This window comes from Crinia signifera, chromosome 6 (genome assembly GCF_055691185.1).
Source record: "Crinia signifera chromosome 6, ASM5569118v1, whole genome shotgun sequence".
NCBI classification, from domain to species: Eukaryota; Metazoa; Chordata; class Amphibia; order Anura; family Myobatrachidae; genus Crinia; species Crinia signifera.
The window spans coordinates 48,098,506-48,170,594 of record NC_139222.1 but is presented as its reverse complement, the minus strand read 5'-3'; the positions used below and the strand labels follow the sequence as shown (position 1 = coordinate 48,170,594).

General features: G+C 45.0%; 1 protein-coding gene across 2 annotated transcripts; it reads left to right on the top strand.

Moving 5' to 3' along the window:
- The first annotated feature begins 35,535 nt into the window (after window positions 1–35,535).
- Window positions 35,536–60,400, top strand: LOC146007634 (glutathione S-transferase P 1-like). Of its 2 annotated transcripts, none has more exons than XM_083146130.1 (7): window positions 35,536–35,677; window positions 47,020–47,055; window positions 52,242–52,351; window positions 55,101–55,188; window positions 55,300–55,403; window positions 55,481–55,588; window positions 60,013–60,400. In XM_083146130.1, coding segments are annotated over exons 1-7 (636 nt in total). In that variant the 5' UTR covers window positions 35,536–35,676; the 3' UTR covers window positions 60,202–60,400. The 2 variants fall into 2 exon arrangements, with proteins under 2 accessions (XP_083002256.1, XP_083002255.1); XM_083146129.1 differs by lacking the exon at window positions 35,536–35,677 and adding an exon at window positions 37,974–38,077.
- The last annotated feature ends 11,689 nt before the right edge of the window (window positions 60,401–72,089 follow it).

Genomic DNA, 72,089 nt, shown 5'->3' with positions numbered 1-72,089 from the left:
TTTTTGCTTTTGTTATGCTAGTGGTATTCTTAAGAAAGCTATAGTGCAAAAATACTGTATATATTTTACTGCAAATGTGAGGCAAATTTGTGGATAGTCTAGCAATACCCTTCCCCCTTCCACTGTAACAAACTGTACTTTGCAACACCATACCCCCTCCCCCGCAAGCCAGCCAAAGCCATCAAGGAATGCTGTATCAGTCCAGGGGGTCTTGAAGTCCTGTTCTGTCCTAATGAACATTTTCTAACACATTTCACAGTGTAAACTATATCCTGATTAAATAGAATATGCAGACCCTCTGTAGACCTCCCACCAAAAGCAAAAAGTGTGAACACAGATGTATATTCTACCTTTTGACTGTCTGTAAATAAATACTCAGTTTGTTGTATCACGGTCTCATTTTGTAATACCACTTTCACATCGCCGACACGTTTTAAAAACCGGTATTTAAAACGGTAATTAAAACGGGTCAGAGCCTTAACATTGCCGCAGATTACCGTTTTAAATACCGGTTTATACCCCTTTCACATCGCACTTTTAAAACGGTAAATTGCCGTTTTTTTTTTCCCCTTTTTAAAACGTTTAAGCCTGCACTGTGAATGCATAGCATTGTACACATTCACATTGCACAAAAAACGGCAAGGAACCGTGTAGGACTCTGCTTTTTACACGGTTCGAAATGCCAGTTAACTTTAAACGGTAAATCGGCTGTGGTGCATTCACAGTGCAGGCTTAAACGTTTTAAAAAGGGAAAAAAACGGCAATTTACCGTTTTAAAAGTGCGATGTGAAAGGGGTATCAAGAGCAATGGAATATGCTGCTCTATATAAGAAACTGTTAATATATAAATAAATAAAATATCCCAGATTTACTACGTAGATATATCTGAAGCTCCAAATCTCTTAAGATTTCTCTTAAACTCTCCCAGAAATCTGACCTGACCCTGGTCTAAAATTTTACTCTATTCACTTCAGATCATATCTATCGGATGCAGTATTCGGTCATTTAGGTTGACAGTATTAAGGTCGACTTGCATTGGGTCGACCACTGAAGGTCAACAGGTCTTAGGTTGGCATGGCTCTGAGGCACTTATGTATTATATAGCTTTCCTTCTGGACTTGTAACTTGGTGGGACTGCTATGCTATTACTGATGCCTGTCCTTGTGTTTCCCTCCTATATCCCTGTAGATTGTAAGGTTGCAGCAGGGCCCTCCTACCTCCAAGTCTGTCTGTTGTTACCCAGTTTGTTTTATCACTGTCTACCATTGTAACGCGCAACAGAATCTGCTGCGCTATATAAGACACTGTAACGGAATCTGCTGCTCTATATAAGACACTGTAACGGAATCTGCTAGGCTATATAAGACGCTGTAACGGAATCTGCTGTGCTATATTTATTTCTTTATTTACAGTGTCTTATATAGCGCAGCAGATTCCGTTACAGTGTCTTATATAGCGCAGCAGATTCCGTTACAGCGTCTTAAATAGCGCAGCAGATTCCGTTACAGTGTCTTATATAGCGCAGCAGATTCCGTTACAGTTTCTTATATAGCGCAGCAGATGCCGTTACAGTGTCTTATATAGCGCAGCAGATTCCGTTACAGTGTCTTATATAGTGCAGCAGATTCCGTTACAGTGTCTTATATAGCGCAGCAGATTCCGTTGCGCTTTACAATAGTAGACAGTGAAAAAACAAACTGGGTAACAGACAGACTTGGAGGTAGAAAAGCCCTGCTGCAAGCTTACAATCTATAGGGATGCTATATAAGACACTGTAACGGAATCTGCTGCGCTATATAAGACACTGTAACGGAATCTGCTGCGCTATATAAGACACTGTAACAGAATCTGCTGCGCTATATAAGACACGGTAACGGAATCTGCTGCGCTATATAACACACTGTAACGGAATCTGCTGCGCTATATAACACACTGTAACGGATTCTGCTGCGCTATATAAGACACGGTAACGGAATCTGCTGCGCTATATAACACACTGTAACGGAATCTGCTGCGCTATATAACACACTGTAACGGATTCTGCTGCGCTATGTAAGACGCTGTAACGGACTCTGCTGCGCTATATAAGACACTGTAAAGGAATCTGCTGCGCTATATAAGACACTGTAACGAAATCTGCTGCGCTATATAAGACACTGTAACGGAATCTGCTGCGCTATATAAGAAACCATAAAATAAATAAAATGGCTAAGATCGACAGGGTCACAAAAGTCAACACAAACAGTCAAAAGGTCAACATGTGTTTTTCACATTTTTTTGTGCCGACATGTGGTATTTCATGCCCTACTATCCACTAGGATGTGGAGAGAGAACATTATGTGCCGAACATAGGGCCTTATTTTGGTTCATTCTTTCTGACAAAATCCTTCTTAGATGGGCAAAACCATGTGCACTGCAGAGGGGCAGATGTAACATGTGCAGAGAGAATTAGATTTGGGTGAGTAATTTTGTTTCTGTGCAGGGTAAATACTGACTGCTTTATTTTTACACTGCAATATAGATCTCACTTTGAAGTAAAACCCCACCCAAATCTAATTCTCTCTGCATATGTTACATCTGCCCCACCTGCAGTGCACATGGTTTTGCCCATCTAAGAAGGATTTTGTCAGAAAGAATGAACCAAAATAAGGCCCATAGTGAGGCACCGACCTCAAAGCATTTTACACGCATGGGAATAAAAATGGCCGTTTATTGTCTAATTTAATAAGGGGCTCACGGCCTTCTGCTATAGTGACGGCCCTGAAAAAACACAGCAAGAGACTAGGTCACATGGGGGCATGGGTATTTTAGATATCTTCAGAGAGTTTTCTAAGAAACTATGGCCCTTATTCAGATCTGATCGCAGCACAAATCTGTTTTCAAAATGGGCAAAACCATGTGCACTGCAGGTGGCGCAGATGTAGCACGTGCAGAGAGACTGAAGATTTGGGTGGGGTGTGTTGAAACTGAAATCTAAATTGCAGTGTAAAATGAATGCAGCCAGTATTTACCCTGTGCGGAAACAAAATAACTCACCCAAATCTAACTCTCTCTATACATGTTATATCTGCCCCACCTGCAGAGCACATGGTTTTGCCCATTTTGAGAACAAATGTGTACTGCGATCAGATCTGAATAAGGGCCTATATTCACAAGGGCCGATTGACACGGAAATTTAAAAAAAAAAACATTTGGGCCTCTATTGAAGTCCCACAGATTTCAGAATCAGCCCAGACTGGTTTGATCAGACCAATAGATGTTGAGGAGGTATCTCAGACGATTAAACAACTCAAACCTCGGGCCCGGATGTTTTTTTTGGGAAGTTTTATAAAATTCTGGTTGGTCGACAAAATGAGTAATCCCCTGGTTGAGGTGTTTAATGCTATATTGCAGGGTAAACCTCTGCCGTTCTATTTTAATTCTGCAGTGGTAAAGGTGCTACCTGCTGTGAGGATCAACCCCATTAGTATCTCTGATACTTACCCTACACTGCTACCGAAACCAGGCAGGGATAGGGAAGACCCAGGGTCCTATCATCCTATCTCCCTCCTCAACAGTGACTATAAGTTGTTGACAAAATTTTGTCCGAGAGGCTAAAATATATTTTACCCACAGTCATATCTAAGGACCAAACTGGGTTTATCCATGGGAGACATTCAGTTATTAATGTCCGTATAGTTTTGGCAGTGGCTGGAGCGGATGGGTGGTTCAGGTGTTCATGTTATATTGTCGATGGATGCTGAAAAAGCATTCGACTTTGTCACCTGGGACCACTTGTTTGAATCTTTGGATCGATTCGGATTCTCCAGGGAGTTTGGGTCGCTGCTTCGGTTGCTGTACCATGAACCTCAAACCCAGGTGGCTTGTAATGGATATATTTCCTCCTATTTCCCGATACAAAAGGGGACTAGAAAGGAGTGCCCCCTGTCACCATTGTTATTTGCCCTGGCCCTAGAGCCCCCTGCAATAGCCATACGTTCTCACCCTTTGTTTAAAGGAATCAGAGTGGGGTCTAACACTGTGGAACTTTGTCTGTTTGCAGATGATATGTTACTGTTCACATCAGATTAACCTACTTCCATTCCCGCGCTCCTTACCCTGATTGAAGAGTTTGGATCCTTTGCAGGATTCAGTGTCAACCTTAACAAATCGAGGCTCTTATAGTAACCCCGGATGCCTCTCGTAATTCAGAGATCCCGTCCCTCTCACACTTCAAAATTAACAAACACGTCATTAAATATCTTGGGATCAACATTCCCAGCAAATTAGTCCAGTTGTATAAATGTAACTTTGACCATATTATAACTAGCGTTATACGGCAGTTGGAGACATGGAAATCTCTCCCCCTCTCGCTGCTAGGAAGGGCGGCAGTTTTGCAGTCTACAGTATTCCCTAAGCTATCGTATTGCATACAAATGCTTCTTATTAAATTATCCAAATCTGACACCAAAAAGGTAATGTCTGCCTTTTTCAGGTTCCTTTGGCTTGATAAAAACCTCATATATCTAGATTTAAATTGTATGCTAGAAAGGCGGAGGGAGGATTGGGAATACCACATTTACGCAATCTGTCTTTATGCAATATATATTAGACTGGTTGCAAGGATGGTGTTCGTGATGATTTACGTTGGGAGCAAAGGGTAGAGGCTGATGCTTCTGTCCCGATACATTGAGGATTAAATCCTTGCCGTGAAACAGGCTTTGGACCTATCTGAAGAAGACCGGGTTCAGGCGCATTGTGTTTTTAATAGAATGCGTAAAGAGTCTGTTACATTCCCTTCTAAAAAAGGTATGGTCTCCCTGTTGGGAGAAGCCTGGAAGTTTCCAGATAAGAAAGTGACTATGTCTAAAAGGTTTGCAAATATGTACCCCATGCCTGAGGAGCATGTAATGTTGTGGGAGAAAGTTCCCTTAGTGGACACTCCTGTGGCTAGATTGTCAAAAGCCACAGCCTTACCGGTCCAGGGTGGCGCGGCCTTCAGGGACCCGGTAGATAAAAAAGTGGAAGGATGCCTTAAGGCAGTCTTTGATGGAGTGGGCTATACACTCCTTCCCATTATTGCTTCAGCCTGGGTAACCAAAGCAATGATTAAGTGGGCTGAGGCTTTTGGAGATCAGTTGCAACCTGATTCTGAGGCTTTTCTCTTAATTGAGAAGCTCAGATGTGCTGCAGAGTACATCACTGAGGCTGGTAAAAAAGACGCTAAGATGGCGTCTAAGGTTTCCACCACGTCGGTATCTGCAAGGCAAGCCCTCTGGCTTAAGGCCTGGGATGCAGATTGCGAATCCCTTGAGTCCTTGGCCTTTAAAGGGGAACTGCTTTTTGGTTCTAAACTAGAGTCCATCATAAAGCAGGCCACAGGGGGGAAGAGTACCTTTCTTCCTACCACTACTAAAGCTTCAGGTTCAAAATTTGGAGTTTTCAAACCTGCTTTTCGCTCATCCTTTCGAGGGGGAGCGCCCAGCAAAGGACAGGCGGAAAAAGGTAGATTCCCGGCTGGTAAAGGAAAAGCTTTCAAATCCAGATTTGGAGCCTTTGGAAAGAAGCAGGTGTCTAAAGGAGAGGAAAGGGTGGAGGCTCCCTGTTCTACATTCAGAGTAGGGGGTCGCCTCCTGCAGTTTCGGGACAAATGGAATATTCCAACCTCAGACCCTTGGGTTCTTTCAATTGTCTCAAGAGGTTATCGGATAAATCTCAGGGGGAATCCTCCACAGAGATTTCTCCCAACCCCTTTGCCAAGAGAAGCCAGTTTGCGCACGGCCTTTTTGGGGGCGGCGTTGGCTCTCAGGGAAAAGGGGTTTTTGGTCCCAGCGGTTCCTCAGGAGAAACGCAAGAAAGGTTTTTACTCAATCCTTTTCTTGGTACCCAAACCAGACGGGTCAGTTAGACCTATACTAAATTTGAAGTCCTTAAACCAATACCTTTGGTTGGATCACTTCTGCATGGAGTCTCTGCGCTCAGTGCTTGGCAGTATAGAGCTTGGGGAATTTTTGGCATCAGTAAATATTCAGGATGCATATCTTCACATACCCATATGAACAGAGCATCAATCCTTATTTTGCTTTGCGATAGGGGAGACTCACTTGCAGTTCCAGGCTCTTCCCTTTGAGCTGGCTACAACACTGAGGGTATTCACAAAGCTGATGGCTGTCATGGCAGCGACACTCAGGGGAATAGTGATTATTCCCTACCTGGACAATATGCTATTCAAAGTAGAGTCAGAGAGCAAGTTGCAGGGACACCTGTCGGTGGCAACACAGTTCTTGAGAGACATGGGTTGGGTACTCAATCTACCTAAATCCCATTTAATCCCTTCACAGAAACTGCTGTATCTGGGAGTAATATTGGACACCCACTTGCACAGGGTTTTTCTACCAGAGTCCAAACCGAGGGACATTTGTCAGCTGGTATTACTTTTACGACATTTGTCAGCTGGTATTACTGTTACTGCAGGCGTCAAGGCCTACAGTTTGGTAAGAGGTGAAGCTCCTTGGCAAAAGGGTGGCGACCTTCGAGACACTACAGTTTGCCAGGTTTCATTCCACAACTCTTCAGTGGAACATCCTCTCCTGTTAGTCAGGGAATGCGAAAACCATGAACAAGAAAGGTTACTTCTTTCTCAGGAGACAAAGGAGTCCTTACTATGGTGGACGGACATAGAAACCTTGCAGCTGGGATGGTCACTCCGTTCTTGGGACTGGGTGGTCATAACGACCAACGCTAGTCTCAGGGGTTGGGGGGGCGGTTGCTCTTCACCTTCGGTTGCAGGGCCTGTTGTCCAAACAGTAATCCAGATTTCCAATAAATATTTGGAAATATTTTGGAACTTCGTGCAGTGTGGAAAACCCTCCAACAAGCGGAGGATTGTCTGATAGGCCTTCCGATCAGGGTTCAGTCAGACAACGCCATGGCAGTGGCTTACCGGAATCATCAGGGCGGGACTCGCAGCAGCATGGCAATGCAGGAAGTCTCGAAAATTTTCAGATGGGCAGAGATAAAAATTCCAGTTCTGTCTGCGGTCTTCATTCCGGGGATCCGGAATTTTGAGGCGGATTTTCTCAGCAGAGAGGACTTGATCAGGGACCCAACCACTTGGGCGGTGGATGCCATGATGGTTCCGTGGAAGTTTCACCTGGTATACATTTTTCCTCTGTTCCCAATGATACCGTGGGTATTGAGAAGGGTAAAGTCTCAACAAGTGCAGGCAATTCTGATTGCACCAGACTGGCCCAAGAGGTTGTGGTATTCGGACATTCTGAAGTTATCAGCGGAATCTTGGCCCCTTCCTCTTCGTCAGGACCTTCTAAGACAAGGGCCATTTCTGCACCTGGACCTAGCTCGGCTCAGTTTGGAGGCCTGGCTTATGTTACCAGGTAAAAAAAACCATATAGGCAGCCGGTGGCGCTTTGGGATTTATCGTTGGTTCTGTCAGTTCTGCAGAACCCTCCCTTTGAACCCTTAAGGTCGGCTGACCAAAAATATGTTTCTTGGAAATTGACTTTTCTGTTAGCCATTGCTTCGACTAAGTGTGTTTCAGAGTTAGGAGCTTTGTTCTGTAAATCTCCACATTTAATTTTTCATGAAGATAGGGCTGTGCTTCGAACAGTATCTACGTTTTTACCAAAAGTGGTTTCTTCTTTTCATTTAAACCAGGAAATTGTGCTCCTGGTGTTTTCCCCACTAGAAGGGGCAAAAAATAGGGACAAATTAAGGAATTTGGACGTAGTTCGTGCCTTGCAAATTTACGTCAAAGGGGTAAAGGACATCCGCAAAACAGATCTGTTGTTGCTTTTGTATGATGTGCATAAGAGGTTGGCCTGCGTCTAAGCAGATGATTGCCAGGTGTTTAAGGTCAGTCATTGCCTTTGCTTACACCAAGGTCAGTAGACCTGTTCCCTCTCAGATTAATGCACACACCACTAGGTCAGTTGCTTCCTCATGGGCTGTGCATCATGGAGCTACAGCAGAGCAGTTGTGCAGGGCTGCCACTTGGTCCTCTGTTCACACCTTTACAAAATGTTACAGGTTCCATGAGTTTGCGAAGGAGGACGCTTCATTTGGACGGGCAGTGATGAGAACTGGCAGTCTGAGCGTACCCTCCCATAATACCGGCTCGTGAACGTCCCAAGGTTAAGCTGTGTCACCGGACTGGACGAAAGAGAAAAGGGGATTTGTATGAATGTAATAACTTACCTTTCGAACCCCTTTCTCTGAGTCCAGTCCGGTGACACAGCGATCCCTCCCCTACGCTCAGTAAGTCATACCATTCATGTGTATCATGTTATGGTTATATGATTGTGCATATAAGATGTCGGGCATTGCACTGAGTTGTGTATCCTAGTGTGCTTTAGAAAGTGAACTGAGGCATAATGGGATGTGAAAGGGGAGGAGCCTGCAACCAGAGGAAAGATTTCAGCATAGGTGCCTGGCTCCTGCGGACCCTCCTACATCCCAAGGTGAAGCTGTGTCACCGGACTGGACTCAGAGAAAGGAGTTCGAACGGTAAGTTCTTACAAAAATCCCCTTTTCTATTTTTGCACTAAAGTGCCCATTATAGCCAAAAATGGCAGTTATTGGAAAGGAGGCATATATGAAAGATTTTGTTGATGTAATCTTACTTCATTTGGTGATATTGTTGATGAAGTGGAACTCATTCAACGTTGATTTCTAGTAATTGCCACACCTTTGGGCCTCTAGTAATTGCCACACCACCTTTGGGCCTCTAGTAATTGCCACACCACCTTTGGGCCTCTAGTAATTGCCACACCACCTTTGGGCCTCTAGTAATTGCCACACCACCTTTTCAGCATATTTTCCTTTTACATTTGAGATACAATACAGGTATATTTGTATATAATTTACGAGTGCCCCCACACATGAGTCTTCTTTTTCTCTAGTTTAAACACACCTTTGGGTATTCAACGTAATGGTAGCGCTATCCTACTCTCTCCAATGCCCATCACCAGATATAGAGAAGCTATAAGCATATATATATATATATATATATATATATATATATATATATATATATATATATATATATATATACATATACACATATATATATATATATATATATATATATATATATATATATATACACATATACATATATATACATACACACACATATATACATACACACACACATATATACATACATACATACACATATATATACACATATATATATATATACACATATATATATATATATATATATATATACACATATATATATACACATATATATATATATATATATATATATATATACACATATATATATATATATATATATATATATATTCCAATCATGGGCAAATGCGATCGGAATATCGGAGACACCATCATGATCCAAATGTTCTATATTTCCCAGCTACACTATTTCTCTGCCTCTGGGTATGCTCATTGATCAAAAGGTTTTGGACACAGGTGAGGGAGTATGAGCTATTGCTTCATAGTTTTCCCCTTTCACTCTCTTGGGTGCTTTTGGGGATCATTTATTCCTCCGCTCGCATTACTTCAGACACCTCTTGCATCAGTAAATATTCTCCCACCATAAATATTGTCAAAGAAAAGCTATTCTTCATTTTCAGAAAGGCTTGGATAGATACCTCTCTACACAAGTAAGGGGCAGTACGGATGGTGTAATGGTTAGCATTACTACGTAACAGTTCCATTCCCACCATGGCTCTTACTGTGTGGAGTTTGTATATTGTCCCCGTACTTGCGTGGGTTTCCTCCCACAATCCAAAAATATACTGGTAGGTTATTTGGCTCCAAATAAAGTTAACCTAACCCTAGAATTAATGTGTGTGCATGTACATGTGGTAGGGAATATATTATATTTGTGCTCTATATAAATAACTGTTAATAATAAATAACATTTTTATACAGCATTTCCTACATACTTGGGGTGGATATATTCAATCTCAGATGTTGGACATTATACGTTAGATAAATACCTCAACTTAAATTTTGTAAGTCTCAGCATCCACCTGCTTACTTGCATAGATTCATACTTCTCAAACCTGGTGCAGAACACAAGGACATGCACTGAAACTAGGGGAAGGAAGATTCAGGGGAAATTTGAGGAAGTACAGGTATTACTTCACAGAAAGAGTAGTAGATAAGTGGAATAGCCTCCCACCAGAGGTGGTAGAGGCAAATACAGTAGTACAATTTAAACATGCTTGGGATAGGCATATTGATATCCTTACAAAAAAATAAGGATCAAATATGGTTTGAGGTAACATGTTTAAACGTGTTTAAACTTTGTTCTGGAAGTCGCTGATGCAGAGCTCTGTCTCGTGAAATGATGATGTCATCACATCATAAGTCTCTCTATGCAACCAGCTCTAGGAGGCCTCTGGGTGGGAACTCGGGAGGCAGGCTAAGTGGGTCATGAGATATGCTGAGTATGCCTGTAAGTCTTGTGGTGAAGCATAGTGGGAAACACCACTGAGGTTCCCCACTCATACTGTATATTCCAAAATGTTTTCCTTTGATAGGGCCTGGGCCAATTATCATTACTGTGGGTGTTAGAGTCAGAGGAGAGTGCAAAATACCTATATGCCCTATATCTCCTGTCTCTGCAGATGGGGGCCCCTTCAAAACATTGCTATGGGGCCCGAAAAGTTTTAGTTACGGCCTTGGGATGCCCCTTACAAAAATGTCTGCTGGTCATAGAGGAAGGCTGCAGCGTATGCCCAGCCGCAGCAACTTCTACTCCCGTGTGCCTCTGCGGAGTCAGTCAGCCACCACCCTCCTATATCCAGTCTCCACCACAGAACACCAAGCCCAGACCACAGAGCTGGGCAACAAGCATGTAACACCCCCCCCCCCATGGCAAGGAGTATAAATCCCCTGACAACAATCATGTAATCCCCTGGGAATGAGGATGTATATCCTGGCAACAAGCATGCAACCCCTAACATTGCATATGTAGCCCCTAGTAACGAGCATGTAGGTAAGTGGCACTTATGTGGCATAATATGTGATGAGCATTACAGTGTATGGTATAATGTGTAATGGGCATTATAGCATGTTGTATCATATGTAAGGGGCATTTTTGTGTGTGGTATAATGTGTAATAGCATTACATTGTGCGGTATAATGGGCATCATTGTGTGTGAATGTGTAATGGGCATTACAGTGTGTGAATGTGTAATGGGCTTTAAATTTGAAGTAAACAAAACAAGCCACAATGTGTTTTTTTTTTGTGTGTTTGGGGGACAAACCATATTTTGAACCTGGGCCCACAACTCGCTTGTTCCGCCTCTGGAGGGGCCAGTGCAGTGGATAGCGCTGCTGCGTGCGGCGTGGACGACCGCTGGTCGGCAATAGCCAGGGACTCATTTTTATTTTATGTAACATACATGGCCTGGAGAGGAGGCAGGACAGTAGCTGCTTGGAGAGAGGCCGCATCCAGTAGCAGGCAGGGCACTGTTCGCCGGGGAGTGCACTGGAAGGAGGCGGGGCAGCGGACTCTGGAGTGACAGTCTCAGTCTGAGTCTGTGATTGTATGTGCGTTGGGACGGCATTAGACGTCACCGCGCACATTACAAGAGGTGCAAACTGTGCTGGGGCAGGGTGGGAGCAGAACAGGAGAAGCCTGTGTTGCGCAGAAGTTGGAGTCCTCATTCGTGGCTCCTGCTGTCCTGCTCCGAGTTCTCTCACAGCAGCAGAAGACTGCTCTCAGCAGTCCAGTGGCTGTGGCATCAACTAACTGCAAGCAACACTGCCAGCAGCCCAGCATCACTGAATATGCAAAATGATTGCCTCTCTCCCAGGGCTGCTTGTATGTTTTAATACAGGATACGGTGCGTGCACTAGTGTAAGGGAGGGATGGGATGAATGGAACAGTGTATGCATGTAGTATGTATGAGAGTGGCGGTGTTATATGTAAGACAGTGGTGTATGTGTGAGATTGGTGTATGTATGAGAGTGGCGGTGTATGTATGTATAAGAGTGGCGGTGTATGTATGTATGTATGTATGTATGTATGAGAGTGGCGGTGTATGTATGTATGAGAGCGGTGTATGTATGTATGAGAGCGGTGGAGTATGTATGAGAGCGATGTGTGTTTTAATACATGATTAAGGTTTGTGTATGTATGAGAGTGGAATTGTTGTATGTAAGACAGTGGTGTATGTATGTATGAGAGTGGCGGTGTTGTATGTTAGACAGCGGTGTATGTATGAGATTGGTGTATGTATGAGAGTGGCGGTGTATGTATGAGAGTGGCGGAGTATGTATGAGAGCGATGTTTGTTTTAATACAGGATTACGGTTCAAAAAAAAGTCGTCAGTAAGTTGCTTTGTGGGCTAGCATTAAAATCATAGGTAACACTAACAACGGTTCTTGTACGGCACTAGCCATAGTGCTGTAGTGTAGTTGTTAGTTGGGGGGCCGGCACCAGCAAGCCTGGCAGGCCATCGTTGCATGTGGTATACTATGTAATGGGTGTGTGACGTGTGATAGGCATTATGGTGTGAATTTTTGGCGCGCGCCTGCGGCACGAACTATCCCTGTTGTGCCTGTTTTACAAAAATTTGTAAAGCCGTGACATGATGTGTAATGTGCATTACAGTGTGTGGCATTAGTTTTGCCTGTCAATTATGTATCTAAGTATAGTGATGTAATAATCCAACCTAGTGTTATGTTGGCTCCACCCTTTATTGATTTGTTGCCGCCGACATGAGGCCACTTTCAGAAATTTTCCAGGGCCACTTTTAGTCCCCAATCCGCCCCTGCGCTCATCTATACTATATACATACTTCTGTGATGAAGCCACTCTGGAAGCTTCACTGCAGGGGGTGTCTGGTCAGCTTGTATATACACACAAACAGTAGCAGCAGACTGTCATTACACCAGCACTGACCAGACATGTTATTTGTTGATTCAATCACAACCTCTCACCTACAATAGTGCACTTGAGAGAGTGTTTCTGGTTTTAGTTCTGCATTATAAAAAAAAATATCTTAAAAATAGATACAAATCACTGAATTTATTATTATTATTATTATTATTATTATTATTATTATTATTATTATTATTATTATTATTATTATTATTATTATCTTCAATTACATCCACAATCCACAGTTACCATGGTGTGCAGTAAGAAAAAGAAAATAAAAATGTAATTTTTTCTTTTTTTAATTTTTAACTTGCATTAACAGTGGACCCTGCGCATGCACACTATGCAGGCAGAAGCTACTGTATAAGGGGGCACAATGAAGCAACACACTTACACAAACAAACTGACTAGTAGACCTGCTAAAAATCACAATGGCACATTAAGAATACCCCCTGTATTAATTTGAAAAGGTTTCCTTTAGGGGGCTCAGATTCTTGGTCCCCACAATGTGACTGTGTAAACAGATGCCGGTCCCCACAATGTGACTGTGTAAACAGATGCCGGTCCCCACAATGTGACTGTGTAAACAGATGCCGGTCCCCACAATGTGACTGTGTAAACAGATGACGGTCCCCACAATGTGACTGTGTAAACAGATGACGGTCCCCACAACGTGACTGTGTAAACAGATGCCGGTCCCCACAATGTGATAATTACCAGAAAACACACACACACTGGCCTCACCATTGGCCAAGTGCGATCGCACCTCTGGTACTATATTTATTTATTTACAGTTACTTATACCGTATAGTGTAGCAGATTCCGTTGCACTTACAGTAGTAGCCTCTAAATGTGGCTTAAAATATACTGCATACTGCAACATTAGAGTACTTTTTTTGTTTGTGCTTGCTTTTCTGTATATCTCCATGGTTATGCCCACTTTCAATGATAACTATTTGCAAACAATGCTGAAATCTAGACTTCTGTATATTAAGGTATATATATATTGACTGATATCATGTAACTTTGCCTTGTATTCTACATAAAAAACTGCTGAACAAAGTCCCCTGGAGTGACAAGACTATTTTTCCAGATAGAGATATATATATATATATATATATATATATATATATATATATATATATATATATATATCTATATATATATATATATATGTATGTGCCCCATGTTGTGAAGCACTTCAAATCTCAGAAATAATGTAGCCATATAGTATGGCATTTGTACTTTTCAATGATGTACATTTATGCATAATCCTTAAGTGAACACATACAGTACGGGATGCGGTCATTTGGTCTACTGCATTATGGTCGACAGTCATTAGGTCGAATCCATTAGGTCGACATGCTAAAAGGTCGACATGACTCTAGGTCGACATGGGAAAAGGTCGACATGATTCTAGTTCGAAAGGTCATTAGTTCGACAGGTCATTAGTTCGACAAGGTCATTAGTTCGACATTGTCTATGTCGACATTCACAAGGTCGACATGGAGTTTTTCACTGTTTTTTGAGCCAACATGTGCCGACAGGCGGTATTTCATGCCCTACCATCCACTAGGGCGTGGTGGGAGAATAAAATAGTGTGCCGAGCGTAGCGAGGCACCGTGCCCGACGCATAGCGAGCGCAGCGAGCGATGCGAGGGGATGCAGTGCACTTTAAACTGTGTCCATGTCGACTGTGTTGACATTCAGGTAAAAAAACAGTGAAAAACCCCATGTCGACCTGGTGAATGTCGACATAGACAATGTCGAACTAATGACCTTGTCGAACTAATGACCTTGTCGAACTAATGACCTGTCGAACTAATGACCTTTCGACCTAGAATCATGTCGACCTTTTCCCATGTCGACCTAGAGTCATGTCGACCTTTTAGCATGTCGACCTAATGGATTCGACCTAATGACTTTCGACCATAATGCAATAGACCAAATGATCCCAACCCTACAGTACCTACTCACATTTTTCAATTGCTCTAATTATTACTAGGGAGAGCACAAATAAACTCCTATCTGTCTCACTTTGGTTACCTGGTTACATTATTTAAAGGTAGGTTGTTTCGGGGGGGGGGGGGGGGGGGGCGACGGGACTCAACTATGTCATATTTTGCCCATTACTATATCTATCTATATATACATACAAGCAAGTTTTTGCTTGTGGGAGGCGATACTGTGGTGGTGTCTTCAAAAAAGCCGCCTTGTGCGCGGTCGAAACGTCGACACATGACCAAAGGATGTCGCTGTGACTAACATGAGAGAATAAAAGTGCATTCTTCCCTACCTGCTGTTTATGTATTTGGCCTGACAAACCATTGGATGGACACCCCAGGCACTTATGGATTGCTGTAAGGAGTGTGCCAACTCCTCTAACTGGAATATATATTTAGTTCTGGTAAAATTAAAATCATACATTAAAGCAAAATATTAACACTCAATTTCACCACATATCTTCCAAAAGGAGTATGGGTTATAGGGTCGACAAGAAGATGGTCGACATGCACTGAAGGTTGCCATGCATTAAGGTTGACATGTCTGAATGTCGACATGGGGTTAGGTCCACGGGGTCATTAGGTCGACACGAGGATTTTCACCTTTTTTATCCCGAATGTCAACACAGTTGACATGGACACTAAAAAAGTGCACCGCATCCCTTTGCATGACTCTCTGCGCTCACCATGCTTCGGGCACACTATTCTATTCTCCCACCACTCCCTAGTGGATGGTAGGGCATGAAATACCATCTGTCGGCACATGTCGGCTAAAAAAACCAACCATGTCGGCCTTTTGACTGTTGATTTAGCCCATGTCGACCTAATATCCCTGTCTAACATGTCCCTGCCTAATATCCCTGTCTAACATGTCGATCTTCAGACATGTCGACCCTATGCATATCAACCTTCCCCTTGTCGACCTAGTAATCATATCCCCTCCAAAAGTATACTCCTTTATCAATGAATTGCATGCACCTAGCTAGCTAATTAGCTATCGTGCTAAATAATTAATGCTAATTAACTTAATTTAAAGGCTGAACGCTGATTATATTGGTTTGTTATACAAATGTACCTATCATGTCTTTCACTTTTGTTAAATTGTATACATTTTAGTTCTTTAGCAGGCAACTTCTGTAAAAAAAAAAAAAAACCTTTTGCAACCACCTTTAACACAGAAAACATATATTGCAGTTGAAGCGGGGACCAGGAAGTGGGTGGTACATGACCATATTTGGAATATGTGTGTGTGGGAGGCAGTGAGTGCATTACCAACCAGAAACTATAAGGGGGCGCAATGAAGCAACACACACACACACACACTCACTAATAAACATGCATTATGGGCCAATGCTAAAAATCACGTTAGCACCTTCCGAGTACCCCCTGTAATCATTTGTAAAGCTTTCCCTTCTGGGGACCGGGTTTTTGGTCCTCAAACCGCACAAGGTCCCCACAACGTGACTGTGTAAACAGATTCCGGTCCCCACAATGTGATAAATACCAGAACACACTCACACACACACACACATCTATCCAATACTCACAAATACACGCACACCCATCCATACCTCCTATACTCACAACTACATACAACCATCCATGCCTCCCATACTCACAACTACACACTCAAATGCACACTCATCCATGCCTACAATACTCACAAATACACACACACACACACAGCCATGCCAACTACACACACCCACCTATGCATGCCTACAATCCACACAATTACACACACACATGCCAACCACACTCTCATCTACACACACACACACACACACCTATGCATGCCTACAGTACTCACAATTTCACACACACACACACACACACACACACACACACCCATCCATGCCTCCAATACTCACATCTACATACACCCACACACTCATACATCCCTCCTATATTCACAACTACTCACACACCCATCCATGCCTCCAATACTCACAAATACACTCACATACATGCCTCCAATACTCTCTACACACACACACACCCATTCATGCCTCCAATACTCACAACTACACCCACCCACCTCAGCATAGCTACAATACTCAATTACACACACATCCATCCATGTGTGCAATACTCACCACTACACACACATAAACACACAACCATCCATGACTCCAAAAATACACAATACACACACACCCATCCATGCCACTAATACTTACAACTACACACACACCCACCCATCCATGCCCCTAATACTCACAACTACACACACCCACCTATGCATGCCTACAATACTCACACTTCTATCCCTCCATAAATCACAACTACACACACACCCATCCATGCCTCCTATACTCACAAATACACACACACCCATCCATGCCTCCAATACTCACACCTACGCACTCACACATCCATGCCTGCTATACTCACAACTATACCCACACACACACACCCATCCATAACGGCAATACTCACAACTACACACACATCCATTCATCCAAGACTCACAACTGCACACACCCAGCCATGCCTACAATACTCACAACTACACACACACACCTATACATGCATGCCTACAATACCCACAATTAATCACACTCACATCCATCCTTCCAATACTCACATCTACATCCACCCACACAAGCAACCATCCCTCCAATATTCACAACTTCTCACACACACATCCATGCCTCCAATACTCACAACTACACACACACTCACACACACATCCATGCCTGTAATACTCAATACTACTACACACAAACACACACCCCTACATGGCTACAATACTCACAATTACACACACACACACACACACACACACACACACATCCATGTGTCCAATACTCACCACTACACACAGTAAAACACACACCCATCCATACCTCCAAAATTACACTATAAACACACACACACACACACATCAATGGCTAAATTCAGGACACATACTTTCCACACTTCAACATATGTCTTATAATTTTCAATTTTCCTTTAATGTCCCTTCAATACTCACACTATAACACACTACACTTCACTATGTTTGCACACTGTTGCAGCAACGTCATTGTAAACCACACACACATCTATGACTCCAATACTCACAACTACACCACACACAAACACCCAGCCATCCAATAATCACAACCACACACACACCCAACCTATGCCAACAATACTCACAACTACACACTCACACACACATCCATGCCCCAAAATCACACTACTACACACACACACACACACACACACACACACATCCATGCCTTCAGTACTCACATCCACACACACACACACACACACACACACATCCTTACATGCCTCCTATACTCACAAACATGCGCACACACACCCACACAAACACACATCCTTCCCTACTATACTCACAATTACACACACACACACACACACACCTCAATGCCTGCAATACTCCGAAAACAAAAAAAACCTCCTTGCCTACCATACTCACAACTACACAAACACACAACCTGCCCTGCAATACTCACAACTACACACTCACACACCCATCCATGCCTCCAATACTCACAAATACACACACACACACACATATCCATCCCTCCAAATCTCACAACTACACACACACACACATATCCATGCCTCCAATACTCACAAGTACACACACGTCCAAGCCGATATTACACACACACACACATCCATGCTTTCAATACTCACTACTACTCACACTCACACCCATCCATGACTACCATACTCACAAATAAACACACACACACCTATCCATGCCTCCTATACTCACAACCACACACACACACATCCATGACTCCAATATTCACCACTACACACACACACACCCATCCATGTCTCCAATACTCACAAATACACACACACACATATCCATGCCTACTATTCTCACAACTACACACACATATCCATGCCTCCAATACTCACAACTACACACACACGTCCATGCCTATATTACACACACCATGCTTTCAATACACACTACTACACACACACACACCCATCCATGCCTACCATACTCACAACTAAACACACACTCACCCATCTATGCCTCCAATACTCACACGTACACACACACACACACATCCATGCCTACAATTCTCACAAGTGCACTCACACACACACTCAACCATACATGCCTCCAATACTCACACGTACACACTATCCATGCCTACCATACTCACAAGTAAACACACACTCACACATCCATGCCTCCAGTACTAACAAGTAAACACACTCACACACACCCATCCATGCATATGATACTCACATGTACACACACACACACACACACTCACCCATACCTGCCTCCAATACTCACACGTACACACAACCACACACACACCCATCCATGCCTAACAAACTCATAAGTACACACACACACACACACTCACCCATCTATGTCTTCAATACTCACAACTACGCACACACCCAACAATACAATGACCACCCACAAACACACATTCACATCCCTCCCACCAGCCATCACATACCTAACTGTGCTCATGTGGCTAGCTATAACGCTAGCTCCTCTCTCCATGCATTTAGCATCCTACACTATGTGCAACATAAACCGTAGTCAACCATCGGTATTAGTGCCTGCCAGACGCCCTAATGCTGCTATACACCTGCTAACATATCAAGCAGCAACTCCTTTCTCTAATAATGCTGCAACACTATCACACACCAGCTCTCAGTGACTGTGCTGGTCAAACTCCAAGGCAATACAGAAGCTGTATACAGGAAACTATGAACCCATCACTAACCCCTTACTTTCAAACTCCACAAAGAACCATAGAAAGAGCTGTGCACTAGCACACATACACAAGTGCCCTCCCAATACTCATTTGTATTAGCCCTATAGATTGTAAGCTTGCAGCAGGGCCCTCCTACCTCCAAGTCTGTCTGTTGTTACCCAGTTTCTGTTATCACTGTCTACTATTGCAAATAACACAATGACTTTTCAAGGAAAACAACATCGCTATGGACTCCAAAAAAAAAACACTATTACAACAAAAACAACAACATGCACAACGCCAAGCAAGATGGTTAGCTAAGCAAAGCCAAGAGACGCTTAACAAAATTAAAGCTGCTAAAGCTCTTTCAATGAGAAGAAAACGCACACAACAAACTTTGAATACAACTCAAGAAGCTACAATCAGCAATGCAGAAGTGCAGCAACGCAGAGTTCAATGCCAAACAGAGGACACAGGCTCCATTGACCCAAATGAACATCCTCTCTGTCAGACACCTACTGAACAAACAACACTACAACATCAACTACCTCTAATTATCAATGCACAATGTCACCAATCTTTACTTCCAACACCAAATCAACCACTTTCACTAACTAACCAGGATGTTCCATCAAATCTTCAACAACTTACATGCTATGTAAATACATCTACAATTAATACTACCACAACACAAAATGCAACACGCCAAGCAAGATGGTTAGCTAGACAAAGTCAAGAGTCACGCAACAAAATTCGAACAGAAAATGCTCTTTCGATGAAACGCATACGCACACAAGAAAAATTACATCAAAGTGAAGCGCATGAAATCGTCAATACACAAGGGCACCAAGCCATACTCCCACCACAAACAGAGCAAACAACTACCATTCCACAAACCTTTCATCCAAAGTGTCAGCCACATACACTTTCCCAACAAACTAAGCTACAACATCAACTGCCTCACATTATCAGTCTACAATGTCAACAACAGTTACTTCCAACCGACCAGCTACCAGTTTCTGAAACAAACACACATTTAACAGAAGAAATTCAACCAATTACATGCAATGTCAATACATCAACAACTACTACCAAATCAACTAATGCAAAACGCAGAGCACAATGGGTATCTAAGCTAAGTCAAGAGTCGCAAAACAAAATGCGAGATGCTAATGCTCTTTTCATGACAAAAAAACGCAAACAACAAAAATTACAACAAAGTCTAATGCCTGAAATGTTCACTGCACAAGTGCACCAACCCATAGTCCAACCCCAAACTGAAGAAAAAAACCTACATTCAACAAACTGTGCATCCACAATGTCAGCCACATACACTTACTCAACAACCATCACTACAACAGCAACTGCCGGACATTATTACTGTACAATGTCAACAAAATTTACTTGGAACACAACATCTCCCAGTTTCAAAAACCAAACAAGATTTAACACCAAATAATCCACAACTCGCATCACCAACAACGACAAACAAAACTAAAAGTGCCCAACGCTACCAAAGATGGTTATCTAGGCAAAGCCAAGAGTCTCTAAACAAACTACGAGCTGCTAAAGCTCTTTCCAGCAAACTAAAACGCACACAAAATACTATTCAGCACAGTCAAATAACTCACATCGTTAATGCACAAACCAAAATACCCATAGTCCAACACAACATGGAAGGAACAACTGTACTTCAAACGGACGTGCTTGCACAATCTCAACAACACAATGTTCCTCAACTGACAATGCTACAAGAGCAACTTCCGCTGATTAACAATGACCTATGTCCGCAACATTTACTTACAACTGTAAAGTTACCACCTTGCAAACCGAACCAAGATGTAACCACACATATTCATCAACTTACATCCCTTTCTAATACATCATTACCAAGTACATCAACACAGTTACATACTGACAAAGAAACCGGTCAACTTCACACACTAAATACTACAACAACCACACATTTACCAATGTTTCATGAACAACAAGTGACACCACATTCTTGCGGACCATTTAACATTATGTGCCAGTTTTGTGGTTCTTTTAATTTTATAGCTGAGCGCCCATCCGATGGAAAATTTACTCACTGTTGCCAAAAGGGAAAAGTTAAATTACCTACGCCACAAGACATTAATGGACAAGAGTTACACTATCCAGATTTTTTAACCAACTTACTATCCAATCCACTTTGCCCTGATTATCTTCATTTCAAAGACAAAATTCGGTCGTACAATAGTGCTCTTTCCTTTGCATCTATGGGAGCCAACATTGTCACTTTGCCAGGTAACGGACCATATGTTTTTAAAGTTCAAGGACAAACATATCATCGTACTTCACACCTACAACCAATTAATAATGAAACTCCAAAGTTTGCACAACTATACGTTCTGGGCAGCACACAAGCAACCAACGTTCGTGACCTTCATACAGCCAATCAGGATTGTCGACACAATATCATGGACCAAATTGATCGCTTTTTTAGACAACACAATCGACTTGCACAAAGTTATCACCTAATGCGTCAAGTTGAAACTCAACAAATGACAATTGCCGCAGAAAAAGGAGAAACCATTCCAGTAATAAGCATGGCGCTAAGATGTGATCGACAATCTGATTCAAGACGATACAACACACCCACCTCCAACGAAGTAGCTATGATCTTTGTCAATGACGATGGTGAGCCACCATTCAAACGAGATATCCGCATATATCCAAAAAACCCAGACAATCCAAACCAACCTTTTATCAATTTAAATATTTTAAGCCCAAACATGGATCCAATGACATATGCACTTCTTTTCCCCTATGGAGAACCAGGATGGCAACCAAATTGGCAATGTGAGTCATACAATACAGCTAAACTTAATCCAGTAAACAAAAATGTTTCCATGTTACAGTACAAGGCCGCCTTAACAGCCATTCGTCAACAATTCAGTCCCATCATGTCTGCTGGCAAATTGACTCAACAGTGGTTAGTTGATTCATACCTTCAAGTGGAGGCAAATAGATTAAACTACATTCGTCTTAATCAAAAACGTTTACGAGCTGAACAGTATCAGGGACTTGCAGATCACCTTGCAAACATGGCTGATAATTGTGACATGCAACCTGGTGTGCCTGTCATTTTGCCATCAACCTTTGAAGGATCACCAAGACACATGCGAGAGCGTTGCTGTGACGCTATGTCTATTTTTTCTAAGTGGGGAGCTCCAGATGTTTTTGTTACCTTCACTGCTAATCCAACTTGGACGGAAATTAAAGAGAACTTACGAGCCGGCGAACAAACTTCAGATCGACCAGACTTGGTAGCACGTGTTTTTCAAATTAAGCTACATTCTCTTATCAAGGATATAACAAAGCATGCAGTGTTTGGACAGGCCAAAGCTTTTGTATATACCATCGAATTCCAAAAAAGGGGACTACCACATGCACACATACTTCTTACACTAAGACCAGAGGACAAAATTAACACAGTCTCCAAAATCAATCAGTTAGTGTCAGCAGAAATTCCATCAAAAGACAATCCTGTCTTGCGCAACATTATCACACGTTGTATGCTACATGGTCCATGCGGCACACAATATCCACGTGCACCCTGCATGAAAGATGGAAAATGTTCAAAGCTTTTTCCTAAGCCATTTATTACTGAAACCACTTTAAACATTAATGCCTATCCTCTTTACCAACGTCGACCTGGCGAACAAGTACAAGTTAGAGGTAACCTTATGTCAAACCAAAATGTGGTACCGTACAATCCATACTTATCACTCAAGTACAATGCTCACATCAATGTGGAAATATGCACATCACTCACAGCTATTAAGTACATATACAAATACATATTTAAAGGCTTTGATTGTGCTAATGTGGCCATTACACCAAATGGCGAAGCAGAACTTCACTACAATGAAATTACCAATTTTATTGACTGTCGCTATGTCAGCCCACCAGAAGCTATTTGGCGATTACGAGAATCATTAATGCATGATCGCTCTCACACAGTCATCAGACTTCCAATACATCTCCCCAACCAGCAAACAATCATATTTCAACCAGGTCAGGAAATAAAAGCACTTTCTGCTGCACAAACTACACAAACCAAACTTGAAGCATGGTTTAACCTAAATGCTAATTCAAACCATGCACAACAATGGCTGTACTCAGAAATTCCACATTACTACATTTTCACACATGGCAATTGGCAACCCAGAAAACGCGGTGGAGACAAAATTGTTGCACGCATGTTTACCGTTAGTATAAAAAATGAAGAGCGCTTTTACCTTCGCATGTTACTGCTACATGTTCCTGGGGCTATCAGTTTCCAAGCATTGAAAACTGTCAATGGTGTTGTTTGTGAATCCTTTAAAGCTGCTGCTTTAGCACATGGACTTCTGGCCTCAGATAACGAATGGCATAACTCTTTAACAGATGCAGCCACATACATTATGCCAAAACAGTTACGAGAAATGTTCGCCTACATATGTTGCTTTTGTCAGCCTGCTGAACCACTTCGGTTGTGGGAAGATCACCTTATTCAGTTCACTCTTGACTATCAGCACAATACCACACAACACATAGCCCAAAGTAAAGCACTCCACCATATTAACTCCATTTTACAACAACATGGGTTGTCATGTGAACTGCTTGGCTTGCCAATTCCCACCGGAAATGCACCACAAGAACAAACATATAATATCCTTGAAGAACAAAATTTAGCTAATCACAACATTGCAATGCTTAACAATCAACAGTAAGCTGCTTTCAACACCATAGTCATGGCAGTACATAATGAATACAGTCACAACCACTGCTTTTATGTTGATGGGCCAGGAGGTTCCGGAAAAACATTCCTATACACTCTGCTCATTGCATATATACGAGGTCAAGGTAACATCATATTGCCTGCCGTTTGCTACCACAGGAATTGCAGCTACTTTACTCAAAGGTGGACGCACTGTGCACAATGGATTTAAGCTACCTGTCCCACTACTTGATACATCCGTTTCTTGCATGAGACTAACGTCCCCAGAAGCTGAACTATTACGGAAAGCAGTTATCATTCTCATTGATGAAATAACTATGCTCCCCAAACATGGTCTTCGATGCATTGACACACTTCTACAGGAAATTATGAACAACACCAAACCATTTGGAAACAAAATTATTGTATTAGGAGGAGATTTTAGACAGACACTTCCTGTTGTGCCAAGAGGAACACAAACTGATATTATTGAATGCTGCATAAAAGCCAGTCACCTATGGCAACATTTCAGGCATCTAACTCTCACTACAAACATGCGCAGTGAAGGACAACTAGAACATAATACATGGCTTTTACAAGTTGGAATGGGAACTGTACCAGCAATACCAGAAATATCACAAACAAATATAATTGAAATCCCACAACATATGCTAACTACAGACAATCTCATTAATACCATTTTTAACAATGTACAAAACATGTCCGTAGAAGACCTTTCTAAAAGAGTCATTCTTGCTCCAACAAATGCCCACACACTTGAAATGAATAGGAACATTATTGGTTTAATACCTGGAATTCCACAAATTTATTACAGCGCCGACTCCGTTGTAAGTGAAGACCCCAACGACACTTTAAACTTCCCCCTGGAATTTCTACATGAGCAAACTCCTTCGGGAATGCCTCCACATATCTTACTGTTAAAAAAGGGAGTTATTGTCATGCTACTTCGCAACCTTAACCCAAAAAAAGGATTGTGTAATGGGACACGATTAATTATTGAAAACTTAGCACCTCACTTCATAACTACTAAAATTATATCCGATTGCAACAAAGGTGACATTGTCTTTATTCCTCGCATTGATTTGGCTCCAACAGATACCACATTGCCATTTATCCTAAAACGACGCCAATTTCCAATCATTCCAGCCTATGCAATCACTATTAACAAATCCCAAGGACAAACATTCAATCACGTTGGAATTCATCTTTAAACTTCAGTCTTCTCTCATGGTCAACTTTACGTAGCTTTATCAAGATCAAGACAACCAAATCAAGTCAAAGTCCACATTACCCCAAATGAAGAACAAGGACAACTACTTTTAAACAATAGACAATTTACAAAAAATGTGGTTTTTCATGACATTTTCCAAATGTAACATGTCGTAGTAGGTTGTGACTTTACTAACCTTATTTATATATATGCACTTTCCACTCTTTTTACAATGTTTACAATAAATGCTTCACAATGTTCAACCTATTCTCACATTTATCTTATAAGACATTTCTATTTCAATACATATTTCCTACATCTACATTAGTTAACTTTTCCATCAACAACAAAAAATATTCATTCATAACACTATCACAGACGACACCACCTTTGCAATTATATGCACTTTCATTTCAAAACATTTATGCTGTCACTCAAATTCACTACAAGAACATTATTCACCAAATTACACTACATCTCACACTCACATATATTTCCACTTCAAATGGGGCGAAGCCCCTCACGACGGTGTGAAGAGCGCCCGGAGGGCGCGATGAATCACCTAGTAATTAATATGTGTCCAGAATTAAAGGTATGAGGTGGTAACCCTACCGTGTGGCCTGACTAGATTTTGACTGCATGCAGGGAACAATGCAGTTCTCACCAGATAACACCGTTCAGCATAGATCACTCAGCACACATTGCTGGTGCATACCATGTGTGCCAGCAATGTGTGCTGAGTGATCTGTGCTTCAGCAAATCACACAGCACAGGGCTCCCGTCCCTCCGTGTCAGTCCACATAGTTTATGATTGGCAGCTACCAACACTGGTTTTGGCTATTACAATGACCATGCAGGGCCGGTGCAAGCCCTGTCACTGCCCCAGGCAGCCCCCCCCCCCCCCCTGCCGCCCTCTCCCCTCTGGGGGGGGGGGGAGATTTCAGTGCGGCACTACCCGCGGTGGTAGCACAGGTGAGAACAGGCGTGTAGTGCACAGCAGAGATGCTTAACTCGCTCTCCCCAGCATTACAGGTCACTATGAGCCAGGTTACATCATGAATAATGCCACCACCACACAGGCAGCTGTCAGGGGACCAGGCGCACAGAGCCGGTATTGACTGATGCAATGGGGGGGGGCTGCAAACAAACAGGGAGCCCTGATCGCTATCGGACACGCCGGCAGTGACACGTTGCTGCTGCTGGCCGGGTCAAGTGGCACCTATTCCAGGCCAGAGCCACGCATGTGCCAGTGTGCTAGACTCGCCACCGGCTGGCACAGCACCACATGGCGCACAGCCAGGATCCTTCCTCACCTTCCCCATCAGTCACTGCTCAATATGGCGGCAGTGGCAGCTCTGACTCCCAGCCCCCGATCAGCCCCACCGGCCGGCGTGCACTACGTCCTCCCCGCGTCGCCTTATGTGATGTCACAAGCACAGCTTCCCGCCGGCAAGATCAGCGTTGTCAGCGTCTCCTGCAATAACACGTTCCACCCGCCTGCAAGCTCCAGGGGCGTGTCTCTCTGCTTGGATGAGTTTCTGAATTGGTGCTGCTACCATACTTGGCAGCTCCTGCAGATTTCCACGGCTCTCCTTGGTGGCTCAGCACCGCACTCCAGTAGCCGGCACCCAACCGCAAATGCCTAAAGCTGCCTAGTGGTGGTGCCGGCCCTGTCACCATGCACCCATGCAAGTGTCACAACACACAGTTTGGGACCACTGGCATACACACAGAATAACATTGAGTTCCCACTCCATACATGCAGTCATATATATATTCAAATTAAGCTTCCTGTACAGATGACACGGTGGGAGGTCATTCACATTCATACTCTCTAGTACATGTTCTCAAATTCAGTACTCAGGATGCCACACAGTGCATGTTTTTCACATCTCCTCACAGAATCACAAGTGAAATAATTAGTTCCACCTGTGGAACTGTTAAAATGTGTCAATGAGTAATTAATGCTCCTGTGCAACTGTCAAGTGACCTGGAAAATGTGAACTGTGTGGGGTCCTGAGGACCGACTTTGAGAACCCCTGCTCTAGCATACCCTTCGACATGACACATTCTATTTGGTCCAAAATTTCCCAGTTTATGATTGCAATCAGAAGGGCTGAACAAGTTAATTGATAAGAAAGTTGTTTCACCACAGGTCACGGCAATCATAAACTAAAGCTGTGTATACACGGGGGCGATAGGGTCTGAAATCTCTGGGAATATGGTTGCTAGTGATGGGAGTATGCCCCAGGCGATAAATCGCCGTGTGCGCGCTCCCGTTTTCAGCCCCATTCTAATCGCTGGTCGCAGGAGTAGTTATTGATATCTCTACCTTAGGTCCAGGATAATGGTATATAATGATTTTTGGTAAAGTGTGGGATGATCCCTTGTGGGAGGCCAAAGGGCTTTTTGGTTCTTAAAATACAGTATGCTCACACATGAATACACATGATCTTATTTATAAAGTGCTGACTGATGACTTTAGCGGTGACAAACAAAGTATAGATGGCTCTGCCAAGTCTTTGACGTGGGTAGCACTTTTATTAGTAACTATTTGGCTTCCGTACACCAGCAAATAAAGATTCTCTGTTGCAGTGTACAAAGTTTAATATTAACTGTAGATAACATTTTCTACACTGGTAAAGATAAAGAACAAATGAGCTCTTGTCTTTAAAATCTGGCTGATACTTTTTGTCTATAGATGTTGCTGACTGTGCTCTTCTGTGCAGTAGCGCACGCAGGGGGGTTTCTGAGTACCCAGAAACCCCCTCAGGAGTCTAAGGGCCCTAGGCTGAAAGCTGAGGGTCCCCTCTTTCCATGGGTACAAGAATTTTAAAAATCGGCCCTTGGGAACCGGAGATATCTGACTTCAAAGCAGTGGTCCCCATCCAAGCCTGTTAATTGCTCTACCCAGTCAGATATTTCAGGTTCTGTCTGACTTAGAGTTTTTCTGAGGGTATATTGGAAAAGCTGGGACTCTCCCCCTTTATTGGACACTAGTAGATTGTCTCTACTGTTCCCAGAACCAGAGCCTTCCAGCAGCTGGTTACTGCTCCAGCTCCACAAACCTGGTATGTAGTTTTATATGCTCATTGGCAGATTGCTCTTCCTCCTGAACTCTGATCCCCTAGTGCCCAACACCATTTGGTAGGTGGGATTCTCTAGTTTTTAATTCCATTAAAATCTAAGAAATCTATTTCTGGGAACTGGAGATATATGCAGTCAAGCAAGCTGTCCTCCCACCAGAAAATTATGAATTATAAGCCCACTCCACTATACACCCCTCCTCTGCATATTAAACATCCTCTACCACCCTGGAAGTTATGTATCAGGGCCCCTTCATTCAGCCCAAATATATATATATATATATATTTTATTATTATTATTATTATTATTATTATTATTATTTATATACATTTGGTCTATCTATAATACTTTAACTGACCCGGCATATACTGGGTCACCTAAGTGTCCATCTCCGTGCTTTGCTCCGCCCCTCTGGAAACCCCCTTCTGAAAATCCTGCATTTGCCACTGCTGTGTGTCAACAGCTCTACATACAAGGATATCTCTAGTGAGGTAGTGCACTTGCTGACGCCAGGTCCCATCAGCTGCGATGTTGTGGTGTTAATACATTGGCTAATGTGTACACAGCTTAAGATTTAAGTTAGCTTATGATTTCAGGATACTATTGTATTATGTGTATTACAAGGATTATAATGGATTTTCAAACATCAGTTTGAATGTTGTTCGTTCTATGAACCTCAAAGGATTTTGCATACCTCCCAACATACATGAAAAATATGATTCAGAATTGATTGCTGATGGTCGAAAATAGCGAAAGCATCTAATCGCAAATCCCTTGCAATTTGAATGACCAGAAATCAGCGGCACAGAGAGGGGATTTGTGATGAACCAGGATGAATAAGCCAGTAACCCCTTTACCTTGCACTCTGAGGGCCAGCAGTAGGGGAAGAGAATGAGGGACAGCGACAGGAGATAGAGTAACAGCGATGGGGAGACTGAGAGGGACAGCAATGGGGAGAGAGAGGTAGAAGGAGGAAAAGCGACAGGGAGATAAAGGGGGAGATTCTGTAAAGCAAGAATGCTTTAAAAACCCTGTTATCTGGGTTTTTACCGCATTTTGATATGCAGCAAAACCTGCACGGCTGGCGATACCCCATAGAAGCCTATGGGCTTCTTAACGCGACCCACGCCGCCCGGAATGGACCCTCGCCGCCTCGCTCTGACACCCCACCTCACCTGCTGTGTCCAGGCAGCACAGCGGGTGCTGCCTGGACCTGTGACCTCCTCCCTGCACTGTATTCTCTTCCGGGTGCAGGAATGAGGAGGAGAGGCCACCCGGCAGCAGCAGCCCTGGGGAAGGGAGGGAGGGGGGAGCCGCCGGGACCCGCAGCACATCGCCGGCAAGATCGCAAAGGACAGCTCTTAACGCAAGAGCTGTCCTTTGCCATAATTATCGCATATGTTACAGCATATGCGATAATTAGGTGTGCGGTAGCCGGCGATGTGCGGCGGAGCTGGGGTGTGGATGTTACAGCCCATAGAGAGAAGGAGGAACAGAGAGAGACAGAGAGAAGGAGGGACAGTGAAGGGGAAAGAGACAGGCGGCGAGGGATAGAGACAGACAGACCTAAAACACATACTGTAATTGTGCAATACTGCAATTATTGCAATATAAACAAGATATCCTGCACGTCTTTAACCTCGTATGTGCCACCTGCCTAGGCTGAATTTAACTGCAGGGATAAAGAATCGTTTGCCACATATTAATATTGAGTATAAAAAAAAGGGTTTGCTACAATATAAATGCTGCAGCAGCATGGGTGGGGCTCCAGCGCTCAGTATTAAAGGCACCGTCTACTAACTGCACGCCCCCCCCTCCAGTGCTGAGCCTTCCTCCGAGAGTGTTCTGTGCGCTGCAGCAGGAGAGCTGGCTTGTCCCCCATGTCCCCATGGACACCTCCATGACACGCTCCTGCGCTGCACACCCTATGGTCTGGTGGGACAGTACGGGCCCCATAGCAGCTGCACCCCCCCCCCCCCTGTGCACCCTCCATAGTTATGCCACTGCTGTCCTCTCCATGAGCAGGTGTGATCCACCAACACCCTGCCACCCTCCAGACTAGACACCCATGCCCCCCATAAATGGCAAGTGCGGCAGCTTAACGCCCACACCAACCACATTTTTTTTACAGGGGCATGACCGCACCTCCTCCATTTGGCCACAACCCCTCATTTTATTGGGGCCCGGCATAACTGTTGGTGCCCATGGAGGAATTTAGCATTTCGGGTGGACGTCTGGTATGAAATGTAATAGGGTGTTTTAAAATCACACTAAATCGCATGTCTAAAATTTGTACATTTTGTTATAAAATTGCAAAATGTAATAAGGTGCAAATTTTTCGACAAAGTTGGAATTCGAATGCGTTTTAGTGCGATTTAAATACGGAAAATTATTTGATTTTTAGTAATGATAATGTGTGATTTGTTTCAGACATGGAAGTGTGCGATATTTAGTTACATTTTTTTTTAATTGCCGTGGGTTCCCCCTCCCGAGCATAACCAGCCCTGGGCTCAAAGAACTGATCCTGGTTTTAGAATTTCAGGTGACAAAAAAACATACGGGATTCCCTGGATTTCTAAAACCAGAACCAGGGTCAAGGGCCGGCCCTGGTTCCCAAAATATGGGCTACAAATGAGTAGGGGTCCCCCAGCATTTTGGCAACCAGCCCTGGGTTGAAACAGCCAACAGGGTAATGCCACAGCCAGGGGAAACATTTTACGCATGTTCCTCCCCAGCCAAAACATTCATCCCTGCGGCTGGTCAACACAGGCAGGGACCCTGGGGGAGTGGGAACCCTCCCAATAAGGGGTCCCTCCTCAAGAGTTAACCCTGGCAGTGCTGAAGACTGGGGCTGTCCCGAGTGCCCAAGGGTGGTGGGCACCAGGTGATTGGAGCGTAAAAAGTTGAGCAAACTATAATGAATTGTTCTGGAACTACAAGTCCCAGCAACCCTTGAGCCTGGGGCTGGTTTAAGAAATCCCGGGGATCCCTTAATCCTGAATTTCTAAAACCAGAAATGGTTCTTTGAGCCTGGGGCTGGTTATGCACAATTTAACTAAATTCCGTACACTTTGCACATTATCATTACTAAAAGTCATACATTTTCCTAACTAAAAATCGCACTAAATGGCATGCGAATTTTGACTAAAAAGTGGATCAAACTATCAAACTATTAAGTATTGTTGTGGAACTACAAATCCCAGCACTTGTGATTCTGTGAGGAGACCTGCAAAACATGCACTGCGTGGGGTAATGAGGACCGAGTTCCCTGACCACTGGTCAATGGCAATGATTCCCAAACTGGCACCACTAGGAAAAAACTTCTTATTGAGAAATGTAGAAAATAAATATGTTGAATTACAGTAAGTAAATTGTGTTTATATGTCATCATTATGGTCCATACATACGTTGCGATTTTGGGTTATTTCTAAGTGATCTGTCTAGATCTCTTATGCCCCTTTCCCACTGCAGGTCTAAAACAGTAAATTGCCGATTTTTCTGCACAATTTACCGTTTAAGGCTGCAGTGGGAAAGTGCCAGAGTTGAAATACCGGTTAAAGATAACTTCAGCCTGGTCAGGTAAGTCCTGGAGGGGGGGGAACCCTTTATTGGGAGGGTCCCCACTTCCCCAGGGCCCCAGGCCAGGCTGACTGGTCGGTAGGGATGAATGCTTTGGCCGGGGGGACTTGTATAAAAAGTCTCCCCCCCGGCTGTGGCATTACCCTGCTGGCTGGTTGTGCCTAGGGCTGGTTCTTAAAATACGGGGGACCCCTACTAATTTTGTCCCCCGTATTTTTGGAACCAGCCCCGGACCTGGAGCCTGGGGCTGGCTGTTAAAAATCAGGGGAGCCCCTATTTGTCGGGTTCCCTGATTTTTAATTACCGGCCCCAGCTCTTTCCTGGTGCTGGTTACAGCTGTGGGGGGGACCCCACGCTGGTTTTTTTTTAATTCCCCCCCCCCTATTTATGGGTTTTTAAACGGCAGTGTGAATGTGCCAAAAATGGCTTTTAAACGGTAATTTACAGTTTAAAAGCTGCAGTGGGAAAGGGTCTTTATGGCTCTTGCCGTTTAAAAACCCGTTTAAAAAAAATGGGTAATGACCCGTTTCAGCAGTGGGAAAGCAGCATTAGAAAGTAAGCACGGATCGCTCTGTGTGGCCTGACAATATTTTGACTGCACGCACTCAATCTAGTCAAATTACCAGTGTTCTCACCAGAGATCATTGGCCCTGATTCTGGTCGCACAGGGGAGCGATGTTTAGCGACTGCGTATGTGCAGCCACTTGGTGCAAGCGGCCACGGCAAATTGATTATTTGCTGGCCCCTCACACACAGCATTGTGGGGTAGGGGGACGCGTCCGGTGGTCGCGCCCATGGAAACGTCCACCGTTTCATGGGCGTTTCCATGAAAACGCTCTGCGTTCCCATGAAAATTCGGCGGTGACGCAGCGGTCAGGCAGCTGACGACAATGGATGTCATCTGCCTGCCCTCTTCCTGTACAGGGAGCCCGCAGATCTAAAACACCAGAGAGGTGTAGAAATCATTCAATGGATGCCGACCATCGAAGGATTTCATCCCCGCACGCAAGACTGCAAATGGGTGTTTATGCAAAACATCTATTCGCATGTGTGTTGGGATATTCGGCAATGAATGCTCTGTTTCCGGACTTCCCTCTTCATGACTGCCATCACCTGTTAGAGGGGGGGATGCTCTAACATCCGCGCCCCCTTATCGCTGCCCATCGTTGGCTACCGCTAACTTAATTATCGCATATGCTGTAACATATGCGGTAATTATGGCAAAGGACAGCTCTTGCGTTAAGAGCTGTACTTTGCGGTGGGAGACAGCGGGTCATAGTGCAGGGAGGAGGAGGTCACAGGTCTGGGCAGCACAGCTCTGTGCTGCCCGGACACAGGTGAGGGGGGGTCGGTGCGGGGCGGCGGTGGGTAGGGTTACCAACTCATCCCTTTGATTCGGGACACATATTAATTACACAGGTTCTGTGGCTGGCTTTCACCTGGTTTTAAACTGCCTCACTTCAAGACTCCATTTCACCTGGGTTTTAAACTGCCACAGAACCTGTGTAATTAATATGTGTCCCGAATTAAAGGGATGAGTTGGTAACCCTAGCGAAGGGTCGCATTAGAAGCCCATAGGCTTCTATGGGGCATCGCCATATTTTTCTAGCGATGCCCCCCCGCCGCGATAACCCGGCGGGGATGCTTAGAGCATCCCAAAATGCGGTAAAAACCCAGATAACAGGGTTTTTACCGCATTTTTAGTTTGGAGAATCTCCCCCTTAAACAGGATAATGGACAAGAAAGGCGTTGTACTACAGGTGATGGTAATCATAAATTATGAGGGAAGTCCAGGAGCAGACCATTGTGTCCCTCCTGGAGAGGGTCATGTTGGGACTAATGCTTAAGCACATCACACAACACAGGGCTCCCGTCCCCCCGTGTGTATGGGACTTTAGGTTTAATTATGTGGGGAGGGAAAGTATTCGACTTTCAGTCCACAGTTTATGATTGCCAGCTCAAAGCACTGTTTTTGTTTATTACAATGACCACCCTGCAAGTGTCACGGCACACAGTTTGGAAACCACTGGCATACACACTGCATACCTCCCAACTGTCACGATTTTAGAGGGACAGTCCCGATTTTCGGGTCCTGTCCCGCTGTCCCACCCGCGGCAGGCATTGTCCCGCTGCGGGGGGTGGCAGTTGGGAGACCCCCCAATCTAGTAGAATAGACGCTGTGCGCATGCGCACAGCGTCTATTCTCGTATGAAAATGAGGTCGCGGCTAATTAGCATAAGCCGCGCCCTCATTTGCATACGCCCCACCCCCTTTTCGCCGCGCGAGTGCCCCTATTTCTTCACGTCAAAATTTGGGAGGTATGACACTGAATGACATTGCTTTCCCACTCCTTACATGCAGTCATATATAGTCAAATTAAGCTGCCTGTACAGATTACAGTGTGGGGGGTCATTCATTACCCATACTCTAATACACAGGTTCTCACAGTCGGTCTTCAGGACCCCACACAGTGCATGTTTTGCAGGTCTCCTCACAGAATCACAAGTGAAATAATTAACTCCACCTGTAGAAAATGTGTCAATGAGTAATGAATGCACCTGTACACCTGCCGGGTGACCTGGAAACCGTGAACTGTGTGAGGTCCTGAGAACCGAGTTTGAGAACCCCTGCTCTAGAATACCCACCAACTTGCCGCATTCTATTATGTACAAAATTATCTTTATGATTGCAATCAGATGTGCTGAACAAGTTAATTTATAAGAAAGATGTTTTACCACAGGTAACGGCAATCATAAACTAATGGTGTGTACACACGGTGAGATGTGCCTTGAGATGCGATCCCCGATATGATCAGATCGGATCGGGATCGGATCGCAAGGCACATCCGATTTGCATACAATCTTGACTATATAGTGCAGATCTGCACTATATAGTCAAGGCAGCCAAGACTTTCTGGCTTGCGATACGTGAACGCGCATCGGGATCGGATCAGGATCGCAAGGGTTAAAACCCTTGCGATCTGCATCCGATGCCAATCCGATGTTGACTATATCGTCAACATCGGAAGGCAAATTGTACCGTGTGTACACACTATTAGAGGGAAGTCCAGGAGAAGAGCATTTTGTACCTAATGTAATGGGTCATGTTGGAGGGTCCCTACTAGACAATATTATAAACGATATGATATCTCTCAGAAGGGCATTCTGCGCTATATAAGAAATTTTAAATAATAATAACAACAACAATAATATCCTTTAAAATATTGCATAGTGTGTATGCCCCTTTAACATGAATATCACACTAGCCTTCATCCCCCTGGGGATTGACACGCCCACAGGCTGTAGGAGTGGCGTCTCAGGGGCTAATCATCCTATCACACAACACTGCATATAAAGGGAGGTTTGGAACCTGCTGAACTCTTTCTCCCAGTCCCAGCTCAGTGGTGGAAAGCTGTATCTGAGTGTAATCCCAGTGCTGCTGTGTTTGTCCAAAGTATCACACCAGCAAAAAGTAAGACGCCCTTTCTTCCTAATGCCTGGCTGGGGCAGTGTTTGTACTTGTTTGTAGAAATGTTATGTGTAGATTGCATAGTGTGTGTTTGTTCGTACACTGCATATGTGTTTGTAAGCTCCATACATACTAGGATGGAAATCGATGGTCGATCTTTCAGAACCATCGATGTTTCTTCCGGTAGTAGTGTTTTTGACATTTAACAGTGCCCTCCAGATGTTGGTCACCATCGAATGCTAATCATTCGATGGTGTTCCGATGGTGACTTTTTATTTTTTATTTATTTTTTTGGGATTCCTAATAGTTCTGCCTCCCCTGGCTGCAGTGTCTGTTTCAGGGAAACTTCTTAGGTTTGTTGGAGGCTGTCTGCATCTCTTTCTGCTTAGGTCATGAGCCTGCTTCGCCCTCCCACCCTCTCTAGGGATGTTGCTAGGCAACAGGGCCCACTGCTAGCTCTTATTGGCTCTCAGTGAGTCAGCGAGCCAATCTGCATAAACCTGGCCTGCAGTAACACACACACACCACTCCAAATGCAACACATGATGGCTGGATCTCAAGATTCAGAGGAGACCGTGATGTGACTGAACTTTATATCAGCTCAGGCAAGCAATACATACCCTCCTACTGTACAGTTTTAGCCGCCATGCCTTGTGGATGGTAGGGCATGAAATACCGCCTGTCGGCTTAAAAAAACAGTAAAAAAAAACCATGTCGGCCTAATGCATGTGTCGAACTTCCTGTATGTCGACCTAATGACTGACGACCATCTTATGGTCAACCATATTCCATCCAGGGCACACCTGCAAGTCCTCCAAGGAACCCAGGGTGCCACAGCACACAGTTTGGGAACAACTGTGCTAATCTGTAGATTATTTGTATGTGGCATAATGGTGGTGTCTTCCTACTAAAAATGACAATCCTTGTTCTCTCATCCCCTCTTTTTCCTCCTTAAACCGCTAGTCATGCATGCAGGACGCGAGAGCTGCCCTTCCAGCATGCACTGCAGGTTCTAGTCACATGTCGCCATCGAGCGATTACCCTGGGCCAGCCATTGGCGTGAGCGGGGTTTGGGAAGAGGTCATCCAGATCAGGTGGCGCCCAGCTGTAATAGATGATCCTCAGGTCCAGTACTGAACCAACCAGTTGCAGGGCTGTGCACCTCCTCTGATGGCTTTAAGGTGACTCATCGCCCGCGCTTGCAGTTCCACTCTGCTGCTTCCCCCGGGATGATCTGTGACAGCCTTGCTAGGGCTGGAATGAACATCTCATTGCGATGTGTTACTACCATTGATGCTTTTGTTTCGATGGTAGTGATTTTACCATTTGATTGCAGCATTCCATTGGTCCTGCCCACAGCCAGCTACGCTAAAATGCTTTTGAGCATGGGTGGCCAGACTGAAGATGTTTTGATCGGTGCATTGTCCGTGACCATCCTGTCAAAAGATTAGATGGTGGCTGACCAACCATCATTTGATGATGGGCTTCAGATGACCATCCCTATAATACAGATAAACATTGCATTGCAATGTTTTTCGATGTTAGTAGGGATGGCTATTGACTGTTTATGACCAATGTAAACTTGTTCGGCCACCATTGGGGGAGAACCAGATGGTTTCCCTTCATCGCTGTCAAAGGTTTTAATTGGCACTGCACCAGTTGGTCAAATAGAAGGTCGCTATTGATGGTTAAAAACCATTGCTGGTCATGCATCATAGTGCATACTATCACAATACATGGTAATAATCAATGGCAACAGTGTCAACAGCCATCCTTAGATGGTGGTAGCTTTACCATTCAATGGTGATATTTTGATGTTTCCCACCATTGACTGGTAAACCGTTGATGGTTTTCTGATGGTCCTGCCCCTCCTTGCGGCCATGCAGCAGTGCTTCTGCGCCCCAGTTAGCCACGCTGTGCAAGTCCTATGAATATTTTCTCTTTCCAATTCTTTTGATGTGATGGGTGGTGACAATCACATGGCAAGATTTGATGTCTGGTGCCCAGCTGTCACTTGATGGTGGGCTTCCGATGTCGATTCCTAAGCCCTTCTGCTGGCTAGGGAATGGTGGTTGTTTCCCAGTGGGCTAAAGGACATTTCCTGCCCACCAGCCTGCTGCTGATTGCTGACTTCTACTGTTCTTTCCATGTTCTCTGTACTGACTATCATTCTTGCTGTACGCATTTGCCTGCCAGCTACTATCACTATTACAACCATTATTTTCTGCCCTAGTTCTGCAATGTACATCCAACACATGGTATGCTTCACTTGTTTGCTCTACATCCACCACTTACACACCCTGCCAGCAGCTGCCTCCACAGTCATGCCTCGGAAGGTATCCCTGTGGACAGGACATGCTACACGTGGCGGATTCCTAGAGGATATACCAGACTACTGCACAGGTCTGTTCTACCACGTATGCCTTAGATTCTTAAAAACCCTGTGTCGACCGTGATATAAATTGAGCAAAATACCTTTCAAACTTAGTATCTGACCAGCAGGGGGGCTAAAACTTAAATCAACAGAAGTGATTCTAGACACAATATATTAAATTGCCTAAATCCACTTCAGCTTTAGTATCTGACCAGCAAGGTGGAGGAACTAGCTGCTATAATTAACAAGTGCTATTACACAATGCAGTAACTGAAGGGGAACTACTGTATACTCTACCAGAGGCGGGCTCATGCACTGGGAGCTGGATGTGATGAATATACAGGAGGGAGGGGGTGGGAAGTAGGGGAAAGAGATGGGAGTCAAGCCAGATTACTATTTTGCCCAGGGTGACGAAAATCCTAGCTTCAGCTCTGCTGACAGTATGCTTGTGGTGCTCTATAGGCTTCATTCTTTTTATTTCTCAGATTCTTTTTTACTGGCTGTAATACTAAATCTGTGTACTAATTTTTCATTTTTGTAAAGCAACTTGAGTCCTAGTATAGTTATTGATATCTGCATACCTCCCAACTTTCTAGACGGGAAAGGGGGACATCTGCATGCGTCGAAGGTGCGCGCCCGAAGTTAGAGGGTGTGGCTTGCAAATCACGTCATCCCCCACAAAGCCTGTTTCCACCACTGTGGGGGCCTGACCAGCGGCTCTGTGCTGCTGGCCAGCCCCCAGCCGCTCTTACACTCTGCTTTTGGCTATTAAATGCAGTATGCTCAGCTCACACATGAATACACATGGTCTTATTTATAAAGTGCTGGTCAATGAGTACAGCGGTGTAAAACAAGTAGAGATGTATCTGCCAAGTCTTTGATGTTGGTAGCACTTGTATAAGCATATGGAAGACAAATAGTTACTAACATCAGCAAATCAAGGTTATCTGCTGCAGTGTATAAAGTTTAATAGTAACTGTAGATAACATTTTCTACGGGGGCAAAGGTAAACGATTAAGAACCAACCAATGAGCTCCTGTCTTTAAAATCTGTAAGATGTAAAGCAGAAGCTGATTGGCTGATTTTTATCTCTGTATTTTGTCCTCCTGACCATCGATGACTCGCGCCCATCATAAATCCTGTGCATTGGGTTCATTCCATAGTTACATAGTAGGTGAGGCTGAATAAAGACTTGTGTCCATCTAGTTCAACCTATGTTTATAATGGCTAATCCCTTATGTAGTATGTTCTGATCATTTAAAGACAGAGTATGTTACTTATTCGTACCCATGGATGTTTTTAACGATTAAATATTTATCCAACCTTATTTTAAACTTATTTATAGTTTGACTGCCCTAACCGTAAACACATTTTTTCTCCTTCATACTTCATAGCAGCCATTACATTGGGTTCATCCCTCTCTCCTCTCCAATTAGACAGGTAGTTTTTTACCCTAGGATCCAGCCCCTCCTCTATATAATCTGGCACCTCCCCATAGACCATAGTCTTTTTCCTGTCTCCTTCTGTCTGTGACAGGTAGTCAGTTAGTGCTATCTTTATTATTTTTTCAAACCCGGTAGGCTGGTTATGCTATCGGAGACCTGGGCGGTCAGGCTGGCGGTGCCTCAAGCCTAAGTATGTCCAGGGCCGGTGGCAAGGACATGAGCTGGTAACCCACAGCGTTCCCTCCCCGCTTGGTGTGTGTGAGTATCACCTGGAGGTCAGGTATCTGGCGTCTCCTGCGTGGGCTCCCGGTGTCCGGATGCAGGCTCCGACACTTGCATTGCGAGTAACGCTGAGCTCCCTCGGCAGTCCGGATTCAGGCTGCGCATAGGGACGCGCGTCACTTCGGCGGATGCACGCGGCGTGCGGGTCACGGCCGCGTGCGTTCCAGCTAGGCGGAAGTACGCGCCGGGCTGACTGTCGCCGGCGGGAAGCAGGGGGACGCCGGCTGCTTGTGCAGCACGTATTTAAAAGGCGCCTGGTCGGTGTTACAGGCGCGGGGCTGTGTTTGTTGACACAGAACATTGTGGGGAGTTGGTAGAAGCCAGGAGTGTTACCATGGAGGATGCCTCTCAGAAGAATGTTACACCGCCGCCCAGGTAAGTCCTCTCATAGAGGACACGCTATTCATGCCGTTTATTAGTCAGATAGTTAGTATCTTTTTCTCTTGTTTTGTAGTGTGCCTTCAGTGCCCAGAAAGAAAGTGGCTAAGACTAAGAATACTAAAGTCTGTCCAGGATGTGATAGAGCTTTTGTCGGAGAGACAGTGCTGTGTTTAGAGTGTCTGACAAAAAAGGATGTTGGAATGAATATATCGGCACAATTAGCTGAGATGAGGGACTGGATGAAGAAAAATTTATTTCCAAGGAGGAATATGCAGGGAATAAAAGGTCCAGGTCCCAGACTAGCCTTGATAAGGATGAAGATGTGTCTGTACATGATGATGTGGACAAGGTAGAAGCAGTGCTAAAAAATCTTTATAGGACACTTAACTATAAACAGCCTGCAAAGTCTGAGTTTGATGCATTGTTTGAGGATCGATCCAAAAAAGGGAGATCGTTTCCAGTACATAAAGTTGTGAAGGATATCCTAGCTAAAGAGTGGCAGGGTGTCGACAAGAGAGTGGGGTCGACTAAGAGAATTCAAAAAATGTTTCCCATTGAGGATGAAGAATTCATTAAATGGTGTAATATACCTAAAGTCGACGCAGCAGTGTCAGAAGTGACGACTCGTACTACCATTCCCCTTGAGGATGGGGCATCACTGAAGGACGCAATGGATAAAAAAATGGAGAGTGCTCTAAAGAGATTACATATTTCCGCCTCAGTCTCGCTAAAATCAGGAGTAGCCATGGCCTCCCTCTCTCGGGCACTCAGGATTTGGTGTTCTGCCTTACAGGAAGACATACAGGAAAAGGTTTCCCGTGATCAAATCTGCAAGAGTCTTACCCAGATTCAGTTAGTGGTGGACAGTGGCGTAGCTTGTGTAAGGCAGCCCCCGCCACTGCTTGGAGGAGCGGGGGCTGCGTGGGCGCCGGAAGCCTCTCACTCTAACCTGCAGAGCTGAGGTGAGGTCCGTCCTGTCTCCGTCTCTCTCCCCCCCCTTCCTCCCAGCAGCAGCAGCAGCATTACAGGCAGGAAGTTCGGGACTGTTTCTGTGTACACAGTACACACAACCTCCGTACCTCCGCGCAGGCTGGGCAGCTGCAGCATCGTCCCTCTCCCTGCTTTCTGTTCTTGACCGTCCTGCTCCAGCGGCTGCCTTCTATTCCCCTGCACTCTGCACTCCGGTTACAGAGCCCTCCCCTTCTACAGGCTTCAGCACAGGAGCTGAACACAACAATAAGGTTAACTCTTTCAAAACCTGGTTTTCTACAGTGGGATGCAATGCATTCAGTGTCTGTGTCATCACATGTCAGCATATTTGTGTCAGTGTCTGTGTTATGTCTCTAGATGTCAGCATCTGTCAGCATCAGTGTCTCTATGTGCAGTCCGTGTGTCAGCGTATCCCTGTGTATAGGCGTCTGTGTCCATGTGTCAACATATGTGTCTGTGTCAGCGTCCATGTATCAACTTGTCAGCGCCCGTGTTTTAGGATCTGTCCATTTGTCAGTATCTGTCTGTTTGTCGGTGTCTGCGTGTCCATGCATTAGCATCTGTCTGAGGGGCTGGGGGCATGCCAGAAGCTCACAGAGCGCTTAGCATTCCTCTATAGTGATGAAAACGGGAGGCATGGCTTGTGGGAGCATTATTCCCAATAAGCCTTTCCCCCTCTCAGTGAGGTCACACCCTTTTTCTGGCGGCAGTGCGACTTCGTCGACAGCGGACATCTCGCCTGAGTTCAGTGCAGTGCGAGATGTCCACTGAATTCTGATGTTTTTTTAAAGGGGAATTAACTTACAAGGCAAAACCCTGCCAAACCATGCCTAGTAAGTTAATTCCCCTTTAAAAAACATCAGAATTCAGCGGATATCTCGCACTACACTGAACTCGGGCGGCATTAAATTCCGGCCATAGTGTAAGGTGCATTTAGATTTGTGGAGTGTAAGGTTAATGACGGCATGTGGCATATAGTGCAAGGGGCATTATGATGTGTGATGTAATGTTTAATGTTTAAGGGGCATGGGGGGGCGCCAGAAACTTTTTTGGCTGGGGGGAGCAAAATTTATAGTTACGCCACTGGTGGTGGACTATATGTGTGAGGCCTCTCTAGATGGTCTTGATTTTGCAGCAAAAGCCCTGACATCAGGGTTGGTGGCCCGTAGGGCCTTATGGCTTAAGTCATGGGCGGCAGATTCCCATTCTAAGAACAAGCTAGCGACATTGCCTTATGAGGGTGCTTTCCTTTTCGGCAGTCGTTTGGATCAGATGATTCAAAGAATGTCAGGTGGTAAATCAGTCAGATTACCACAGGATAGAAGAGGGAGGTTTTCCTCATATTCTTCCAGACAAGCGTATAGACAGGCCAAGTCCTACAGGCCAGGCAGGTCTGTCCGGGACAGATACGCTCAGGGGACGTCTAGAGCCTTTTTTCGTCAATACGTCAAGAAAAGAGGTGAAAGTTCTGGAGCCACACAGAAGCAGTGACGGTGGTCCCATGGTGGAGCAGGCCCAGGTAGCTGGCAGGCTATTGGGTTTCGCTCGCATCTGGGAACAAACCGTCCGGGACAGATGGGTTCTGGAGGTAGTCAAGACTGGCTATCAGCTGGAATTCATGTCAAGGCCAAGAATGGCAAAATTTTGTGTGTTCAGAGATCCCAGTTTCGAAAATAGAAAGGGAAGCTCTAAATTTAAGTTTAAAGGGACTCATCGCATCAGGGGCAGTGGTGAAAGTCCCGGAGGAAGAGAAAGGGGCCGGTTTTTATTCCCGTCTTTTCATAGTCAGCAAAAGTTCTGGAGGTTACAGAACTATATTAGATTTAAGAAAATTAAACTTGCGCATAAAGAAGAGAAAGTTCCACATGGAGACCACGAAGTCTATCCTGATGGGATTGAGAAGAAACGATTATATGGTCTCCATCGACCTAAAAGACGCCTACTTCCATATTCCCATTTCCCCAGACGACAGAAAATATCTGAGATTCTGCATAGGTCACGATCATTACCAGTTCACCTGTCTGCCCTTCGGCCTCACCTCTTCACTAAGGGTCTTTACCAAGGTTCTAGTGGTGTTGATAGAAGAACTGAGAAAAAAGAAAGTCATGATATGGGCATATCTAGACGATCTGTTGATTGTGGCACCGTCAGAAGAAGAGGTGATCACAGCAAGAGACTACACCATTCAGTTTCTTCAGGAACACGGGTGGCTAGTGAATTGGGAGAAGAGCTGTCTGAGGCCAACACAGTCTTCAGTTTCTGGGGGTACTGGTGGATACCGTAAGGTTCCAAATGTCCTTATCCACGAAGAGATGCGAAAAAATCCAACAACTAATCTCTACGATTTACGAGGAAGATCGCATACCACTCAGATCAGCAATGAGCCTTTTAGGGATGATGGCGTCTACGGTGGACATAGTCCCATGGGCCAGATGGAGGATGAGACCTCTCCAGTGGTCCCTCCTGGGTTACTCAAAGACTGGTGCCGCTGGAAAGGAAGATAAAAATCTCAGAGGCAGTCAAAGAATCCCTAATATGGTGGGAGGCCGATCAGCTAGTACCAAGAAAGTCTTCACTGGCAAGCCCCCTTTACAGGGTGATCACCACAGACGCCAGCGCCATGGGTTGGGGGGCTCATGGTCTGGGCAAGACGTGCCAAGGTCTGTGGTCCCTTCGCGAGTCAGAGTTTTCCTCCAATCACAGTGAACTAAGAGCTGTGTGGAAGGCAATACAGTCCTTCAGCGAAGATATCAGAGGTGCGCACCTGCGCATTTTTTCGGACAACGCCACTACCGTCTCCTATGTCAACAGACAAGGAGGTACACTGAGTCACGTGCTCTTAGAAGAGGTTCGAAACATCATGTCTTGGGCCGAGGAAAATCTGTTGTCCATATCAGCACTCCATGTGCTGGGGGAGGACAATCGGCTCGCAGACTATTTGAGCCGCACAAGCGTGGTTCCGGGCGAATGGGAACTGAAGGAGCAGTTCGGTCAACCAGAGGTGGATCTCATGGCTTCAGCGGCCAACAAGAAGCTGTCACAATTCTACTCCCGATACCCAACTTGGGGGTCAAGCGGAGTGGACGCCCTATCTCAGAGTTGGGAGTTTCACCTGGGGTATGTGTTTCCTCCAATTTCCCTCATTCACAGGACATTGTGGAAGGTCAGAACGGAAGGGGTCCAAGTCATAGCCATTCTGCCCTACTGGCCCAGGAGGGCTTGGTTCCCCATGTTAGAGAGCATGGCGATTGCGGGTCCAGTGTTTCTTCCAGTGACTCAAGATTTGCTCAGGCAGGGCCCAGTCAATTGTCAAGAGCCTCACAAATTGAATTTAGCGGCCTGGAAATTGAAAGGCGACAGCTGAGAGACAAGAATTTATCCCCAGAGGTCATTGAGGTACTTCTCCAAGCAAGGAAGAAGATATCTTCAGAAATCTATTATAGAATATGGCGGGTGTTCGCAGCATGGTCCAAGGACAAGTTCAGTTTTCCTAAAGCAAACATTCCCCAAGTGTTACAGTTCCTTTGTGATGGGCTTAACAAAGGGCTTTCGGCTTCGACACTCAAGGTCCAGATATCGGCACTGAGTGTGCTGCTAGACAGGAAACTAGCAGAGCATAGTTTAATTAAAAGATTTTGCCAGGCTATCAAGAAGATCCGGCCTAGGATTAGGTCAATAATCCCCCAGTGGGATCTTAATTTAGTCTTGAATGGACTTATGGAGGCTCCGTTTGAGCCGTTGGACAGAGCGAAGTTAAAGTTTCTAACATGGAAGATGTTATTTTTAGTTGCAATAACTTCAGCAAAAAGAGTGGGAGAGATTCATGCTCTGTGCATTAAAGAACAGTATTTGAAGATTTTTCCGGATCGGGTAGTATTGAGGACTAGACCGTCCTTTCTACCCAAGGTGGTTTCTTCATTTAATTTAAGTCAAGAGATTGTTTTGCCTTGTTTTCTCCAAAATCCTCTGACGAAGAAAGAGGAAAAGTTGCATACATTAGATGTCTTGAGAGCTATCAAGATATATCTACACAGGACAACGGGGTTCAGGAAGTCAGAAGCATTATTCGTGGTTCCTCAGGGAGCAAAGAAAGGGTTGGCTCCGTCAAAGCAATCAATGTCAAGGTGGCTAAAAGAAGTAATTGCATTCACTTACAGAAAAGTTGGTCGTGAAGTTCCTGAGGGTATTAAGGCTCACTCAACAAGGGCAATGGCGGTTTCTTGGGCTAGAGAGGCCAAAGTTTTGGCTAAGGAAATCTGTCAAGCAGCCACCTGGTCTTCCTTGCATACCTTCTCTAAGCATTATGCATTGGATGTCGCGAGCCCTAGTTTCGGAAGTGAAGTTCTTAAGCAAGTCTTGGCTTGAGGTATAGTATAACCCACCCTACTGCTTTGGTACATCCCAATGTAATGGCTGCCATGAAGTATGAAGGAGAAAGCAAGGATTATACTCACGATAATACCTTTTCTTCGGAATACTTCATGGCAGCCCAAAAATTTGTTGGCCCTCCCTATTTGTGTTTTTTCCCTAGGATCAGGACGGAGACAGTCAAAGACTATGGTCTATGGGGAGGTGCCAGATTATATAGAGGAGGGGCTGGATCCTAGGGTAAAAAACTACCTGTCTAATTGGAGAGGAGAGAGGGATGAACCCAATGTAATGGCTGCCATGAAGTATTCCGAAGAAAAGGTATTATCGTGAGTATAATCCTTGCTTTTCTACTAGATGAATAAAATCTTTTTTTCTTATGTAAAATCATGCCCTCGCGTCCTAGATTCCTTTCTATCAGAAAATAGGGTGTTTGATAGTTCCTTATATTGGCCCCTGACCTATTTGTACATGTACATATTCCGACTGGTTGGAACAACAAATGGTCAAATCATTCAGTGCGTATCCACTATGCCGCTGACTGTGCACTTCTGTGTCAACAGCCCTGCATCTAGTGGATCGCTCTAGTGAGGCAATGTCATGGTGTTAATACATTGGCTAATGTGTACCCAGCTTAAGAGTTGGCTTATGATTTCAGGATACTATTTATATTGTTTTGCAGTATGTGTATCACAAGGCTGCATGTTAAGCAGACATCAAAAGTTAATGGTGTGCGAAAGCGCGCATTGTGCACAATATCGAGTGCACACACTAGACCAGTGGTGTCGGCCCTCCAGCTGTTGTGGAACTACATGTCCCAGCATGCCCTGCCACTGTTTTCGCAATCTGTTATATAAAACCTGTTGCATGGCATGCTGGGATGCGTAGTTCCACAACAGCTGGAGGGCCGTGAGTTTGAGCGATATTGTTCACTATATTTAGCGCAGTGGTGTCAGTCCTTTCTAATGTGTATGGGGCACACAAAGAAGCTGACATACAAGTGACAGTGGCAAAGACTGCAAATCCAGTAACACTAGGCCCTGGATCAGTAGCTTATCCTCTGACAGCAATATAGGGTTACCACCTAGTCCCTTTAATTCCAGACACATGTTAATTACACAGGTTCTGTGGCAGTTTAAAATCAGGTGAAGTGGAGTCTTGAATTCAGCCAGCCACAGAACCTGTGTAATTAATATGTGTCCGGAATTAAAGGGACTAGGTGGTAACCCTACAGCAATAATGAGGAGCTCTATGCCAGAGTCCCTGGAGCGAAGGTTGCCTAACCATGTGAAAGGGATTTAGGTACTGTGCTCATCTGTTCATCCTGCTGTGATGTATTAAACACTCCAAATAAGAATAAACCAGAGCCTATTATCAGACAACAGATCTTAGGAAACATCTTGATATATAATATAAAGCACCTGCATCTGTCTTGCCAAGTTTATTGTACTACTTTATCTATCTTAAATTTGATTTTTTTTTTCCTTTTTTTTTTTTTTTTTTAGTGCCGAACTACACAATCCTCTATTTCGATTGCAGAGGTGAGTAACAAGGTCTACCGGTGTCCCTTGCTTCTGTCAAGTTAATGGTTCGGAAGAGTATACCCATAATAACTTTTCAAAAGTTGTCTGTCTTGATCATAGATAAGGAACCAATCACAAAATTAATTTCCCCAATGCTGTAATATACAAATCCGTTAAGTACACATCTTCAATCCTTCTGCCAAGGGTTTCCAAACTGTCCTCAGTCTCTCAGTTAACCTTTTCCAGGTCACTTGGCAGGTGCATTTATTAATCATTGATATATTTTAAAAGATACACAGGTGTAGCTAATTATTTCACTTGTGGGTCTGTGAGAACTGCAAAACATGCTCTGTGTGGGCTTCTGAAGACCGAGTCTGTGAACTTGTGCTTCAGGGATCTGTTAGCAGTGTGTCCGCCAGCTCTCCCTGTTGGTTCTTGATGTAAGCCGTATTATCTGCATCTAGTTATGAAGTGTCAAATGACCCAGGGCAGGGGGCTGCTACAGCACCTGCACGTCAGGGGAATGGAAGTCAATATCTCCTTGTGGGGTTCTCTGTGAATACTCCCTGATGGGTTAGACTCCATGCCTTTTACTCTGGATTAAGGCAACCACCTTATTCCTGCTTGTGACTCCTTATATACTGTTAGGGATGCGGTCAAAATCCCGAATGGGTCATAATACCGACAAGGTCAAAATCCCGACATATAGAATGTACAGGTGAAACGGTAAACATGACTTTGGGTCGACAGGTCGCGAGGTCGACATGAGTTTTTCACTTTTTATTGACCCGACATGTGCTGACAGGCGGTATTTCATGCCCTACCATCCACTAGGGTGCGGTGGGAGGACAAAATAGTGTGCTGAGCGCAGCGAGGCACCGTACCCGGAGTGATGCGAGGGGCTGCGGGTTCACTTCCAACTGTGTCCATGTCGACATTCGGGTCAAAACAGTGAAAAAAAAACCCTGTCGACCCAAAGTCATGTTGACTGTTTCACCTGTACATTCTATATGTCGGGATTTTGTCCTTGTCGGTATTCTGACCCATTCGGGATTTTGACCGTCGGATTTCATACCGAATCCATACTGTTATATTAACAGATCCCTCTCTATTAATACAATCCTACTGGAGATCTAGGTCATAGATTTAGAGGAGCACCTGTTTAATTGTAATTTGTTCTTATACATTACCATATTTACATTGTTATCAGTAAGAATGGACGTCTTGTAATGTGGGTACTGCTTTCCTAGCACGGCGCCCGTCTCATTGATTGTATGCCTTAAGTTTAAGGTACTTAAGGCATACAATCAACGCGATGGACCCGATTTTTTTTTTTTTTTTTTTTTTTTTTTTTTTTTTTAAATCTTATGCATCCATAAGATGCATGAGATAAAAAATCGTGAGCCCCCAATAACAATTAATGCCAACCCGAAGCGTGGCGAGCGCAGCGAGCCCGCGAGGGGCGGCGGTACGCGTCCTCCGACCTTTTCATACCCCCACTATCCACGTCGGCGTGCAGTTGATTTTATATAGTGTGGCGAGCGCAGCGGACTACTTTACATGTATTCCACTTCCGCTCGCCACACTATATAAAATCAACTCCACGCCGACGTGGATAGTGGGGGTATGAAAAGATCGGAGGATGCGTACCGCTGCGCTCGCCACACTTCTGTCTGGCGTCAATAATGGGGTGGTGTTAACAATGGGGGGGCCATTTCACCCATGAGGGGGGGTTAGCAATTAAGATTGGGGTTTTGGGGGCTTTTTACATTGATTCCAATGTAAAAATCTCGTCGATTGCATCATCTTATGCCGCACAAACGCATGACATGCTAGAGATATCAGCCCCACACATACAATCTAGATCGTGAGCACCGTGCTAGGAAAGCAGTACCGTAATGTGTATCTGGCTTATGTGTACAAATATGTTAAGAAGGATTGTATTTCCGACACTTGCAGTGATCAATTGGCAAAACCAGTTACAGGAGTGTACGTTTTTAAATTTGTCTAGTGATTGGGCTGTTGCCCGGGGGACCCAGGATTGTAGGGGCCCAAGTTGATAATACTCCCCCCCCCCCCCCCCCCCCCCCCCCCATACTGGTCAGCCACCACTATAGCACCCCTTTCATTGCTGGAGGATGCAGTTGCACAATATAGCCCTCCCTCTTTTCATGAGCGGCCACAGCACTGTTCTAATGTATATTTTCGCCTGGAGCCAGCAGGCACTAGGACCTGCTATGGCTCACTCAGTTGTCAGACACCAAATGCATGTTTCAGCAGCCCTGCTTCTCTGGGCCATGCTACAGCCCAAAGGACTTGTACAGAACACGATCAACACTGCTTGGATACATCAGTGCACAGCTAGTATGTGCCTTCTGCACACAGCACGGGTGCTGGACGCAGTCCCGACAGTTGAGATCCTGACTGTCAAAACGCCAACAGACGGGTGCCCAACTGCCAACCACTATTTTCCCTCGTGGGGGTCCACGACCCCCATAGAGGGAGAATAGAATAGGTGTGCTCACCATGCTGTCGGGTTAATGACTGTCGTGATACCCACACAGCACACCCTTTTTGCACTAGGTGGCACTGCAGTACTTCTATACTGTACCACTGTATTTAAACCCTATACCTGTGTGTGTGTGTGTGTGTGTGTGTGTGTGTGTGTATATATATCTCTATATCTCTATATATCTGTATGGTGCATATGCCAATCCTACTTGCACACAGCTGCTGCCATTGCTCGTGGTTCTGGCTTGCAGGATGCATGGAACACCCCCCCACACACACACACACAGTCAGTAGTGCCGCTGAAAAATCCCCCTGCTGAAATTGATGTAGTTTATGGGTCCTGACCCCTGTGATGTCACACACAAGAAGCTGGGCCAGCACAGGGCATCGGGAGTCCTTGTTATGGCACTGCAGCTGGGTAGAGGCCCCAGTGCAGTGATTTGGCAAGGGATCTACACTGTTTAGGCCCTGGATATGGTCTCCAGATTTTTCAGCAGGTTTAAATCTTTTGTTCAGATCCAATGACCAGTACTGGATGTAACCAGATGTTATATCTACCAGTCACCTCAACTGGTAGCTCTGAGGTTGGATTAAATTATACTTTGACAAGTTCATATCCAGATTCAGGGGAAATGAAATTTCCACTGCTGCATTGTTTAAATGCTGGTGACAGTTATGAGAATACATGGGTATATATTTTCAGGTTTGGAGAGAATTCTGAGGTCTTGTGGAAGTCAGAGGGGCAGTGATAGGTGGGTGGGCCATGTCTCTAGGTCAGCTGTAAGGGGGCAAAACTGAATACACTGTAGATATGCAAGCTTGCTATTTCCTTGACACTAATCCTATCTGCATACTAGGGCCAAACCGGCCCGACAGACCTCATCATGTGGCCCGCGCAGCCGCTGCCAGCCTTCACTTTTTATTCTCTTTTTGAGAGGTTTTTTTTTGCACTGCCGGCGGCCATGTTCCGGTGGTCTTTTAAGATGTCTGCGGCCACAGGAACATGGCCGCCGGCCTCCACGGCTACGTGGAGGAGGGCCCGGCAGTCTGTTCCTTCTTATCGAGGCAGTGGCAGATGCTGGGTGGGGACGTCATGACGATGACGCCTCCCACCCACGCGCCTGCAGAGAGGAAGGAAGGCAGGCCGAGTCGGGGGGCCGCAGCAGGACAGGCCGCGGCGCAGGGTGGAATTGAAATTACTGGATTCGCAGCAGCAGTAAAGGAGCCTGAGGGATAAAATACAGTAAGTTACATTAAAAAAAAACAATATATCTGGTGGTGGTGTCATGTCATTACTTTTATATTATACAGGGGGAGCAGCCTGTGGTGTCATTATTATTGTACAGGGGGAGCAGCTTGTGGTGTCATGGCATTATGCCATGACACCACAGGCTGCTCCCCCTGTATAATAATAATGCCATGACACCACAGGTTGCTCCCCCTGTATAATATAAAAGTAATGCCATGACACCACAGGCTGCTCCCCCTGTATAATAATAATAATGCAATGACACCACAGGCTGCTCCCCCTGTATAATAATTTGTGTCATGGCATTACTATTGTTATATTATAGAGCGGGAGCAGCCTGTGCTGTCATTGCATTATTATTATACAGCAGGAGCAGCCTGTGGGGTCATTGCATTATTATACAGCGGCCCTTTGAGGGTGACCAAACTGCTGATGCGGCCCCCGATGAATTTGAGTTTGACACCCCTGATCTAAGGCATTCAAAATTTGACCTTGCAATCTCATATAGCATACTTAGAAATTCTGGTTACTTCTACTGGGACAGTGCTATCAGGTCAGTGCAAGCAAGGTTGTGTGACCTACATGATGGATGGTGCAGGTGTGTGGATGCTCACGGCCACCTGATCTACAATGCCTAGATAACCTACACTGTAAAGGGGTGGGGCTACAATGACATGAGTCATCACCAGATATAGTGGGTTGGCTGCATGCAGCAGGACCCAGGAAACTTTGCTACCTTCCCAGAGGGCCACAGGTGTTTTTGGAGAGGCTCCCAGCCACTTAGAGTGGGTAGGGCCTATAGCAGTGGTTTTCAACCTTTTTACCTTGCGGCACACTAAATAAGATTTTCAAATTGCCAAGGCACACCATGAGATCCCCACAGGGCAAAACACATTGGCCCCCACAAGAAAAATCCAAACCTATTGGCCTCTATATAAAAAAACAATCACACTGGTCCCCACAGGTAACAAAACTAAAATACATTGGCCCTTTACATGAAAAGTAGAGACCAGTAAATGACAGTTGAACTGGTGGTGGCTGTACTCTGGTCTGGGCATCTCTAGATCTGGGGGCACACTTGAGAGCAGCTGAAGGCACACTAGTGTGCCACGGCACAGTGGTTGAAAAACACTGGCCTATAGCCAGCTAGGAATTTTTGTTGCCATTCTATTGGATATTACTTCCCAGTATCTATGCCTAATCAGTAAATTATCTAGAAAGGAGGTATACTGTATCCTCTTTTAACATGAGCTCGTTGACCTTAGTGATTTTTTGCATCCATGGTATAAATGTCTCTCCCAGCATTTATCCAGTACACTCAAGTGGTTATGGAAAGAATTAAGCTGTTTTATTTGACATGTGAATGTGTGGAACATTGTTCATCCAGAAAAGCTTCCAGAGTCGGTCATGGCCAATCATCAACTGATGAGTATTCCTTTCTCAGGGCGCTCTGAAGCCACGCGGATGCTCCTGGCAGATCAGGGATTGGACTGGAAGGAAGAAGTGGTTGACTATGATGATGCCTGGCATAATGGTGACCTGAAAAAACAAGCGGTAAGTTTACAAAGAACATTATACTATCGGTATGGCTGATGAAAACCAGGTGAAATACAGGCTTGAATGAAGCCAGTCACAGAACCTGTGTAATGAAGTATTTTAAATGTGTAGTATAGGAATCAGATTTCTACTTGATCATGGGGGAATCCAAGGCAATGTTGCTAGACCAACAGGTGGCCTTAATCTCCTCCTGCAGATTCACTGCAATCTATGGCTGGACAGGTCTAGGTTCATGGGCTATCTTATGGCGCCTACACGCATAGTGATTTTTAGCCATTTTCTAAGTGATCTGACTAGATTGCTTAGAAATTGCCTCTACATCGCTGTGTGTATAGGGGACAATGATAGGGGAGCGGGGGCCCTGCACAACGCTATCGCCAGTAGAATGTGACCATAAATATCATCATTGCCAGTGTTCTCTCAGTGCCGACCACTTGCTTAGCGCACAAGCACTACACACTTACATTTGATAAGGATTCCCAGAGTAGAATGGACTCCCTCTCGAGGAACTCTTAGCTGAGCCTTGGTCCTATCCTAATAGTTTTGGCATCCAAGCAGATTTTGTGACTTTGGTGGGTATTCAATTCCATGCTGGCTTTTGAACACCAGGCATTCTTTGCCGTTTTTAGTTCAAATTTACATTTGACTTCAGTAAAAATGCCTCTTCGACTGTTGCAAAATCTGGCTAAAAGTGGATTGGAGAAATTTGCAGCCTCTTTGGACCCTTTTCTATCCTGTTTCTCCGGTAACTTTAAAAAGTAAAACTACATCAGCGAAACAACAAGACTAAACAGTCCAAAAATGGCCACATTTGAATACTGAAGTTTTCTTAGTTGGTTAGCTGAAAAACTGACTTCAATCAATACTCCCTTTTTCCTTACTGGCTATATAACCACAGGAAGTGAGACACAGCGCCCCCTGTTAACTCACCTTGCGCTAGGTTGAAGAAGTCAACCATTCTGTCCATTCCTGACTAAGTGCCTTTTCAGGATCCCACAGATAGGAAGTTGGAACAATTTCAAAAAAATATTTCTGCAATGCAGGGAATGCTGTTCAGCCAGCACTAGCTTTGGCCTGGATAATTAAAGGATATCGACTGCAGGGCTGATTCTTTGCACAAAGGTTTTTGTGCTGTCTACTGACAGTAATTGATAACATCAGGGAAGCTAGCATGTCTTTGGAGGAAACGGCCTTGGATTTTTGGCATGCTCTTCAGGGTTTTGGTTTCTGTACCTGCCAGTTTAGCTCTTTGGGCTTTGCTTGTGTTGAACAAATGGCGACTCCAAGCAAGTGCTGGAGACTTTGCGTTTCGCTAGTGATATTGAGTAAAATAGTAGTCAGTTGCGGCTAGCAAAACGGCCTTCTTACACTTGGCAGCACCCATACTGTCCTTTTTATGCCTTTCGTCCATTGGAAAGCAAGAGGGCAGCCCTATTCCAGATCTCTCCTCTTAAGTCAAGGGGACGCTAAGCTTGGTCAGTTCCAGACAGGCCCCAAGCTGGCCAGTTAAGCCAGCAGTGAGGGTCCTCCCAGTGCTGCAGTAGCTGTCAGAAATCATAGAACCATGTGATGGTATGAGGTACACTTTTTGGGGATCCAGATGCTTAATTATACAAATTGACCCATAAAACTGATGTTGACCTTTTCATGTGTTGACAATTTCCATGTCAACCTCTTGCTTGTGTTGGGGTACTGTGCTACTATAGCACTTCCTGCTTTGGTTTTTTACCCAAAGACTAAACCAGAAGCCACGGGGGTAATTCTAGTTGACTTGGTAAGCTGAATACATGTCCCCTGCCTCAGTTTTCCCTTGCAAACATGCGAGGGGATGTGTTTTGAAAATGCATGTGCCCGCAGCATGAGTAATCATTTGATGGTCACCACCATTGAATGATTTCTCCTGGGCTCCCAAAGAGTCAGTGGAGACTGACTTATATTTGCGGGCTCCAGGACGAAGACAAGGGTGGGCCTGTGATGTCAGTCTCCCGCCGACGGCACACTGCGTGCTGCTGCATTTACATGGGAAACCCCAAGGTTTTCATGGGGATGCCATGAAATGCTTGGTGTTGCCCCCACCTGTGCGAGTATCTTGTCACTGTGCAGGTCAGCGAAAGCACATGTGCCTATGAGAATACGCGCATGTGCAGAGGCTTACCACCGGTCCCCCGTGCGAACACGCAGGGGACTAATACGATCAGGCCCTACATCAATTATAATCTAGTCTGCTAGAGCAAGGGTGAAAACTGCTGTCCCTGCTGTGGAGTTAACCAATGACCCCTGCAGGTGTTTGAATGATCAGCACTGCTGTCCATTCATACATTGGCCTGAATACTGCAAACTGGTAGTCATACATGCTGGAGAAGCCGCAGCAGTGCACAGAACGTACAGATACCTTTTCTCCCATATAACTAGTTGTTATAGCTACCCCCTTGGTATCTTTGATCTTCAGGGAGAGTAAAGGTGGCCATACACACGCAGATTTATCTTCAGATCTGGCTGGTTGGAACAAAAACATGGTTATGGATGAGAGCAAATGACAGTTGACCATTTGCTTGGAAATGCTGGAAAACTGACAAACTGTCACTCATCCATAACCATGTTTTGATTCCAACCAGCCAGATCTGAAGATAAATCTTACTAGTGTATGGGCACCTTTAGTGTTTAAATCTTAGAGGGAGTGTGGGGGTGGGGGGGGTGTTAACTTCTCTTGTGCAGTAGATGCAATTTATGTTGTCTTTCCTCACAGGCGTTTGGTCAACTTCCAGGATTCAAAACTGGTGACTTCACGTTGTATCAGTCAAATGCAATATTGCGCTATCTTGGCAGAAATCATGGTATGACTCTAATCCCCCCCCCCCCCCCCCCTTACCCCAGTGAGCTTACAACTTTATTTCTCTAGCTCTGCCTATGCTGCACTTTTGCCTACCAATTTTATTATCTTGCAGGTCTTTACGGTAAAAATTCAGACGAGGCAGCACGCATAGACATGGTAAATGATGGGGTGGAAGATTTCCGACTGAAATATTTGGACCTTATTTATGAGCACTATGTGAGTGAGTATGGCCATGTTGGTAATGGATGTACTAGACGCTGCTTACTGCTGATAATCTCTTGTTGCTCTCTTAGGATGAAGGGAAAGCAGACTACATTAAGGCACTTCCCAAGGAACTCTGTCACTTTGAAAAAATCCTTGGTAACAACAATGGTGGTAAAGGCTTTATCGTAGGCGATAAGGTGAGAACTGGTTTGGATGTTATAGCACATGACAAAATAAACCTATTAACTGCAGTACAGGATTTGTGTTACATTCTGTTTTTTTTTAACGGCTAACAACTGTATTTTAGCTACTATTATTTGTGTTTAGAGTAATTTGGATAGCTTCATGTAAGGCTGATGGACTACATGTAGTTTGCCTAAACTATTATGCAGGGAATAGGCCTGTCATGCTCTAGTCTTAAATTGAGGTTCCTACTTCTGAAGTCTGTCCCTAGTGGCGCATTACTGTAGCTCATTCTTCACATTGCTCCTGGCTTGCAATGGTGTCTTAACTGCAACTCTCCATTGCACTCTAATGTTGCTGAGTGTTCCCACCAAAACTAACATGGGTGCTGCCAGCTCATTCCAGTTACTGTCTAGCCCCTGTTCCTGTGCTCTAATGCTAATCTCTGTGTATTGCCCAAAGGCATGTACAGAACAACGAAGCCACAATACCTTCAGTCCAAGCTAGCAGTATTCAATAATACTCTAGCTCTGGGGTAGCCAACTCCAGTCCCCGAGAGCTACCAACAGTTAATGTTTTTTCCAGATCTCCTCACAGAATCACAAGTTAAGTAATGATCTCCACCTTTGGATCTTTTAAAATGTGTCGGTGAGTAATGAGTGCACCTGTGCAGCAGCTAGGTTGCACACTTTTCACCTGATTCTGACACCCCAAGCCAAGAAATTCAATTGACGAAAAGTCAAACTGTATGTACCTAACTTCGATCCGCGGCCCTGTGTCCATCAGATCGGAGCCAGAGATCGCAAGGGCTATTTTAAGGATTTTTTTGGATACTGCAGCCCTAGCTGGGATCACATACTATACAGAATTTATGACCCTGATGCCTGGCGGCTACCCGGTGGGCAGTTGGCAGGGTATTGCATATGAAGTGTATGCGCACCTTTAGGCTTGACCAGGCCATTGTATGAACAAAGCAGTTGGCTAGTAGGATTCAGTATTGAATCCCGGCGGTCGGGATCCCGGCGTTCAGAATCCCGACAGCCGAAATGCCGACAAGGGACGTGGATCGCCCCCCCTTGCGGGCTCGCTGCGCTCGCCACGCAGCGGGCCCGGTGCCTCGCTACGCTCGGCACACTAATTTATTCTCCCTCCTGGGGTGTCATGGACACCCCAGGAGGGAGAAAGTGTCGGCATTTCGGCGGTCGGGATTCCGGCGTCGGGATTCTGAACGCCGGGATCCCGACCGCCGTGATCGTAACTGCATCCCCCTCCCAGTAAGAGGGTGAATAAATGCCTATTGAATTACCTTGCAGTTTTTATAGCCATGCATCAAAACCCCTCATTCTAAAAGCCTGTTAAGTCTACCTACACACCTTCTGCTGGAAATTCTGCAGCTCACAATGTGGCATACAGTATGTATGAATGCATTATTTTAGCATTATCAGAACGTTCTGTTCCATAGCTACTGCTTTTCTGTATGTTATTGCTGCAGTCTGGCATGTCATCTGAGCTATGCGCTTATCTTTATCGTTGCTTCTAACTTTTAGATATTGATATGCTAGGCAATGTATGGACAGTGTGTGTGGTGTGTGTGTTTTTTTTTTTTTTTTTATTATGCATTCAAGCTTGACACTTCCAGTATCACTGCTAGATTGGTGGAAGCTGTGGTAGCCATATCTCCCAACTGTCCTGATAAACGCAGGAACGTCACGGTTTTTGGGAACATTGGCGTGTCCCTCCCTCGGCCGGCAGTGTCACGCCCCTCCCCAATCTGACGGACAAAAATGGGGCGCTGCCCCAATTTGCATACGCCATGCTCCCTTTTTGGGCGCCACACTAGTGTCCCTACTCTCTATATGGAAAAGTTGGGGGGTATGGGTAGCTGATAGTAGTTTCTACAAAAATAAAGCTAGTCCAAGCGCAAAGAGTGTTAGAAAGTAATGAAGTTTTACTTTCAATAGGACAGGGATAGCTTTAGTCCCAGACACAGCTTACAACAGCATTTGGCAATTCTGCTCTCCCTTTTGTGTGGCCTTCAGAGCCAAAGCACAGTCTCTTTACATTAAACAAAAGGGGATTGTCCTTCCCAAAGGGGAGAGTGCACATTGGCAAACATGTGATTTAACACTTCCTCCTCGCCACTGATGCAGGGACCCGCTTACCCATGCTGAATGAGCAAAGCAGGTCCCTACATAATGGGATAAAGGACAAATATTGTGCAATATTAGCTGCCACCCCACCCCCTCCAAAGAGTTACTATTGTTACTATATGTTCACACAAGCTGAAAGCCTGCTCCTTACATATTGACTGAACAATTGTTGACAATTGGGTTATTTATTTACAGTTCTTATATAGCGCAGCAGATTCCGTTGCGCTTTACAATAGTAGACAGTGATAACCCAAACTGGGTAACAGGCATACAATTTTGCATAAACTAGTTGTGACTGATAAAACATGTTGCATGAGTTAATGGTGCACCAGGCAATCTAAAAAATGACGGTGCGCACGACAGAAGCTTATTGCTTGAAGCCCCAATTATTACCCACAAGTTATTCACAAAGCGTTTTAACACTCATTGGTACACTACTGTATATGGACAAAAGTATTTAGATGCCTGACCATTACACGAATGGGGAATGCAAATACATATAGCTGTAAAAGGGACAATGTTGTTAAACAGACTCCATATTCAAGCATAAAAGCTTCTTTTTGTGTTTTGATGTTTCTGTGGGAATTTTTACCCATTCTGTAGAGCATTTAGAAGGACAAGCAGGTCTGGCTCGCAATCTCCATTCCAGCTCAAATGTGCTCGTTTGAGGTCACGGCTCTGTGTAGGCTAAGTTCTTCCACACTCAGCTCAAACCATGTATTTATAGTCTTTGCTTTGTACACTGGTGCATGGTCCTGTTGATATAACAAAGGCCTTCCCCAAAGTTGAAAGGAAAGCATTGCTCAAAATGTCTTGGCATACGGAAGCATAAAGATTGTCCACTAGAGATAAGGAGCATAGCCCAAACCCTAAAAAATGGCTATATCCTTTTACTTTTTGAATTTTTTATCTTTTTTTTTTTTTTTTTTCTCCACCAAACTTCACGGTAGGCATAATGCAGTCAGATGGGTAACATTCTACCAGCACAAATAAAAAGGCAACAGAATAAATCAGGTGCAAGGATTAACAAGGGTGTTTAATCATTTCTAGATGCACACTTTCCACGTGAAAAAAAACAGAACAGCAGCTCCCAATTTAGTTATCTTGTAACTACGAAGACAGGTTTTATAAATATTACGTTAGAGAGCGATTCAGCGTTTCAAACCATTTTTATTTATTCATATGAAATGTAAACCTATATTAAACACAATTTAAAACCACATTTTGGTCAATGAAGCAATTCTGCTTAAGATAAGATCACAAAGTTCAGGCTCTATGCTCTAAATTGTTAAACTCTAAAGCGCTCTCTAAGGTAATATTTATAACATTCTACTGGCATCTGCCAAACACTGACTCTTTTCCATTTTAGACTATGGGGTAGATATATAAAGCAGTGATAAAGTGCCTGGTACTTTATCACCGGCCAATCTGCTCCTGACTCTCTTTTTAAACCCAGCCTGTAAACAGTAAGGAGCGGATTGGCTGGTGATAAAGTACCAGGCACTTTATCACTTCTCCTGTTATCACTGCTTGGTACATCTGCTCATACTGTATGTATTTTACACCACTCCATCTGACACTGGGCCCCCAAACTCGGAGGCTATTCTATTTGACAGATGACTTCAATATGGCCAAATACTTTTGTTTATATAGTGTAGGCCCCTTAATATTTCATGAGCATTGTTAGTCTTTCATTGAAAATCGATTGGAGTGGCTTGGTCGATATTTATCTCCAATATTTGATACATATCCCTATAGTGTTTGTTCCAATGTATTAAAGCCATTTTTATAATGTGGTGAAAAATGACATTTAGTGCCGTTTCAGTTTTACCCTTTGTTTTACATATAGTGGAGTAGATGTATTAAGCCTGGTGGAGATAGTGGCAGGTGATGTATTAAGCCTGGTGGAGATAGTGGCAGGTGATGTATTAAGCCTGGTGGAGATAGTGGCAGGTGATGATGTATTAAGCCTGGTGGAGATAGTGGCAGGTGATGATGCACCTGCCAATCAGCTATGTATGAAAAATGGAGTTGACAGGAGTTGATTGGCTGGTGCTTTATCTCTTCCACTATTGCTCTTTACCAGGCTTAATACATCTACCCCAAAAATATTATGAAAATACATGTTTATTCTATTGTTAGTTATTTAAAATAGTAAAGTAGCATAATCTGGCACTTTAAAATAATATAAAGCTAATCTAATACTGTGTGCTTATGTCATTTAAACTTCACTGTACCTGTATATTAGGCAATCTATATCAGCAACTTACGGTGACCTATTGTTTCAGATCTCCTTTGCGGACTATAACTTGGTGGATCTTCTGCGCAACCATCTGGTTTTGGCTCCGGACTGTCTTTCAGGCTTTCCTCTACTCTCTGCCTATGTCACCCGGGTCAGCAGCAGTCCTAAACTTGCAGCCTATCTGGCCAGTGATGCCCACAAGAAAAGACCAATCAATGGCAATGACAAGCAGTAACTGCGGACGGCAGAGTGTACAGTTCTAAAATGTCTGTGGCTCACAAGTGTAGAAACTAACAGATTCTGTGATAACTGGTGTCTAACTGCATGGGCAGCTATTGTCATAACATTCATTGAATCACAATGGTAATTCTGTAAGAAGGACAAAATCTATTGTACATGGTAATAAAGTGGGCTAAAAAGCCATGGTATAAAAATGTATTTATATTTTTGACTAATGCTCAGCACACTGGGAGAATAAATTAGTGTGCCGAGCGTAGTAAGGCACCAGGCCCGCTGCATGGCTAGCACAGCGAGCCGCCAAGTTGGGGCGATCCATGCAAACAGATATAAATACCTACTGCAAACAGATATAAATCATCTAATATGGTTAAGAACTAATACATTTTTTTTTTCACTCTAAAAATGAACCTAATTGAATTCAGATATTCTGCACGCTAAAATTTATATATTATATTACTGAAGGCCAACTAACAAATTATGACAAGACTTTTATATCTTATATCATAAATGGAATCTGCTGCGCTATATAAGAAACTAACTAAATATAAAATCTTTTATAGTGCAGAGTGGTCAAAGTTGTGTTTGGTTAGTGTGATGGTCACATGGAGTTATGGTGTACACGCGGGCCGATATGGCTTCTGATCATGATATAGTCCACAGCTGAAGCCATATCGCATGTTTTTTTTTTTGGTTTTGCAAGCCCGATGCGTGCTCCCGTGTGAGCGCAAATCGGCAGCCAGATAGAGGGCAGCCAAGACTATATAGTGCAGATTGTGCCCCTCCATGCATGCCGTGCGATCTGATCGCATCGGGACTCGCATAGCACGACAATCGCCCCCCGTGTGTATGTCCTTATGTATCAGTCAATCCCCTGTGGATCCCAAGTGTATTTAGTTTGTTTATTTACAGCTTATATAGTGCAGCATATTCTGTTCCACTTTTCAATTGGAAATAGTAATAAAACAAACTTGGTACAAACAAAGGTAGTAGGGCCCTGCTCTCAAGCTTTCTGATGAAAATAGTTTCATTAGTCTGTTTTAGATATTTCTTCTTCATCCTCTGGGGACACTGAAGTACTACGCTGGGGATAGTGTGGTGTTATGGAGGAGTTGGCACTTTAAGAACTTGAAGTGTGGTGTGGCTCCTCCCCCTCTATCCCCCCCTAGACTCCAGTCTTAGTTTAGTGCCCGGAGGAGTAGGATCCCTGGGCTAGAGGCTCCCGCAGGGGTCTCTGGATGTCCGTTTTTTATTTTTAATATGGAAGTGTGCAGGCAGCCTGAGTGTTAGACTGGCTGCCTGCAGTGTGCACAGGCTCTCCGGGAGGTCAGAGCGGCACTGCGTGCGGTGCACGCTGCTGACCTCAGCCGCCTGCATGTTAGATGTAGGGGAGCAGCCACAGCCGCTCGCGGCTTGTGTTACTGCTCCGCTGGCTAAGTCACCCGCCGGAGAGGTCAGGACAGGGGCGCTGTGCGCCGGGTGACTGCTGGACCAGAGTCGCGCGCTGGTCCAGCTGAGGGGCAGATTGTGTCTCAGCGCCGCTGTCCTCAGCGCGCGCTGGGACGGAGGAAGAGGAGGCGTGTCATGGGCGTCTCCTCCAGCTTAAAGATCCTCAGCGCGGCAAACGCTGCCTCTCTGCCCACGCTGCCTTCCTCTGCTTGCTGTGCCTCATCGGAATCTTCTGCTACAGGACTGCAAGGCGCTTCACCCAGACTGGACAGACTGTGTCACTGCGCTGGGTGAGTGAAGGGGTTCTCCTTTTAGGAGTCCCCGCTTGGAGTGTTCAGGTGGGCCTAATTCGGGGAAGGTGAGCTCCTCTCCCCCTATTGTATTTCCTCCTTTTTACCTGCTGGGTTTACATCTGTTGGGTGTGTAGCGTGTGCTGAGTGGGAAGTGTTTGTACTGGTTTGCATCATGGCAGCAAAAGCTTCTAGCTCTAAGGCTTCTCAGAAGCTGTTCACTTGCGCTCAGTGTAATCAGCAATTCACACAGCATGTGAAAGGTGTGTCACTGTGTAAGGATTGCTATAAAGGAGGGGCTGTTCAACAGCCAGCTGCTCCCTTTAATGCTGAAGGGGTTACAAGTGTGTTAGCTACCTTAGCTTCTGAGCTGGCAGCGTCCCGTAGGGACAGGGAGATTTTACACTCTCATTTGTCTACCATGTCTTCTGCTGAGCCTTCATGGGCCAGAGAGTTGATTAGGTCAGTGGATTCGCTGGTACAATCCACCGTTATGCCTACGCAGTCCAGCGTCCCTCCTCCACCTAAAAGGGGTGCCCCTTTGCTTTTGAGGATTGATACTTCAGATGAGGAAGAGGTTAACCCTCTAGAGGAGGGGGAGTGTCAGGCGCTGGATGATACCTTTGCTCCTGTGGATGAGGAGCAGGGTGTTCAGGATGAAGCTCAAGGTTTAGAGGCCTTGATTCAGGCTATTAAGGTGACCCTTAATGTTGCTGAGCAAGAACCACCTGCTCCGGTTTCTATTTTTGGCCGTCCAGTTAAGGCTGCGGTAACTTTTCCTGAGTCCATAGAGTTGGAGAAGCCTCTGTTGGACATTTGGAAAGCACCTGAGAAAAAGTTTCAGTTGTCCAGGCGCTTCAAGGCGTCTTACCCCTTTGCACCTGAAGCCAGGGCAAAATGGGAGAACCCGCCATTAGCGGACGCTTCTGTCTCTAAGCTTTCTAAAAAGGCAGCTCTTCCCATCCCGGGAGCAGGGGCCCTGAAGGAGGCTCCAGATAGGCGTTTGGAGGCAGGGCTTAAGCATATCTTTTCAACTGCAGGTGTCTCTTTGCGTCCTATTTTTGTTATCTCCTGGGTCAGTAGGGCCATGGAGAAATGGGCAGAGGATTTGTCCAAGGGCTTGGAGGAGCAGAGGCCACCTGAGGAGTTAGCTCAGTTGGCTGATCAGATGCGGGAATCTGCGGCCTACATAGGAGAGGCTGCCAGGGATTCGGCTTCGCTGGTTGCGAGAATTTATTTCGGCTCTGTCTATTACAGCCAGACGGTCCTTGTGGCTCAAGTCCTGGCAGGCGGAGGCGGATATTAAAAAAGCAGTGGAAGCTCTTCCCTTTACGGGGGATGTTCTCTTTGGTCCAGAGCTGGATAGGTTAATTGCTCAGGCAACAGGGGGAAAATCTACCTTCCTCCCTTCCTCGGCACCTCCTCCTAAAAAACCTTACCAGGGTCCGGCTTTTCGCTCCTTTCGAGGTGCCCCTAAATTTAGGGGTAAATCTAGAGGTTCCTTTACCGCGTCCCGAGGTAGAGGCTTTGGCGGCGCCACCTCCTCCGCAAACCCTGGCTCCCGTCGGTCAGACGCCAAGCAGCCAGAGAAGCCCGCGGCATGACGCCCTTCCCTCCTACCTGGGGGATCCCAGAGTAGGAGCGCGGCTTCTGGATTTCCGGCAGGCCTGGGAAAAATCCTGCAAGGACAAGTGGGTTCTCTCAGTCTCGGGGATACAAACTAGAGTTTGCCGGTTCTCCTCCACAACAGTTTTTCACGATGGGTCTTCCGCATGCGGAAAAAGACTCTCAGTTACTGCTCCAAGCAGTTCAGCGGTTGCTATCAGCCGGGGTGGTAATGCCTGTCCCGACCGATCAACTCAAGAAAGGGTTTTATTCCCCTCTTTTCCTGGTTCCAAAACCAGACGGGTCGGTAAGGCCGATCCTAAATCTAAAAAAGTTGAACGAGTACATTATGTACCACAGGTTCAAAATGGAGTCACTACGCTCGGTAGTGGCAGGTCTGGAACCGGGGGAATATTTGGCATCCTTGGACATCAAGGATGCCTATCTGCATGTTCCCATTTACGACTTGCACCAGAGGTTCCTTCGGTTCGCAATCAAAGACCAGCATTTTCAATTTCGGGCACTGCCCTTTGGCCTGTCATCGGCGCCTCGCCTTTTCACCAAAGTAATGGCGGTCATGGTTGCTTTTCTCCACACTCTAGGAGTCAAGATTGTTCCGTACCTGGACGATCTATTGATCAAGGCCGCATCCAAAAGTCAGCTGGAACAGGCGCTGCACTTGACTTGTCAAACTTTGATTCAGCATGGCTGGATTCTAAATTATGGGAAATCCCAGATGGTTCCTTCCCAAAGGATTTTATTTCTTGGGTTGATTCTGGACACAGATGTACAGAGGGTGTTCCTTCCTTTGGAGAAGATTTCCTCGCTTCAGGACTTGGTGAAACAGGTGCTTCGTCCCCGGAGGGTGTCGGTGCACCTTTGCATTCGGTTGCTGGGCAAGATGGTCGCCTCTTTCGAGGCTCTGCCTTTCGGCCGATTCCACTCCAGGACCTTTCAACTCGATCTGTTGAGGCAGTGGTCGGGTTCGCATGTCCACATGCACAGGACGGTAATTCTATCACCCTGCAGTCGTCTGTCTCTTCAATGGTGGCTCCAGACTGCCAATCTTTTGGAGGGGCGTCGGTTCGGTGTCTGGGAGTGGACTATCATCACGACGGATGCCAGCCTAAGGGGCTGGGGGGCGGTTGTGATGGGACGTCACTTTCAGGGCCGTTGGTCCCTGCAGGAATCAAGTCTTCCAATAAATATTCTGGAGATTCGGGCTATCCGCCTGGCGCTACTCAATGCAGACTTGTTCATCAGAGGGAAGCCGATCCGAATTCAGTCGGACAATGCCACCGCTGTGGCATATATCAACAGACAGGGTGGAACACGCAGTCGGGCGGCTATGCAGGAGGTACGCCCGATCCTACAGTGGGCGGAGAGGAATTCTCTGGCCTTCTCGGCTGTGTTCATTCCAGGGGTGGACAATTGGGAACCGGACTACTTAAGTCGCCAGGATGTGCACCCAGGAGAGTGGGCCCTGCATCCGGATGTGTTTGGCCAGATTGTCATTTGTTGGGGGTTACCCCAAATAGACATGATGGCATCCAAACGGAATTGCAAAGTGGCTCAGTATTGTTCCAGGTCGCGAGATCCGGAGGCGGTGGCGACGGATGCTCTGACCGCAGAGTGGAATTACCATCTAATCTATGTGTTCCCCCCGTTACCCTTGATTCAGTTGGTACTCAAACGGATCAAGCGCGAGAAGGCAACAGTGATTTTCATAGCTCCAAATTGGCCTCGTCGGCCTTGGTTTGCCGATCTTCAGGGGCTCCTGATAGATCAACCCTGGCAACTGCCTCAAAGAGAGGATCTGTTGCAACAGGGACCATTCGTCTACCAAGGGTTAAGGCAGCTGCGTTTGACGGCGTGGCTGTTGAGGCCGAGCTGCTGAGTAGACGTGGGGTACCTAAGGAGGTCATTCCCACAATGATGAGAGCCAGGAAGGAGGTTACTTCCCAGCATTATTACAGAATTTGGAAGGCTTATGTGTCGTGGTGCGAACGACACAAGTGCCCCACAGCTGTTTTTTGTTTGTCCCGATTGTTGAGGTTTCTGCAATCAGGGTTTGAGGCGGGCCTTCGTTTAGGGTCCCTTAAGGTTCAGGTGTCCGCCTTGTCGGTATTTTTTCATCGGCGCTTAGCTTTGATGCCGGAAATACAAACCTTCATGAATGGGGTTCTCAGGCTGCAGCCTCCGGTAAGACCTCCGGAGGAACCTTGGGATCTTCCCTTGGTGCTGGATTATCTCAGGTCTGAGGGGTTTGAGCCTTTAGAATCTATTGATTTACGTTTACTCACCTGGAAGACGGTGATCCTGCTGGCCTTGGCATCGGCTCGACGAGTGTCTGACCTCAGTGCTCTCTCATGTCGTTCTCCGTATTTGGTGTTCCACTCAGATAGGGCGGAACTCCGGACTCGGTTAGACTACCTGCCAAAGGTGGTGACGGCTTATCATCTTAACCAGCCAATCGTGGTTCCGGCCTTGACAGGAGAGTTCGCTTCACTGGATGTGGTCCGAACTTTGCAGGTTTATGTGGACAGAACCAGGGAACTCAGGAAGTCTGATTCGCTGTTTGTCCTATACTGTTCTGCGAAACGTGGTTGGCCGGCTACCAAGCAAACTTTGGCCAGGTGGATTTGCCTAACCATTAAACAAGCTTATGTTCAGGCCTCCCGGCCTCCGCCTGCTAGAGTTTCGGCTCATTCCACCCGTTCGGTGGGACCTTCTTGGGCGGCGGCCAGAGGGGTGTCTCTTTCTCAGGTATGTAGGGCAGCCACTTGGTCTAGGCCCAATACCTTTATTAAGTTTTATAGGTTTGACACCTTCGCGGCCTCCTCTACTAGGTTTGGCCGCGCGGTGCTTCAGGATGCCCAGCGCCTTCCCACCCGTGGGGATGGCTTTGGGACGTCCCCAGCGTAGTACTTCAGTGTCCCCAGAGGATGAAGGAGAAAATAGGAATTTGGTACTTACCGATAATTCCCTTTCTCCGAATCCGAAGGGGACACTGAACGCCCTCCCGGCACTGGTCTTCTGGTAAGGGAGGGGTTTTTACAGGTCGCATGTGGCCAGGATGTGTTGCATGCGATAGTCTGTATGTGAGTTCTTTTGACTTATGTTTTCATTTGGTGTCTTGTTTTCATTCTCTCTCTCTCTCTCTCTGTCAGAGGTTTCCTGGTCTTTTCTCATCTCGGGCACAGTAACTAAGACTGGAGTCTGAGGGGGGGATAGAGGGGGAGGAGCCACACCACACTTCAAGTTCTTAAAGTGCCAACTCCTCCATAACACCACACTATCCCCAGCGTAGTACTTCAGTGTCCCCTTCGGATTCGGAGAAAGGGAATTATCGGTAAGTACCAAATTCCTATTTTCAATACACAGACCTTGTCTGAGACCTTAGTTAATCATTACATGTCAGGTTGTATGCTGACAATTCAATTTGGTTTCAACCGAATTTAGCTAATCTAAATATGTTATATACAAAGTACACATTTTATAAGTGTGGTGGGTGTTTGTTATATGAAAATAATATAGCGGTTTTAATAGGGCAAAAAGAAAATATATATTTTAGTGGTACTGTTATGGCGCGTTTATATATTCGTATGTATGTTCGGATGTTTGTATGTGGATGGATGTATATTTGGATGTTTGTATGTATATTTGGATGTTTGTATGTATATTTGGATGTATGTGTATATTTGGCTGGATGGATGTATATATGGATGTATATTTGGATGGATGGATGGATGGATGTATATGTTTGGTCACATGGAGAAAAAGAAGACTCGTTGTGGGGGGCACTCTTGGGTATTTACATATGTATATGTAAATACAGTAATCTATAGTTAACATTGAATCGAGGAAAAAAACGGGCTGTAGAGAATGTGGTATTCTTAAAACTTAGCCTTTATTAGTCTTAGATTAATATAAATTAGTACAAAAATACACAAATTACAAAATTAAAGTTTAAAATATGCATTGCAGCTCAACGTTATGTCCCTGTCTATGAGAAATTCTTAAATGAGCAAAATTAATTAAAGAGCTCGTAATCCAGTACCTGTATCAATTTTCAGGCCAAGCGCTCACAAAGAATTCCAACTGTGTCAGTTGGTTTCAAAAGAGGTCGGAACAGCAATAGCCTGTGCTTAAAGTGTAACAAGGTTTCAAAAAGTCATATATAGGTGATAGTTATTTAGAATGTAACAAAAGTTAGCCAGCTGATTAACACCCAATGGTTGTTATGGCCAAATATAGTAACACTTATGTACTTTTAATTAGTGTATATTCAACAGGTGATTATATCCACAGTTATAGTTACAGTCAGGGTCTCACTGTCAATTAGTTTTTGTCTAAGTTTCACAGTAATGTGGCACTGTGAATGATTGTAGATAGATATTTATTTTTAACAGGAGAGAGGTAAAGTAACGAATAGCTTGCAAGTGTCTATATCTCACCCGATTTTCATTCTCCCACCATCATAATTTTAGAGTATGGTAGATATGGGGATCGGGGAGAGCCTCCGCAAGTGAAAAAAGAGTAGGATGGCCAAAGTACCTTCTGCTGCTCATTCAGTCAGGTTGTGCGTTTGCTGTTGCTCATATGAGCATTGCAGCAAAATGGCACAAGAGACCTAAAGAGTGAGAGAGGATTAGTTGCCCTTTAGTAGGGGCTAAGAGTGCCCTATCTCTTAGAGTAACAAGATTTGTATTTCCCAAGATTGGGTGTCGCTTAAGGAGAGAGATAGAGAGAGAGAGATTAAGTGAGATGGAAGGTTTTAGCAGATTGTAAGTGTCTATATCTCACCTAATTTCTTCTGTCGTACCATCATACATTTAGAGGATGGACGGTGAGAATTAGGGAGAGACTGCATACATGAAGAAAGTAGTGTAGTGGCCAAAGTACCTTCTGCTGCTCGTTTCGTCGGGTAGTATAGTCACTGTTGCTCACTGAGTATTGCAGTGAAAAAATACAGCCGATTTTGGAGTGAGAGGTTTAGGTTTTAATGCCCTGAGATAAGGGACTTGAAGATAGATGTTTTAAACTTAAAAGAGGGAAAAAGCAGGAAAAAGATCGTTGACAAATAGATAAGTGTTTATATTAGTGGCTCAAAACAGTGTGACGGTAAAAAGGGTATATAGCTGTATGCTTTTTTTGATAATCGTGTGCTATTGCTCAAAACTCAGTATATTTCCACTAGTGCAGAGTACCTTCAAAAGGTCGCTGGACTGCGGCTACAGTGTCGGGACTGCTGCCTTTATAGTGGAAAATAATTTTTTAACAAAATATAAGAATATAGTTAAGTCAGGGAGAGAAACAATAATATGCAGTCAGACTGTATAGATATAGCTCACATATATACCGCTAAATTGTGGTTGCAGTATTGGACTGTTTAGCGCTCAAACATTCCTCAAGTCAAGGAGAGAAGTTATAACAAATAGTTAGATTGCATAGATATAACTCTCATATATGTCGCTAGAATGCTGCTGTAGTATTCGTTCAGTTAGCGCTCAAAAAATTCCTTAAGCATAAAATTCAGTCAAGGAGAGAAAATATATCATATAGTCAGACTGTATAGATACAGCTCACATTTGTACCGCTAAATTGCGGCTGCAGTATCTGGGTAGTTAGCGCTCAAACCCTCCTCAGATATAAGGTTCAGATATACCCTCCTCAGATATAAGGTCCTCAGATATAAGTATAACTTACGTATATACTGTGAGGATACGAGTTCTTCAATCACTCAGACACCGAGCAGATGAAACCAAAATATGGTTTATTTTTATCACAGCACACGAAAGTAGATGAAGACAGGAAAAAGATTCAACTGGTAGCATAAAAACATCCGGGTAGCAAAGTCCTTGTAGCATCACAGTCCAAATAACGAAACTATCACTTATTCCACACAGCAGTGACAGCAGAAACCTGTGCGAATCCACACAGCACCGGACGCTCCACACCAGAGCTTACATAGGATGCCCCTCCCAGGCAAACGATGCGCTCACAAGGTCCAGTGGCAGAGTATGACCTCTTAGCCCGGATCGCGACTAACATACTGAGCTGGCAGGTGTACAAGTCATTTTAAAAACTTCCAATTTCCCACGGGGCTTAAACTGTCAGGGGGCCGGTACTTGGTTCGGATTGGTGGACCCAAGAGTCAGACACATCCCCCCAGGTAATATCCAGCTGGCCATCTGCTGCTGCCCCCTGCTGCTGGGGTCGGTTCCAGAAAGTCTGGAAGTGGCCAGAGATATGCAGAGAAGTGTCAACACAAGATACAATACCCAGCTGATTACGTTGTGTGCTGATCACCCCCTGCGGTGCCCGGTCCCACTAAGTCTGGTATTGACACAAAGGAACTGAAGATAGAGACACAAACACAGTCTGATTACATTATGTCCTGATTACCCCCTGTGAACAACCTTCCTGTTGATAGCAGGGGAATTGGATCACCCCCTGTTGACATAACATATGGGTGAATCCATGCAATGTTCTTTCCTGGCTATTTCCTGTCGGACCATATTTGGCAATATACAGTCTAATACTATGGTACACACAGATATGGGAAATAGAAACATCTGCAGAGAACAAGAGGCCTAAAATGTACATTAATTACTGTGGAGTTCTACAGCCTAATACTATATGATCTGGAAATACACACACATATATGGGGAATAGAAACATCTGCAGAGAACAAGAGGGTACAGACTGACTAAAGTGTACATTCATCACTACAAATAATAAAATATCCTAATTACAGTCTTACTGTCAGTCTGCTAACCTCACACTCCTTCCCCTACATCTTTAGTCACTGTACAAGTTGTTCCGGCAACCTGGAGCAGTGTGATTCAGAGCAGAGAATCTGGGCTAGAGGTGCACCACCTGAGTCCCACAGAGTGACATCATACCAAACCTATCTTGTAAAAGGCGGCTGGTTTGCAGAATCAGCAAGGGAAATATCACAATCTAAGTTATATATTTGAACTAACAAGGGATTTAGCAATTCCTCCTCTTCAGATGCTGGGTATCCCCCCTCTGCAACATTGTAACCTTTTACACTGGGTACACCTATAGGGTGTACTAATACTTTTGCCTCTGGCATAATGGGGCAGGGAGCACTTTCCACCTCCCCCTCTTGCACAAGGAACAGCTGCCCAACAGCAGGCCAATATAGGGACTCTGGCCCTGGCACTTCCGCCACTCTGTCACATCCTTCCTCCCTCAAACCCAAACTAGGGGCATGGCAAATTTCAGTACAGCATTTGGTCTCAATGTCCAGGGCTGAGGAGGGACCCTCCATCAGAAACCATTCCGCTGGTGGCTGCAGGGCAGGCTGGTCCAAGGCCAGTCCTACCCCCTCAAAAGCCTGGGTCTCACCTGCCGCTTCCTCTGCGCAGTCCTCAGTCTCCAGGATAACCACCTTCCCCAGCTGAATATGCTCGGCAGCCTGAAGCACGACATCATCTGCGACTGGTATGCATGTGGCCTGGATGTTGTCGGATACTCCTCTAACCACGGTGATCTCCTCTTGGACGCATTCCTTATAGATCCCCTGGCAGCAGGTTAATAATTCTGCATCTCCCACCTCAGCAAAAGGGAAGCTGTAGTGCAGCTCCTCCCGGAGTGCCTGGCTCAGAGGCCTCACTTCCTTCACTTTGGGGATAACCTCCCCCTGCAGAGAACACTGAGCAGCTTCCTCCCTAGGATGGGGGAGAAGCAGTTGCAAACGGTGCCTTTCATCACGCCCCCTGCGACACTGATCTTGCCATGCTGGGGTATCCAGGAGCCCGCGATCAATCGCCTCTTCCTCTGCCACCACAAAGCACTCCTCCAGACACTGCAATTGTTCCCACACACTCAACTGTGCACCGAAATGGAGGATCCATGCCCGATAATCAGCAAATGCATTTGTAGGATCTCCCTGATCGTGAAGGATCTGCTGAAGGATTTCCCCGCGAGTGCAGGATCGGATGGGTATACCTCGCAGCTGACATTCTGCTATCAGCTCCTCCATACTCATTTCTTCAAGGGCAGTTAGGGGCCCCCCTGACAACGACCCTTCTCTTGCGGTAACAATTAATTCTGTGGCAGACCCCTCGGTTGTCTGCCCAGATTGCAGTAGCCCCCTTCTAGACCTTTCCTCTGGTTCTATCTGGGGCATCAATTTATTCTGGACTTGTCCTTCAGCCTCAGAATATTGTCCTCTTTGTAGCATCTGGGTAACTGTAGCAATCACTTCCTCTGTAAATTCTACAAACTCTGGCTCCCCCAGCAGATTCCACGAGGTGGCCTCACCTTTACAGTGCAGGAATGCATCCCCCAGGTAACACAACTTGTCCTGTATGCTGGATACTCTCCACCCGCTGATCATCTGCTGAGCTTCTTCCCAGTACTCCCAGATATACTGCATTTTTCTGACAATAAATAACAGATCCGGCTTCCCAGCCTGCCGATACACTGAAGAACCTCCATCCCTGAGCTCCTCTGCTCCAGGGGTCTTGAGGCATCGATTTTCTTTCCTTGGAAACATTTTCCCTTTCAC

Coding starts and splice junctions, on each gene's coding strand:
- LOC146007634 (XM_083146129.1), top strand. CDS start 37,999: ATGCCTCGGAAGGTATCCCTGTGGACAGGACATGCTACACGTGGCGGA. Junction 38,078..47,019: donor TATACCAGACTACTGCACAG/GTCTGTTCTACC, acceptor TTTTTTTTTTAG/TGCCGAACTACACAATCCTC. Junction 55,189..55,299: donor CTATCTTGGCAGAAATCATG/GTATGACTCTAA, acceptor ATTATCTTGCAG/GTCTTTACGGTAAAAATTCA.